Source organism: Pavona decussata, unplaced genomic scaffold (assembly GCF_977016875.1).
Source record: "Pavona decussata unplaced genomic scaffold, jaPavDecu1.1 SCAFFOLD_300, whole genome shotgun sequence".
Classification (NCBI taxonomy): Eukaryota; Metazoa; Cnidaria; class Anthozoa; order Scleractinia; family Agariciidae; genus Pavona; species Pavona decussata.
The window spans coordinates 2,535,001-2,606,764 of record NW_028145697.1 but is presented as its reverse complement, the minus strand read 5'-3'; the positions used below and the strand labels follow the sequence as shown (position 1 = coordinate 2,606,764).

Here is a 71,764-nt window from a genome sequence, read left to right as displayed (position 1 = left end):
GGACATCAACCTGGATGGACCAGAAAGATACATAACAACCGCCTAGGTTTATAATGTTCGCCTAAAAAATTTACATTGTCTGTGTTATATACCCCAGAGTGCTCAAGCATACAGTCATGCTAGGACATCAACCTGGATGGACCAGAAAGATATATAATATCCGCCTAGGTTTATAATGTTCGCCTAAAAAATTTGCATTGTCTGTGTTATATATCCCAGAGTGCTCAAGCATACAGTCATGCTAGGACATCAACCTGGATGGACCAGAAAGATATATAATATCTGCCTAGGTTTATAATGTTCGCCTAAAAAATTTACATTGTCTGTGTTATATATCCCAGAGTGCTCAAGCATACAGTCATGCTAGGACATCAACCTGGATGGACCAGAAAGATATATAATATCCGCCTAGGTTTATAATGTTCGCCTAAAAAATTTGCATTGTCTGTGTTATATATCCCAGAGTGCTCAAGCATACAGTCATGCTAGGACATCAACCTGGATGGACCAGAAAGATATATAATATCTGCCTAGGTTTATAATGTTCGCCCAAAAAATTTACATTGTCTGTGTTATATATCCCAGAGTGCTCAAGCATACAGTCATGCTAAGACATCAACCTGGATGGACCAGAAAGATATATAATATCCGCCTAGGTTTATAATGTTCGCCTAAAAAATTTACATTGTCTGTGTTATATATCCCAGAGTGCTCAAGCATACAGTCATGCTAGGACATCAACCTGGATGGACCAGAAAGATATATAATATCCGCCTAGGTTTATAATGTTCGCCTAATAAATTTACATTGTCTGTGTTATATATCCCAGAGTGCTCAAGCATACAGTCATGCTAGGACATCAACCTGGATGGACCAGAAAGATATATAACATTACCGCCTAGATTTATAATGTTCGCCTAAAAAATTTGCATTGTCTGTGTATATATCCCAGAGTGCTCAAGCATACAGTCATGCTAGGACATCAACCTGGATGGACCAGAAAGATATATAACAACCGCCTAGGTTTATAAATTATGTTCGCCTAAAAAATTTGCATTGTCTGTGTTATATATCCCAGAGTGCTCAAGCATACAGTCATGCTAGGATATCAACCTGGATGGACCAGAAAGATATATAATATCCGCCTAGGTTTATAATGTTCGCCTAAAAAATTTACATTGTCTGTGTTATATATCCCAGAGTGCTCAAGCATACAGTCATGCTAGGACATCAACCTGGATGGACCAGAAAGATATATAATATCCGCCTAGGTTTATAATGTTCGCCTAAAAAATTTACATTGTCTGTGTTATATATCCCAGAGTGCTCAAGCATACAGTCATGCTAGGACATCAACCTGGATGGACCAGAAAGATATATAACAACCGGCTAGGTTTATAAATTATGTTCGCCTAAAAAATTTGCATTGTCTTTGTTATATATCCCAGAGTGCTCAAGCATACAGTCATGCCAGGACATCAACCTGGATGGACCAGAAAGATATATAATATCCGCCTAGGTTTATAATGTTCGCCTAAAAAATTTACATTGTCTGTGTTATATATCCCAGAGTGCTCAAGCATACAGTCATGCTAGGACATCAACCTGGATGGACCAGAAAGATATATAATATCCGCCTAGGTTTATAATGTTCGCCTAAAAAATTTGCATTGTCTGTGTTATATATCCCAGACTGCTCAAGCATACAGTCATGCTAGCACATCAACCTGGATGGACCAGAAAGATATATAATATCTGCCTAGGTTTATAATGTTCGCCTAAAAAATTTACATTGTCTGTGTTATATATCCCAGAGTGCTCAAGCATACAGTCATGCTAAGACATCAACCTGGATGGACCAGAAAGATATATAATATCCGCCTAGGTTTATAATGTTCGCCTAAAAAATTTACATTGTCTGTGTTATATATCCCAGAGTGCTCAAGCATACAGTCATGCTAGGACATCAACCTGGATGGACCAGAAAGATATATAATATCCGCCTAGGTTTATAATGTTCGCCTAATAAATTTACATTGTCTGTGTTATATATCCCAGAGTGCTCAAGCATACAGTCATGCTAGGACATCAACCTGGATGGACCAGAAAGATATATAACATTACCGCCTAGATTTATAATGTTCGCCTAAAAAAATTTGCATTGTCTGTGTATATATCCCAGAGTGCTCAAGCATACAGTCATGCTAGGACATCAACCTGGATGGACCAGAAAGATATATAACAACCGCCTAGGTTTATAAATTATGTTCGCCTAAAAAATTTGCATTGTCTGTGTTATATATCCCAGAGTGCTCAAGCATACAGTCATGCTAGGATATCAACCTGGATGGACCAGAAAGATATATAATATCCGCCTAGGTTTATAATGTTCGCCTAAAAAATTTACATTGTCTGTGTTATATATCCCAGAGTGCTCAAGCATACAGTCATGCTAGGACATCAACCTGGATGGACCGGAAAGATATATAATATCCGCCTAGGTTTATAATGTTCGCCTAAAAAATTTACATTGTCTGTGTTATATATCCCAGAGTGCTCAAGCATACAGTCATGCTAGGACATCAACCTGGATGGACCAGAAAGATATATAACAACCGCCTAGGTTTATAAATTATGTTCGCCTAAAAAATTTGCATTGTCTTTGTTATATATCCCAGAGTGCTCAAGCATACAGTCATGCCAGGACATCAACCTGGATGGACCAGAAAGATATATAATATCCGCCTAGGTTTATAATGTTCGCCTAAAAAATTTACATTGTCTTTGTTATATATCCCAGAGTGCTCAAGCATACAGTCATGCTAGGACATCAACCTGGATGGACCAGAAAGATATATAATATCTGCCTAGGTTTATAATGTTCGCCTAAAAAATTTACATTGTCTGTGTTATATATCCCAGAGTGCTCAAGCATACAGTCATGCTAGGACATCAACCTGGATGGACCAGAAAGATATATAATATGCGCCTAGGTTTATAATGTTCGCCTAATAAATTTACATTGTCTGTGTTATATATCCCAGAGTGCTCAAGCATACAGTCATGCTAGGACATCAACCTGGATGGACCAGAAAGATATATAACAACCGCCTAGGTTTATAATGTTCGCCTAAAAAATTTACATTGTCTGTGTTATATATCCCAGAGTGCTCAAGCATACAGTCATGCTAGGACATCAACCTGGATGGACCAGAAAGATATATAACAACCGCCTAGGTTTATAATGTTCGCCTAAAAAATTTGTATTGTCTGTGTTATATATCCCAGAGTGCTCAAGCATACAGTCATGCTAGGACATCAACCTGGATGGACCAGAAAGATATATAACAACCGCCTAGGTTTATAATGTTCGCCTAAAAAATTTACATTGTCTGTGTTATATATCTCAGAGTGCTCAAGCATACAGTCATGCTAGGACATCAACCTGGATGGACCAGAAAGATATATAACAACCGCCTAGGTTTATAATGTTCGCCTAAAAAATTTACATTGTCTGTGTTATATATCCCAGAGTGCTCAAGCATACAGTCATGCTAGGACATCAACCTAAATGAACCAGAAATGTATATAACATCCGCCTAGGTTTATAATGTTCGCCTAAAAATATTTTATTCTATATATCCCAAAGCGCTCAAGCATACAGTGATGCTTAAAGGACTTCAACCTGGCTGAACCAGAAAGGTTATAATAATTTTGACATCCGTCTAAGTTTATAATGTGCGCCTAAAAAATCAAATCATTTATGTTATATATCTCACATGAAGCACCTGAGCATAGAATAATGTTAGGACTTCACCTTAGATAACCCAGAAGTGGTAATAAAAGTAATATTTGTGTTAGTTTTATTGTTTACAACTGAACAAATTATTTCTACTGTTTACAATGATGCTTCAGCCTGGATGGGCCGAAAGGATTTAACATCTGCCTTTCAGGGATATTATTATATTGTTTTTGTTGTATATCCCAGAAGCACTCCTGGATACAGGACCTCAACCCGGGTCAGCCAATAAGGTGTTTCAATACAGTGTTTCTTTAGAATGGCGTCTTAAATAATCCACATGTCTTACCAGAAAGAAATCACTCTACAAAAAATATCAAGATTAAACTAAAATGTCCGCCTGGTTTTACATGCATCTCAAAGTTAAGCTTAATGAGCCGCAATTCAAAGGATATATTGCGCCTGACCTTTTCTAAATTCAGTAAAACCATGCCCTACAATTGAGAAAAATAATATTTGGGACTGGATTTTAGTGCTTCGTCTTAGTTCATAACATCTTTTCGACGGACGCTTGAAGTTAATACCGGAACAATTTTTCCGTAAAGAGCAGGTAATTCGTACATCGATATCTTTGAAGCAAAACCGTGATTTGATCTTGATTTCGCAGCAGACCTTGCTTAGTGATCTTTGCTGGTCTTGACCGAAATAAAGCGACTGATCAATGCAATAATCGTTATGTTGATTACTTTGGAACTGGGGCGACGGACGACTAACACAACGCTGAATAAAGATGCATATGACAGCTTTTTCTTTGTATAACCTTCGATCTAAAAGCCCGCCATTTTTATCCGCGAACATTTGCCGCTTACGGATTACCTGGCCTTACCTCATGAAATATGCTCGGTGAAACTGACGTCTTACATAATCGCACGATCGAAGAACAACAAACTGTCTAAGGGCTCACTTGAACACAATTCAATTCCAAGACAGTCGAAAGTTGCCATATAGCTTGTCCATGAGAAAGGGGAAGAGCGAGCTACTTTTCCCAATATGCCACTGCGCTCTTGGTAAGATTTATTTCAACATAAAACAATAATTCCATCCTGCTATGACTTCGTAACCGCAAGCTCCAACCGTGAAACCGCAAATGACCGCAAATCGAATACGATGACGGCTACTAGGCAGATTTGTGACGTCACCCCTTAGCAACCAGAATTGGCGAATTTTTTCACATCCGGTTAACTCTGGCTCGTGATGCCTGATCCTGGATTTCTCGATTCCCCCAAAACCTCAGGAAATCCGCCAAAATCGATTAAAAAATAATCAAGAACGACAACGAAACGCTCAAATGATACCAGAGGCAGCCCAAACTCAATATCAGAGAACCGTTGAGCTATAAGGATTTGTATGGGAATACTACGGATTTGTGTAAAATGGTAGAAACAAACATTGTTTTGTCAATAAAGTCAACTTACCTTACTGCTTATTGTATTCTTTGTCATTTACCAGCTTTTCAAGCCGATTCGAAGCGATTTCGGTGAGTTACGTTAGCGTCATTCGAGTTTCTGCTGGTAAGTGTAACGAAAGGCCGAACGGTATTTTAGCCATGCCCGAAGCACGAAACGGAATAAATCCGTTGAAATCATCCCTAGTGTCCCAATTCCTTCATAGAACCAAAGTAGAGATGCATACCTATCTTGCCAGCGCAACTTTGACTCGATTGAAGCCGTATCACGTTTGGTAGAAAGATTTTCTTTCAAGTCAGCTCGCTTCTGAGATTTCAAAAGAAGCGCCGCCAGAACGCCATGGACACATTGAACGTTCGAACAGCACGCTGGGTAACAAAAATTCCCTGGCACGGGAAAAACAGCGGCCAGTCGTCCACAGGCAAACAGATTTGTTCCCGGGGTCTCCTCGTGTGCTTTTTGTCAAGACCGTCAAGGGAACATTGTTTCCATCGACCAATCAAAATTACTACCGGACTATTCAACCTAAATTACCGGTACAGAATCAAATATATGGACAACTTGTTGTCCTTTTTCCCGGATATTTGGAAATTCCAGAAATTTTCCGTTCCATTGGTCATACCATTTCGCCAGATGCTCAGGGCCCGGTTGTTCGAAAGCCGATAAACGTTAATCCGCGATTAAAAATTAACCGAGGGTTTTCTGCTCGCTCGTTAAACTTGTTTTTAAACTCTTATTTTAAGCCAGTGGCTAAGAAAAGTCAACGACAAAAATCTTTTAAAAAATCTTTATTGCTCTATCCAAAGTTGTGGTTGATCCAGAATTAGCGGGCTTTGAACAACTGGGCCCAGCCACAGTTTCTTACAGGATTTAAAAATTACACTCGCGTTTTCTGGATAAATTTGCGATAATTTCTACTCATTTAGTTTGGATTGAAAAGCTGGTAAATGACAAAGAATACAATAAGCAGTTAGGTAAGTTGACTTTATTGACAAAACAAAGTTTGTTTCTACTATTTTATACAAATCCGTTGTATTCCCATACAAATCCTTATAACTCAACGGTTCTCTGATATTGAGCTTGGGCTGCCGGTGATGATATCAAAATGGAAAAAAAGTACGAAAAAATGCTATTGTTCAAATTCTGAGAAACGTTTTTGTAAAGTTTTGCAAAAGTCACGTTACTGATAGTATGTCATCCTATTAATGCCAGAGGAGTTTTAGGAAAAGTCACAAAGCATGTTTTTGGTCTCCATTAACATTGAAAGGTGTAAAGAAAGAGTAAAAGCCACCTTTGTTGAAGCAGTCAATCGTGTCCTTTTCAAAATTGTTCATAGAAAAAATTTTATTTCTTAGATAAAAAAAAGGAATGGAGTTGTTTGTCTGATCATGTAACGATTGCGACGAAAGACGAGACTTCGAGGGGTGTCGCTAAGGCGTGTTTGCAAAGTGTCGCTGGTGTTGGGACTATTTTACAGGTCGTTGACGCAAAACCACGAAAACCAAGATGACGGTTAACGGTGTTTATTGAGAGACGAAGACAATCACGATCACGATCACGATCGTAAACTGAAATTACAATAATGCAATAACGAAAGTATGAATCAACTTGAATTCGTGCGTAAGGCATAAAAGAAACGCTTTACGTGCCTATGTCGATAACGCGATTAAAATAACAACAATTAAACGTAAATTAACATAAACAAAACATAAAAGGCTAAATTAAAACTACTCGAGATTTAAAGGTCGGCTACACAATGAACATTTGCGGCTGATTAACAGCCCAAAGACTAAAATGTGGGCGTAGCTGTCTAAGCGACTTATTCTTTTAAATTACTCTTTGATTTCAAGATAATTAGTTGTACTATTGTACAACACAGTACATATGTGCGCTAACGCCTAAGGTGAAAAGTAAACTTAAACACATTGAAATAAAACTAACAAAATCACTTACATATCGGTCCCGCTTGAGCCAAAGGTTTAGTACGAAAGAACGAAGGTGCTGCTATTCAAGGCGAAATCTTGCGAAACTCTGGCCTAAAGGGACGCTAACTTAGCTTTTATATGCGCGTGGTGACGCTAAAAGATTCGATTACAAACCAATAGGAAAACAGATAAACATTGTAACTACGATCGTAACTAGGCACACAAAGTAATTGATAATTGATCTAATCAAAAACTGTTCCTTTGTTCGATATCCTTAACAGATCAATTATGTGTCAGTGATCAGTGTAATTACCTTCCTGGTGCAAAGCTTGCGTTCTTTCTTACAAGTTCTATTTCTCTGGTGACTCCCTTATCGCCATGAATGCTGATAAACACTTTTGCGTTCGTGCCAGCATCCGTAATGTTCAAGGTTTTAACTGTCACAAGGAAGGACTCTGAAAGAGAAATAATAACGTTTTTCATGAAAAGATCCCTCAACAGAACGTGTTTGAACTTAAAGAAACGCCCAAGTTTCACATTTTGTTGATTATAATTGCGCTCCCGTTAAAAGAAATAAGTCGCACCATGTGGTGAGCTGGGTGTGCTTGAGTTTCCAGCAAATTTTAGTGAGGTTTTCGATGTGCTCTCCTCAAATGACAGGTCAAAGTTGCCTTCCGGTTTTCCAACCCTTTTATTTACATAGCACAGTGCTGCACGGGACCAGCGGCTGAGAGATTAACAACTCAAAACGGCGTTTGAAAGCTCTGGGAAGCCATGGAAACACAGCAAAACACACCAGGTGAGCTTTTTCAGACTAAGTGTAATTTTGTTAGTTTTCGAGGGAATATTGCTTTTTAATTTTCGATCGAATTTGAACGCCATACAAACTTTCATATTACGCTTTGATGACCAACTGCCATCTTGTCACAAATATGAACAGTTAACGCAATAACGTAAACATCGTACTTGGTACAAAATTCAATCTCAGGCCGGAATAGTCTAAATATAGTCTTTTGAAAATAATGAACAACTTAAAATAAGAAATGAGACGTTCTCCATGGATAAAAGATGCCATTTAAGCAAGCAACTCAGGTTTATCGTGAAAATATTATCTCAGACCGTTCTTGCATGTGCATTCATTATGCAAATATTGTCGTTTCAAGAGCGCAGCCAGCTTGAGTCCACGCTTAAAAAATTCCACTTTATGTTTCAAGTCATGGCATGGAAAAGCCTTCCGCATTTCAGCAGATTGTGTATCATACAGTGAAGAATTGTGTAACGCTTGAGTCAGCCGCCCTTTCATTACGAAAGATTAATTTCAGTGTGCGTTTGCACATTTTCCCGCTAAATTTGATTTGCATATATGCCTTTAGAAAGTTGTCACTTTTGACAGAAAGAAATGAAATCTTCATTAGATAATTTGCGAAGTTGATTACAGGTTAGTTTTCAATTGCCTATAGAACAAAAAAAATAAGCATTGGCTGGCTGGGAAAGACGTAGTGGTGGGACGCAGAAAGGGAGTGGGTTTAACTTCCTCCATTCCCTAGTCCCCATCACTTTGTCTTTCTCAGCCAGCCAATGTTTTTTGTTGTTTTAAAAAGTTACTACGGACTTTTGAGGTCCCATTCGCACTAGTCCGCATAAAAAAGGCGCAATTTCAAAGTTGTTCGGATCTTTGAAAGTTCTTTGAAAGAAGTGATGTGTTTTGTCAAAAAAAAAATAATGATAATAATAATAATAAAGAACTGTACTTTCTTAAAAGACCGGAATCCACGCTAGCGAAATTGCAAAGTTTTGCAAACAAGTTTTTTTCAGATTCCTACATTTTATGTTTGTGTATGTGGGGGGATGTCTACCAGGAACTGAAAGATGTTCCATTTTAATACAGTTTCTATATTGGTTAAAGCAAAAATATGTAGCAATAGTTCAATTTTGGAGCATCAAACATCAATATATTGGTTGTTTTTGGCATGGCGTTGTAGAATCTTGTCTTAGGACCCATAAAAAGGTTTATATGCCACATTTGAGCATAATTGGTGAGATGCAGTGGCCGCCATTTTCAAATATAGTTCGAATCTTACAGACTATTGCTCTTAACACCGTTAAATCTAGGAGGACCTCAAGAACTGTTCTTTAATATATCTCATCCCCTCGTCGTCCTCAAAGAAATGGCACTCTTCAAAACAATATTTTAATGTGAAGTAAGTCCCTCAAAGTATTTTCCGACTGCACTTACCTATTGGAACAAAAGTATAAAATAACTTGAATCCCTTTCGTACTACCAAGTCGTCGGTGTGGAAAACCATCTCAACGTACTTCCCAGCTGCAGCAATTTCTTTCCCATTGAGGTAACCGCACAATTTGGGACCTTCAACGTTGTTGTCATATAAAATCTGAAAGTAGTCGTACCTGCAGTAATGAAAGACTTATTAACAACTCGTGAACTCAGAGAGAAATTTGGTCGTTACAACAGGATTGTTGTACAGAAAATTATAATTGTGAGAAATCAAGGATTTTTTCTGTGGTCATTAATAAATGGATGCAACTAGGTCAGTTGACATTTGATAGCTTTAGGTACAAGGACTGTTTAACGAGGTAATTTTCTCAATAAATATATTTTTAATAGAAGGTTGATATTCATTATTTTGTGAAACTTGCATGATAGAAATCCGGTACAGATAATGGTTGGCTGGAGGCTCACAGTGGTGTTTTGGGTGTTCAGTAGTTAATTTTGATCATAGGGGAGATGGGCCTTTAGAAGGTCTATAGGTACGTGTAGTGGTAACGGACTTAAATACGAGCTGGAAACGGAACTTTGCAATTTCCTGTGACGAACGTCGTCCAGAAATCGGGTAACTGTTTTCGTCCACATTCTGGAGTAAATCCTTAATCGCTTCTATAACAATAAAGATGCAACTTACGGAACAAAAAAACACTCCTTTGGTCTTTATCCACTAGTTGCGAATTAAGAATTACCCCAAAACAATTAAAACATGTGATTGCCATCACATGGGCTAATTTATATTTTATCCACTCGCGAGAATACGTGTTAAGTTATGAAAACACTGAGCTCGAGAGAAACAGATAAAAAGCATTCTTAAATTCAGAAGCCTTTGTTTACGCCTGAAAAGCGAACGCGTACAACTTTCTTTTCGAAGCGAGTAACAGGAAAGTGATTGGAAATAATTGCGAGTCAATTTTGAAGCCAATTTATTAACCCGGCGTGTGGAGTTCGTTTTACAAACGTTTCGCGAAGACTGTTACGAATAGAGGAGTCAGTTAACTAGAAAAGTATTTTTCAGTACAAATTCACAATCAAACCTGTGATTTTGTGGGGATCCCCAGAAGCGCTCAAACACTTCCTAGAAGTCCGCGGCTCCGTTTGTTATGGCCGATCCCTCTTAGCTTTGAAGAAACCACAATCTGTCCTCGAAGCCTCAACTCTCAGATTTACATTGTCTAAACTGTCGAGTATTCCGCAGAAATTATTCTTTCGATTCAACGTTTCATAATGTTTGCCTTCCATTAATTCAATTCCCATGATTCAGTTTTATTTAAATAATTGCTTTAACATCTAGTCTTGGATTTACTTACCTGCATGCACTGTGATCTTCCAGATGAGAATCGTGAAAGGTGATTTTTAGTCCATTTCCATGTGGAATAGACACATTATATACCACGTGCATATTGCTTGGGTAGTCGTTTGGATATCCAGGACTGGCCAACGTACCGTTCACCACTGTGCATTCTGCCAAAACATGTTCACAGTAGTTTCAGCAATAATATTGGATGCTGATTGGATGAGATAGAGGGTATTTTTTTCTTAATTTTCTTACTATCCAGGACAAGATTACTCGTCCCTGATTGGTCGACCGGCAAAGATACTCGGTCTTCGTTGGAACACGCTAGTTTACCTTTAATTGGTTTCTTCAATTCACAACTACTGCTTCGAAGTTTGTCGACTGTGAACCATGGTTGCTTTAAAGTAACGTGAGTATGAATATATCTACTATAGAAAGTTGTTTCCAAAAATTTTCTTAAAGTTACATAGTGTTTGGCTCACAAATTAAAAATGTTATAAACGTCCAAAGTCGACACAGGTAGCAGTTTAGTTATTTAATAGTTGTGGTTTATTAATAACAACACTCGTACCTTTCACTTGGCCAGCATTGCAGAATGCCAAGAAAGAAAGTAGAAGTAGCAACTGCATTGTCCTGACGAGATGAAACATACTGTTGTTAAAGTAGACAGGAAAAGGTAATAATCGCTCTGTTAAAGTAATGTCTACTGCATCAAGTTGTTCCCACATTTATTTTCTGGAAGTTACATAGTTTGATTGTGCTCGGCTCACATATTTAAAATGTTACAAACGTGCAAAGTCGACACGGGTAGTAGTTTGGTTATTTAATGGTAGCAGTTTAATAGTAAGAACACTCACACAGAGTAATAAAGTTTGACATCCCGTGAACACAAAAGTGAAAACCAAGACACTAGAGAAGCTTGGTATAAATTGGTCCACCTAACGGTCCATTACGGTGGAATTTTTGTTCGGAAGGACATTATCCGCTTTGGAAATTGGGATTGAATTGCGAAGAAGAACCAGCGCTTCTTTAGCGAATGTCTGTTCAAACCAAACTATTTCCTTTGCATTTTTTTCGGGGAAGCAAATACGTCGGTAAAGGTGCGTAAAAAGGCCAGCTAGCATTTTCGGAAAGCTGACAGTAGCTTGGAAATTCGGGGTTATGACATTCCGTTTTCTAAAGTGGTTTCGGCAATTTAAATTCTCAACTGAAGAACCCGAACCGAACCCGACCTTGCCTCGACTGTCCATTAAGTCTGTCGGCGGCCCTGTGGCTTACACATACTTGGGAGCAACAGTTTATTACTATTTTGCTTAATTGTTCTCGCTGGGTATCCCTTTTAAATAGACACCCTGACGAGCTGCTTCATTTGCTTCATATTAAATTTTATGTATGATGATCCTGTAACTTGTCTCCTCATATTATTCTTGTAGCCACTGAAGGTTTTCCAAACCGAAATATCTGCAATTTTTCTACACATATGTTTGTTCAGTTCATATACGTAATTTTTTGTTTTCTTGTCTTACTTTTACTGCCATGTGAATCGGTCGGGCCGTCTTTATTGTTATTCAACACATTGTAATACTGTCCAAGTACGGTCGTGGTGCACTCAGTGTTCGTGGCCTGTTCACAACAGATATTCTGGATATACGTAATTTTTTATCTCGAGAAGAGAAATGTGACAAATAAAGACCAACTTTAGCTTTTTCGGCAATATAACTATGCTTTGTTATCAATATGTTGAATAATAAAACAACTATCCTGTTCAATTAATCTTGTGGAATATCGCCCGATGTTAGCCAACTAGGCCATTGGCCGAGTTAACTAAATATCATTAAAAAGACTTGGGCCATTCGTTTCTCTGGATGTATCTACGATTTATAATTCCCTTATTCAGCCACATTTTGACTATTGCTGCTCAGCTTGGGTTGGTATAAATAATAGATTAACTGAAACGTTTCAGAAACTCCAAAATCGTGCTGCTAGGGTCATAACAAAATCTAGCTACGAAGTTAGCTGTTCTCCTCTTCTGGCCGCACTTAGGTGGGAAAAGTTGATCTCTAACCGAAGAAAGCACAATAAGGTCATCATGGTTTTCAAGTCTTTACATAATCTGGCTCCAATGTATCTTCACAATATGTTTGTAAATATAAAACTTATTATGGTCTAAGAGACTCAGTTGAAGCGCAGCTTATCCTATAATGGTTCCGCTTTATGGCATTCTCTGCCTAAGGATCTTAGGCAATGCGACTCTCTGGGGGTTTTCAATAAGAAAATCAAAGCCCACTTTTCTTCTTTGGACTCTCACACGGCGATCGTGTAAACCAGTTTATTTTTTTAACTAATATTACTAAATTTTTATAATAGTTTCAGGACAAATACTTGTAACTGACGATCTTCCATGTATAAATAAATAAATAAACATTCCGCGCGATTTCGCAGGAAACTTGTCACTTAAACTGTCATATAGTTTTCGTTTCTTACAAACGTTGATATTGATTCGACTTTGTTATTAGCTTTTAGTTTAATTTACATTTATTGTTTTTGTTTTCGCGTCAGCGAACATTTTAATTTGAATTGCAAAGATTAATATGTGAAAAATTACTGGTTCACGCTGTGACAAGCAGGCATGTTTTTAGGGTTTCATACATATTTATCGGAAAGGAAAAAAGAAAATTAAACCTAGCCCAGTGAAAAAATATGACAGTTTTACAGTTTCTTGATTATTATTATTGGTGTTTCTCACAACAAAAATAATTACCAAGTGTGAAATACAAAAGTAAAGCAAACATTTTGGTTATAAAAAAAAGAACAACCGAAAAGATTAAGAAAATAAGAAAACACTAATAACACACTAATAAAATTTCCTGTCATATGATTCGTGAAAACTGGGAGTCCTTACATGTGCGCAGCGCGCATTTGTTTCTAATTCTTTTAAGGTAAAAAAGTCGACAATGCGCTATGAGAGAAATTAGTGACAAACAGACTGATTACCTGAGACAATGTTCCACTAGTAATTGTAGATCAACTGGTTGCACTCACTATCACGTTTTCTCCTCAGCCTGTGTGCAGTTATATGCAAAACTGGCCTACTGTTCCTTGATCTATCTCATTTAATTGCAAACGTCGGTAAATTGTTTAAAAGCTATTTGCACCTGTGCTTCAGACACTGAAAATTAATCTTAACTTTTATTCGGTGATGTAAAAAACACCCAAGCGCTGACTGATTTGGTCGGCTTTAACAGCTTCAGACTTTTAAAAATAATGACTTTAATTTGGCTTAGATATGCTGGCTAGTTACAATGTACGAAAATTATGCAATTATGTATTTATTCTTCGGCTTTTGGAATTCAATGAATTACTGAGCCGATAATAAGAAATTAGAAACAGATGCGCGCAGCATACGTGTAAAGAATCACAATTTTCACGAGTCATATGACAGGAAATTTTTTGAGTGTGTTCCGGCAATCTTATTGTCAGTTTTGTTTTCTTAATTTTCAATCTTTTCGCTTGTTCTTTTCAGTTATTTTAACCGAAACGTTCGCTTTACTTTCGTTTGTCACAAAATTGGCCTACTGTTCCCTGACCAGTCTCATTTAACTAAAAACATCAGTAAATTGTTCAAAAGCTTTATGCACCTGTTTTAAGACATTGAAAATTAATATAAACTTTTAACCGGTGTTGTAAAAAAGACGCAATTGCTGACTGATTTGGTCGGCTTTAACAGCCCCAGATTTTTAAAAATAATAAGTTTAAGTTGGATACGTATACTGGCTGCTTAAATTGTACAAAAATTACACAATCTTGTATTTATTCCTCGGCTTTTGGATTTTAATGAGTTACTGAGCCGGTCAATTGATAAAACTGGTCTCAAAACTAAAGCTATTTTAAAGAGGACCTGAATTTTTTCATTTCATCGGTTTCGATTTAAACATAGAATGCCTTGTTTCTCTCGAAAAAAACTCAGTTCCTAGGTAAACTAGGATGTTACTAAAATCGGGAACGGGGAACCGGAAACGGAAACGGAGAACAGGAGTCTGGGAACGAGCGTACAGCAGTAATCCCTATAAGAATTTAAAATAGGCTTTTTAATGCAACTTAAAGAGCGCCTTGAAGGTTTATCTTAGATTTTTTGGCAGATATTCAGGGTTACGTCTCATAACAGGAATTAAGAGTGATTGTCAGTAAAATCAAAGAAATCGAGGCCACGGTCAAAAAATCGAGTTCGCTCATACTTTGTCAGTTTGAAGGCCTAGGTAAGTAACTGAAGGATATACAGTTAGTTTTTTTGAATATTACATATAACGGCGGAAAACCACGAAAAAAGGTCACCTTACGGGAAACTCGGATTTCACCTAGCGAGAACTCGAAATTTTATACTTTTCAGTTCCTCGATACACAGACGTTCACATAGCTGCGAATTTTTCCTAGGTATAATTGCTTCTAGATCACTGAAAACTTATCATTTTAAATTAGCTTTTGATGCCTAGTTTAACTTTAATTTATCATACTTTAGTTTTCAGTCTGTAATGCGCCTTTGATCATTCTATGAAAAAAGTCTCAGTACAAGTTATTATTGTTATTATTATTATTATTATTATTATTATTATTGTTATTATTATTATTGTTATTATTATTATTATTGTTATTACTATTATAATTATTATAATTATTATTATTATTATTATTGTTGTTATGATTACTATTATTATTATTATTATTATTGTTATTATTATTATTATTATTATCATTGTTATTATTATTATTGTTATTATAGGTTGATTGATAGGTTTCTGAATTTTTCTCATTTTCGAGTATGATTGGAAACACTGTGACTGGCCATTTATTTAGAATATTCTGATTACGAGGGTATATATATATATTTTTATTACATCGATAGAAATTGTTCTTTTATCTTCTGAACCAAACCCATATAAATTAGCTTTTATATATAAGATGTTGATATTTTACGATTTTATAACAGCAAACTGTGAAATCACTCTGGTTTTAATAGAATCAGACTGTATGTAGTAGATTTTATTCTTGTAAATAATAAAGTTATCATTCCATTATTATTATTATTATTATTATTATTATTATTATTATTATTATTATTATTATTATTATTATTATTGCATTCGACTTAGGAAGAACGATTCCTAATACGGATTTGAGCCAAGATTTTATGGTCGTGGATGGGTCGATGGATCTTGGGACACATCTGGCATCCCCCGCAGATTTTTTTGCAGGGGCGAATGACATCACAAAGAGAGAGAGCCTCCACGGTTCTCGATCGACAGGCGACTCATCTCAGTTAGCGATACTTCCCTCTTGTCCTTGTCTACAATGGTGGCATCAATCCTGTTCGCCGTAACCAAGTTGCTCTCTGCATATAGAGGAACATCCCAATACGCAATCGCACGCTCGTTTTCGATTCATACATCGGCTTGGGGTTGATTCTGGAGTACCAAGTTTCCTCAGTGTCCATCAGATCAAGAGATCTGAGTACCTCGAAGAACTGGATTTTCAGTGCGTTGTTATGGCGTTCCAGGTACTTATTTTGCGCAAGCGCAATGCAACCTGCCAAGATGTGTCGCACGCTCTCTGTTCCTTTGCCGCACAGTCGACACCTGTAGTCTCCAGTCATGAACGTTCCCGTTTTCCTGCTGTGGAATATCCTTGTTGGTAACAGCTGCTGGTACAGCTCGTGCGCTCCAACGATCATGTGTGTGGGCGCAGTTCTCCATTGGCGGAGCCAGGCAAAGCATTCCTCCACCTTTAGGCTATCATCTTCCCATCTGCTTTTCGTCAGTTTTCCTCGCCACTTCTCCCCCTCAACTTTATCTCGCAATTTCTTGCTGATGTGCCTTGGTAAGGTAGTTCTTAATTTTCTCTCCGCGCACTTCTTGTCCATCTGCAGTATAGCATACCGGGTCTGGGAAATCTAGTTTGAGTTGAAGATCCAACCCTCGCGCATATTTCTGGGTATCCTTGATGATAGAGTGGCGCCCAGTCTGCACTGCCTTCGCTTCAGAGCACCTTACTGCTGCCATGGATGGATAGGGATTACAGAACAGCATAACGGCTGTCTTAATCTTCGTGTTCTTATATTCCCTCTCAACCGATTTCATCCCTCTCTTACCACATTTCCTAGATAGGTACATCAGCGCCGATGAACCTTGAGGATGGTTTCTACCGTTTTCCGAAACTATCTTCCTCGCCTTCCTATCGAGCTGTTAAAGACCAGCTAAAGGCCATACTTGAGTCCATAGTAATGGCAGTGCGTGCTGATTTGAGGCCACTACCTTGTACTGATCTGACAGTGGACTTGACCAAATGGTCGACAACATCTGTACGTACGATCCCGCTGTGTTCTCTAGGTTGAGTTTGTTCTCCTATTTGACGCTCTATAGTTATTATAATTATTATGATCATCATCATCATCATCATCATCATCATCATCATCATCATCATCATCAAATCTTAGTAACTTTTTCTGCCGTTTTTCACACAGGATGCAGTGATCTATGATACGAAATATCTTCTCAAAGAATGAAAGACAACTCACTTTCAACTGGAAGGAGTTAGGAGTTATGCTTTGTTTCTCATCATCCAACTGACCCAGTTTCTAATTTCATTATCTTCTACCTTTTTTGGCTGTTTCCAAGTTAAAATAGTTCTCAATAAGCCGCTATAGCGCTGTCTTCGATCACATTTTAGAGTCATGGTGACTGGTTACAAAAAGGCAGCAGGGGGCACACATTATCAATGCTCGATTGGCTTTATTCAATAATTGATTCGGCGATGGTTCTTTTATCGGCCTTTAAAGTTGGTCATTGAGGAAACTTTATTTTTGAATTGTTACGAAAATCAAAATACCAATAAAATGTAAAAATAAAATGTAAAAAAAGTTGTAAAAAGTGGTTGGATGTTTTCGGATCCCAGATTCAAGTGGAATTAAGAATGATCACTCAAACCTGGGGAGGAAAACCAGAGAACACCGAGGAAGAGCCTTGAGGCAAGCAAGAGTTGCAAGAAACTCAACTCATTTTTTACGCCCATCGGTTCCGGCAAGGGCTGCCAACACATCGCCAACTCTTCGCCCATCACGTCCGGATAGACCATGAAAAACAACCTTTATATTTCTAGCCGACATATATTGATAAAAAAGGCAACATACTAAGATAGTTTTTTAAAACCTTTTATTCTACTCTGCAAAATTGAAGGAAAAAGAAACAGGCTCTTGTCCGTCAAGTTGGTTCTTCCTTTCTGTTGTCTGCGGCGTCTGCAAACTTTTCTCTACTTCAGATGCCCTGTAGAGATAATTAAATATGGCAACTTATGACACTGGTACAGTTTGGGGCATACCAAATAAAATAAAAACCCGGTATCCCAATCTTTCCTCGTTGTGATGGACACTGAACTGTAAACCTTTTTCAGAAAGAACCTGTCGTCAATTATGCATCTGTAAAGGTTGTTCCATGCATTAATAAACAGTTTAAGGTTTTCTAGTGTCGACGGAAAGTATGAATCCTCCAGCAAGCTGAAGCTAGACAGCCACGAAACGATACCTCCAGTAAATTAAACGCAGGGGCTGGAATGAATTACCGGTGCATGCTTTTTTTTAATTTTTCTTTTTTTTTTTTGCCAAGGAAACCACAAAGGCCCTCAGTAAAGTTTAGGCTAAAAACGTACAAGCACTTGCGTCGCCATGAGATATTTTAATCAGCTTATTTTTTTTTAAATAAGATATTGTTTACTCAATAAACAAATGAAGTTGATTTTTTTCATCCAGGGTTGGCTCCATGATATGCAACAAGTAGTCCCTTATTTTTCTGAGGGATAGTAAAACGAGTGAACCACGCGAGCACGCGCGAGACCTGCCTCCTCGCGCGTAGGCTAGCCCCACGGGGCAAAAAACAAGAACATTTGAGCAAAATACTTAAAAAGCGCCATCCTGTGTTCCAAGATCATTTAGTTCCCTTTAAGGACGGTGCCTACTAATAAAGAAGTATTTCTGTGCGGTTTATGCCTATGCGGGGAAAACATATCTTAGCAAGGGCTATTGAAATCCAAAAAGAAAATTGGGGTTACCACACATTTTCAGAGATAATTAAACAACAATTGTTCTGAAAAACAGTAAAATGCAAAGCAATGTATGGCGCTTTTTTCCAAATTCGACCAGTATTATCTCTCAAAAATGCATGGTTACCCTCAATTTTCTTTTTAGAAACCAAGAGCACTTGCTAAGTTCTGCTTTCTCCGCATATTTTTTTAACCGCCCAAAAATATCCCTGTATTAGTAGGCACCACCCATAGGAAACCCGAGCATCGGGGCAGAACGTATGCGAGGTAATAAAAGTAGGCACTGTCCTTAAAAGACATATTAGTGTAGCTAATACACTTTGATCTGTTCGGATGCCTTAGCTAGTTACTGAAATGAATCGTTGGGTGCCCCTGCTACGACCGTAGTTTGTTCAGCTTCTGTGACCGGCACTGATGTCAACACATTGATATAACAACGACCGTTCGTCCAGAAAAGCCAGTCGGTTGTACATTTAATCAAACCCAATCAGTGGTAAAAGAAACTACTATTGCTTGTGGCTTAAGCTTAGGCATTACAGCCTTAGCGACATTCCTGGTCTGAGATGGCCATACCCGTCCCCACCCTTCAGTTTAGTTAAATAATCGCCGTAAAGTCACTTTGGGACTAAACATGGGACACGTATACACTTATAGGCCACAGATTTATTTACACTACTACTGCTTTTTCCCTTTACCTTTATTGGGCATCCATACAGCTCAGCGCGCATGCTTGTATGGCCATGCGCGCTCAAAGTATTGATCCGGACAAAGCGGGCGTGGAATGGCGGGAAGATATGATGAACAACAATTGAGTTTCGATCAAAGTTGCCACGGAAAATCTACAAAAGAAACAGCAAATAGTAAAAGTTGCTGCATAGATGTTTGCTACGTGTCGAATTACCCGGCATTGGAAATAGGAAACCTGTTTACGGTCAATATTCAAGTTTTTTTCAAGATGCCAATGCGCGAGCGTGAAATGACCCTCTTCCCTCCCTCGCTCATTCCGTTTACCTAATTTTAAAAAGTTCCTTGCGTTCAGTCACTACTGTGTTAGAGAAGCCAACGCGAAAGAAGAGAACTCTTTAAATCATGTGAGAAATGTGTGTGTGTCTGTGTGTGTGGTGGTGGAGGGGGGGGGGGGGGGGGTGCAGGTGGATTTGTCCGCTTCGACTTTCAACGTTTATAACTTTTTCAATATTTCAGCTAAGACCACCAGACTTCGTGACTTATCCGCGGAAACAATTTGGTGTGGTAAGTCAGTGTGGAGCTGTTTACATAGAGTGAGGAAGATCCTAGAACTAGGAAGATCCTACAAGGCGGATCATCCTAGCGCCACATATTTCCTGTATTCAGTTTACATGCAAAAGATTGTACTTGGTCTTAGAACTAGGATCTTCCCAGCAAAAAGATCTTCCTAGATGAGAGATGGGAAGATCTTACCTACCTTTTCTCGGAAGGTCCCAGTACTAGGGCCAAAAAAAAAAAAAAACAAACAAAAAAAAAACATGGTGACGGCCGGGCGTTCATTTGCTAAAGGCCGACAATTTTGTCTCCCTTTCCTTCTCCACTTGATAGCCACCCCTACCAAAATTTCTGCATCTAACCCAAATGAAAAGTTGTTTCTCCTCTTAGGATCTTGCTAGTGCTATGATCTTTCCAGAAACAGGAATCTTTCTGTTTTCAATAAAGAAATATTTACTTTCTTACCGTAACTTTCATTTTAGTTGTTGGTTTGCGGCAACAACAACAACACTTTATTTATCCTTTTTTTGGTTTACAAGTATTTACATTAAAACAAAAACAACTTAGAAAGAAAAGCAAGGGTACTGGTAACCTGAAATAACCATTGGGTTAAAAATACCAGGTTGCCATTAAACAAATTATTTATGCTGGTTGTGGTCGGACACACACACACACACACATAAGTAATATAATATATAAATAAACAGTAGCCTCCATTTGGCGCGAAAATATGCTCAGATATTTGTCCGCGGACATTATCTGTTCCGAGAAGCGAACAGTTTTCCGAGAGCGAAGCTCGAGGAAACCTGTGAGCTTCGAGGAGCAGATAATGTCCAAGGACAAATAAAAGGTCTGTAAAAACGCCGTTACACGAATATATATAGGAGTTGTACGCTCTGCCGTAACTTCCCTGCTAGCAGGTCTCTCACGGCAAGGAAAAAATGAGAGGAGGGAGGGTCTCTCTCCCTCCTCTCATTTTTGCCTTGCCGTGAGAGACGTCTGCTGGCAGGGAACGGGCAATTGGCTTCTGTATGAAGTTATAGTTCCAGAAGAAGAAAGACGACCGATCCAAACAAGTAGTGATAAAATGAGCGTTCTGGCTCAGGGACACAGGGACACAGTGCAAACACAATAGCCAGGGGATTAACGTCATCGAAATTGATGACATCATCATCTAAAAATAGAATGAATGTTCTGAGGAAGGGACACAGGGACACACTGTCATCACAATACCCCTAGGATTAACGTCATCAAAATTGATGACATCATCATCTAAAAATAGAATGAATGTTCTGAGGAAGGGACACAGGGACACAGTGGTTTGACAGGTTTATCAATGATGTCATGCTCTATTTTTAACTTATGGCAGTCATGGGCGAAATTACCGGTTTGACAGGTTTTTGAAGTTATTTTTGGATACATGATGTCATATAGTACATACATAAATACTTTATTGTATAGCTCCTCTTTGGAGGCCCTTCCGCCATACGTGAAAATAAAAATAAAAATAATTAAAACTATTTACATTTGGATGGTAACATAGAGAGAAAGAAAAAAAATACGATAATGAAAAAACTATGAATTGAAAAGATTCTTAAAAAAGTCTCTTTTTCAAAACGCTAAGACTTGCCGTGTCTCTGAAATGCTTCGATAAATTATTGTAGACTTTTGCTCCACGGAAGGCGAAAGCCCTTTGGCCACTCGCAAGCTCCAGGATCTACAATTTCTAAGCTAAAGAATCTGCATTCGGAAGTCTTTTTAGAAAAAACAAAACACAAATACGCGCGACACCCACGCGTGTGTCTGAGTAAAATAAAGACACATAACGACGAATGGCCAGTTTGTCTCCTTTTGGCCGTTTTGGCGTGGTTTTGGTCTTTCAGGCCTGGTTATGGCCTTTCTGGCCTGTGTTTGGCCTTTTCTGACACTCTATATAACCTGACTTTTCCCGAAAACTCGGAAATAATGAAAAGTATTTGTCGTGTGTGTTTCTCGCCTAAATTAACTAAGCACCTTTCCCGCCTAATGACTAAAAAAGATTCGTTTCAGGTTGAGCTTTGTTGAGGATTAAAGAGTTAATACAGTCTTTTGTTGGCTTTGTTTATTACATCGCTCGGACTAAGAATGTTCCGGTTCATAAATTCCTTGCTCCTAAATTGTGCGTGTTAAAACACACACACACACACACACACACACAGAGATTTCACCATGTGTATATCTTAATAGAGTCGATTATGTTTGATGTTAATGACTGTCCACCTTTACTTACGTTAACAAGGGTCAATGCGCTTTTGGTTTCAGATCAGAGATATAAGCTCTTGTGCAACCTCTCCTCACGGTCCGTTAGCCACTAATTATGCAGAAGCAGTGACTTAAACCAAAAGCTAAATTTGCATAAAAACTCTACGGAAAAAGCCAATTAACTTATCATAAACAATAGACAGCTTAAGTTGGTAGAAATAATCAATTAAAACACAATCAAAACACGCGACTACTAAATGCTTGCTATTAAACAACGCACATTTCTTGAGAGACCTGAAAAGAACTTTATTGCCTTTAAATAGAGAATAAAAAAATATAAAATTGTTTAACTACCAGAGATTTTGAACGAATCAAAGTAACTCTCAGTTCTATTTCTAAATCGCCGAGTTTGCCTTCATATGTTTATAATAGTCATCTGTTCTTTTACCGCAGAACGGGTTATGTCTGATTTAATTGGTGCTTTTTTAAGGGAATATATTGGTTCCATTACGGCAACTTAATGTGGACAGCGGTATCGTTATCTGTAAACGTTTTACCACGATGTCTAATTGGCGGCAAGAAAATTAAGGATAATTCATACAGCGAATTTCAATTTTCTTTTCAAATAGTTGAATGTTATGATGACACTTGTGCTTGTCTTTTTGCACTAAAAAAATGTTACCCTCATTGAAATGGCTGTGTAAAGATGCAATAGATTGTTAGTACTCATCCGTTAATGAGTTTATTTTGGTGTTCCACCACCAACACCACCACCATTAGGCGGGAAAGGTGCTTAGTTAATTTAGGCGAGAAACACACACGACAAATACTTTTCATTATTTCCGAGTTTTCGGGAAAAGTCAGGTTATATAGAGTGTCAGAAAAGGCCAAACACAGGCCAGAAAGGCCATAACCAGGCCTGAAAGACCAAAACCACGCCAAAACGGCCAAAAGGAGACAAACTGGCCATTCGTCGTTATGTGTCTTTATTTTACTCAGACACACGCGTGGGTGTCGCGCGTATTTGTGTTTTGTTTTTTCTAAAAAGACTTCCGAATGCAGATTCTTTAGCTTAGAAATTGTAGATCCTGGAGCTTGCGAGTGGCCAAAGGGCTTTCGCCTTCCGTGGAGCAAAAGTCTACAATAATTTATCGAAGCATTTCAGAGACACGACAAGTCTTAGCGTTTTGAAAAAGAGACTTTTTTAAGAATCTTTTCAATTCATAGTTTTTTCATTATCGTATTTTTTTTCTTTCTCTCTATGTTACCATCCAAATGTAAATACAGTCGGACCTCTATTAAGCGGCCACCCTGGGGACTTTGAAAACTGGCCGCTTAATAGAGGATGGCCGTTAAATAGAGGTATCGAATACAGCACTTTACTGACAACTGAATAATTCAGGACTTTGGAAAGTGGCCGCTTAATGGAGGGTGGCCGCTTGATAGGTGGCCGCTTAATGGAGGTCCGACTGTAGTTTTAATTATTTTTATTTTTATTTTCACGTATGGCGGAAGGGCCTCCAAAGAGGAGCTATACAATAAAGTATTTATGTATGTACTATATGACATCATGTATCCAAAAATAACTTCAAAAACCTGTCAAACCGGTAATTTTGCCCATGACTGCCATAAGTTAAAAATAGAGCATGACATCATTGATAAACCTGTCAAACCACTGTGTCCCTGTGTCCCTTCCTCAGAACATTCATTCTATTTTTAGATGATGATGTCATCAATTTTGATGACGTTAATCCCCTGGCTATTGTGTTAGCACTGTGTCCCTGTGTCCCTGAGCCAGAACGCTCATTTTATCACTACTCAAGTAGGATGTTAAGAGAAAACGGTAACTAGATAAAACGAGGTCGGGAGCCGGTAAAAGGGATATTTATGTTTCAGCCTAGTGGGAAAAATGAGAGATAATGGTCTTTAAACGGTAACTAAAAAAGTTTTTGCTTTGTCAAAAATGTTGGTAGATTCTTTACTTTCTTAGAAAGATTTTGACAACTTTTTATTTTTGGATTGGATTTGGATTTTTTGGATTTTTTGTTTTTCTTCCACTACCACGTCATCAGGTTGCTCTGAAGTAGAATACCACAGTTTATCGACAGCGGGATTACCTTTTTCTTGCCTCGCACTGTATACTGAACCCAGTAGGAACTGGTGAGGCTGTAAGACAGCGCGTAACTGGTGACCCAATGTGAACCATCCTGCCTGCCTTGGGTCGCTATTTTAGTCACAGTTGTGGGGCGCCCAAGATCGATCTGTAGCCATTGTTTGTTGTTATCTACTTTGGAGAACCAGGCTCCCGCTTTACCTGATTTAGCTACCAGGTTCAAACGGCCAAGCCTTGCCGCATGGTTGCTGTTGTAACTAGTCGAGGCAGACATGGCGGCATCCCGAATTCGGCCATCTTCCAATCCAAGTGACATGGAGCAATGATATCCTAAAAAATGAAAATCCCCCAGTTTTTTTTTTTCAAATCAAGAACAATATATATGATTCTTTAAAGTGCATACGAAGTAAAAACTATTTTTTCGTTTTTATATAGCTCATTGTGCCTTGATTATGAAATGGTAAAAGAAATTCCACGAAAAAAATGGCTTTTTGTAAAGTAGCCGAATTTTGCAGATTAGTGTCTCGGAAGACTGGGGCCGAGGTTGGCTGTTGGGACATAATTAGACGCGCCAACATTTCTTTACATCTCCAAACTCTCACTTTTGCTTCAAAGAACTTCCGAAACTCCGTCTATGAGAGTTACTTCAGCAACTATGTCTAAAAGCGATGAGGTTTATTACGCCCCTGGCAGATTATTCTACTAGCGATAGATCGTCTGAAAGCGGCGATTAAGAGGAAGTGGAAGTGGTTGACATCGTTCAACTGTACGAGCTAGCCAATAAATACCTTTAGGCAGTTCTAGTCTGAAAACGAGTACGAGTTTTTCCAAAAACAATGAGCGCCCGCGCGTGAACCATGTGAACCGGCTAAGTCTGTAGCGATCAAGCTTCTTCTCTGACCGTCTCACCATCGTTGGCAACCCGTGTGACTTGTAGTAACATGCCAGTGATAAAACCACTCTGGTTATCGTTGTCTGCCTCATCAAAAACACTAAGTATATGCTAAAAGGGGCTGTCAGCAAGATCTATCGAAGAACTGATATCCCTGCCGGCGAATATTACAACTACAATATCTCACTATTTTATTGTATTTTGAATAACTGATGATGCAAGGACAGGTAACAGAAAATAAGCTTTCCTATTGAAATAGCGCAAGCAAAGCCTTTAATTGTTTAACAATTTTCTGCGATGTTTCAAATCGTTACATACCTTTGAAAATTGCTAATGTTAGAAAGATCTTTGTGTAAGTATTAGTAAATAAAATCCAAAATGCTAGTGGTATTTTTTCAGTATGCTTGTGTCACTGACTAAAAGGTACCCCCATCATTTATTCAGAAGACACAGCATCATATTATTTTCACACGATCCTCAATAACATTCTCAATAACTCAATAATCTTCCTCAATAACAATATAATACCGTCTATTTACCTTCCTGGCAGCCATAAACCTCTGCTCTCATGGAGATGTGACGATACCACGCCCTGGGGTGGAAACGAAGGTACTGGGCTTGGATTGGCGAATGCAGGGAATGGAAAACTGGGGTGTTGCGGTCGATATTGCCTCCAAAAACCTAGCATATAGAACACTTGAGTTAATTCAGTTTAGTTTCAGATTTGCATTTTTAACTCGTGAATGAACGAGCTATAGCAGTCGGATTTTGGGACCACTTTTCGACCACGCTTGGTAACCGTTCACAAAAGCGACGGGTGTGACCTGGGCTCCAGTTATGTTTTCTATTCAAATTGACGACGGCTTCGAGTGCTCTCTCTGAAGAGCTCTGTTTTATCGGGATCCACATTTTTTTAAGGAAGAAAAATGAATAAGGGAGTTCACACTGGTAAAACGCAGGGAAATTAAGCGTCCCTGAGCAATCAACGTAATTCTAGAACCCCAAACGTGAAGATGCGGTGAACAAACAGTGGTCCCAAAGTATGCTTACATAGCAGTTGGGAAGAAATCAGTATCGTTCTCAGAACCCGCGTTCGCTGGATAAGGGTAACGCGGGCTTTGGGAACAAGACTGGGGAGAAATCAGTCGATCGGTAAGCAGATACAAAACTCGGACCTGATCAACTCGGATTGGACCGGACCGGACGTCTTACTCCGGGTCGGATCAACTTGGATCAAATAAAATTTCAACAAAAATAAAAGACAAAGGATACTTTTACCTATCTACGGGTTCAAATTCATGAAATCAAAGTTTTCCTTACTCTGCTTTGCTTCGCCGTTTTGTCACATTAGTCCTTTCACAATTGTATATAAGCACTTGCTAATTTCTTTCTTTTTTAACGTAAACTTTTATCGTTAAATCCGTTCCAAAAAATTTGTTGATTCGTAAAATACCTTTATGTGCCCATCAGTAAGTCTGTACCAGGCCCAATGAGTTCCATCCGTACTGTAGGACAAACTGTAGCTCATAACCCACTGGTTCTCGTCATACCTCCCCTGAGTCGCCACTTTGGTCACTGTTGTTTCCCGCCCAAGGTACACCTGCAGCCATTGGTTTCCATCGTTACTGCGTGCGCACCAGGCCCCGGCCTCACCTTTACTGGGGATTTTGTTGAGGCGGGATTGTTGAGGACCGTGATTAGCGTCGTTGGATGTCGATGATGATAACGCATTGTCAGGAAGATGGCCACTTTCCATTCCAAGAGGAAGAAAACAACTGCGAGCTGTCCATTATAATTAAAGAGAAGACAAAGCATTCCAACAAATATGCGTTTTATGTATCATGGTTAAACGATTCCGTTTATAAGTGCGCTTTTGAAAGAGATGGCACACTTTTCAAATTGTTTTCTTTCTCTCTTTTAACATCAAATGCAAGTCAAGGCGCACACAGAGAAGTGGACCAAAGTTAATCTTTAATTATAAAATTCGAATTGTCAGTTATTGCATAAAGATCTGTCACCTGCCCGCAAAAAATTCTTAGTTTTCAAATCAAATTTAGCTTTTCATAGATCTCATTTTATTATACCAATTGATGGTTTGCATGTGACGTCATAGCGGCCATGTTGGTGGAAAGGAACAATAAGATTTTTCTCCTCTGGGAGTTAACTGCCATTTTTATGCAAAGTTCGTGAACAAATTTTCTCTTGTTTTGTCCACCAACATGGCGGCAATGCAAACTACCTATGGATTGAAATCGAACATGGTTAAAGGGAGATAGACAGTTTGCCAACCTGCACCTATTTAAAGCCTATCCATTTAATAGTCACTGATTGTCTTCTGTAGTAACACTGTTTCTTGTTACGTATTTAGTAATAGCCTAATCTGAATTTTCTTAACTTTGTTACTGTTTTGGTTTCTTAGGCCTTCCTGAAGTTGAACAGTAAGAGGCAAAGTTGTCACTATACCACCTACACAGTGAGAATTATTTCTCTTGATGTACCTGTAAAAAGGAGAACGTACTTACCGTGTTGACAACCATATATCTCTACCCTCATTGACACGTGACCACGCCAAGCTTTGGGGTGGAAGCGAATACTTCGGGCAAAAATTCTGCTGTCAGGACTAAAGAAATGTTTGACGATTGTTTTTCTGTCGCTGTTGCCAAGGAACGTCTGTAGATAACATCAATGCATGGACGAATATGTGAAGAAACGAAACAGTTGCTTGGGCATTAATCCTTTTAGGCCCGGTTCATACGTCGAACTTTACATGAGCCGAACCTAATACCTATTAAGGTCGACCCAAATAATTAAGTTCGGCAGTTGATTCAGACGTCGAACCTAACTGAAGTCGAACTTAATTAAAGCTAAAGTGAGAAAGTAGATTTTCGTGGTCAGCGGCTGTTGTTTGTACTCAACAAGATTTAAAATGGCGGGAAAGATGAATTCTGACATGGAAGAGCTTGCTTGATAAAATAATAAAGACAGGCCAAACACGGCTCCTACAGGTCGAGATAGGAAGAATATGACCTTCAAAGCTAATTTGCTCTTACGAGTACGTCTTTCAAAGATCTCTCTTTTCTGTACGAAAGTAAGGAAGGGTCTTTGTAAATCTCCCCTAGCAGAGGCTGATTTTCTATCAAGTGTCATTTACCAGGAGCCATAATCAGGGATGGAGACCGTAACGAGATGCCATTTTGACTTGTGGGCTTGTCCCCATGTGTTGTATCAAAAAATCTATTTTTAGAAAAAAATTGCGCCATACGCGCGTGCGCGCACGCGTGTAAACAGCCAGGATCGCGCGCGGAGAAATGGAAATTTTTTTCTACCCGTTCAAAATGGCGTCCAAATTTTAAAATTCTGCCAGGGAATATCTCCTCAGTACTCACATTTAAGGAATTAGACCCTCACAAAGAAAAGGTAGCAATTGAAAGAAGACGGGAAAAGTTGGAATAAGCGGCCTATTGATCACATGACTCTCACAGTAAAGTCAAAAAGGCGCCAAGACGGTGGCACTGCGTGCGTTGCTACTGTTGAATGAATGAAAAAAGCTTACACTCTACGGACATGTACTCAGACACGTAAGGACTTTTTTATCTTTAGTGAATTTTTTCTCAGCTGCTTTCCGTGTCACATATAAGGTAGTAGCCCCACGCATATTTGCGTGTATTCACGCGGGTTTATGACGTGAAGGGGGAGGGGGGGGGGCAATTTTTTCTAAAGCTAGATTTTTTTGGTACAACACAAGGGGACGCGTGGACCCCACGCTTACGGTCTCCATCCCTGATTATGGCTCCTGTATTTACTCATCTGAATTGTTTTAGGTTAGACACAGAAGGCCGATATTCCATAACAAACCTCAAAATGTTTTTGCGGGTTTTTAGTTTGTTTTGTAGTGCCGACATTCTTTCGCGGAGGTTGACTTCTGAAAGAGTTTCATCTATAAGGTTATCGAGGTAATCTCTGATAGGTAATCTCTGTTTGAATAGAGTGATGTTTTCTTCAAATGCTGTTTTTGAAGATTTTGTTCTGAGAAGTCTTGAGGCTTCGCCTTTGATATAGCCTGTATAGAAAGTTTCTGTCGGTTTGAAGTGCATGTGCACATCAAGAATAGATTCTTTTTTTTTTTAAATCTTTCGCATCTCAGACAACTATATTCAATTGTTTCGAAACAAGAAGAACAAGCACATTCCTCTTTTCCCGCCATCTTGTTCAGAATGAATTCCTTTGCGCATGCCAAGTCGATGGAATGCACAGACCTCTGGGATAGATATAATTAATATAATTTATACGTAACGTATGCATTTGGTTCGGCACATGAAAAGTTCGACGTCTGAATCGAAGTCGAACTTTTGCCGTTCTATTCGACTGGCGCAGTCGAATAGAACGGCGGGTCGACCCAAATACAAATCTGTCGATCCTAACTGATTCATACGTCGATCTTTACATGCGCCGAACCAAATGATTAGGTTCGGCTCATGTAAAGTTCGACGTATGAACCGGGCCTTAGTCGCTCGGTCGGCTAATAAACTTGTATTGTTGCCCTCTATCTAATTGCCTTATTATAGGAAATTAACAATGCACGTTGACAACGCGAAGAAAATTTACGTTACGCTAAATTAACGCGAATTTTTCAAAAGTTAGATTTACATGCATTAAATTAACGCGAATTTTTCGATAAGCATCTTGCTTTATTTACTGCGATTTTTATAATTCTGCAAACTCGCACTTTATATTTCTGAATGCCAAACTGCGTTTTGGCTTCCGTCAGTAAAACCTTCCAAGACAAGTGCACGGATGTTTCTAAGTTTTTTTTAAAGCCGAAAATTTGGTTTTGAAGCCTAACTAGACCCTATCAATTCAAAAGATAGTGACTCTGAAGAGCCAATAGAGGGGTCATGAACTAATAAGGTTTTGTAATGAAATAAAGGTGCTTTAAAATACCAATGTTGTAAAATAGCGTGCATTAAATTTACATCGACATTAATTAAGATACATTAAATTAACGCGAATTTTGTAAAATCGTGTTAATAAAGTGCATTGTTTATTTCCTATAATAAGGTTATTAAAACTTTAAGAATTTAAACTATCGTATAATTGCATACTAATTTACCCTAAAAATCTTTAGCGGTTAACTTTTTAAAAGTACAGAAATTGTTCCACATTTCTTAAAACTATATATAAGAAAGAGGTAACAATGACTCTTCCTTAAAATTTTTATTCCGAAGGGTGCATTTCTTTTATTCAGGTTACATGAAATACTATTCTACATTTGTATAGCCTGAACTAAAAATGATCTTCCACCTTTTGTTTAAATATTATACCTCGGGCAAAAAAAATGTAATTAAAAAATCTAGTGTTCCTTGTGTGTATCGAGCTTTTCAAATTAACAGATTCAATGAGCTAGTCGGGAACTTCACGCTGTGTCCTCCATTTCATGTATAGTGTAGAAAGACAGTCAGTTCATGCAGTAAGTCAGTTAATCGTTCAGTCAGTCAGTTGGTCGCTCAGTCAGTTTAGTCAGTATAGTCAGTTATTCAGTCAGTCAGTCAGCCAGTCAGTTGGTCGGTCTGTTGTTCAGACGGTCAGTACGTCAATCAGTCAGTCAGTCAGTCAGTTGGTTGGTCAGTTGGGCGGTGAGTCAGACAGTCAGTCGGTCCTTCTGTCACTCGGTTGGTCGCTCAGTCAATCAGTCAGTCAGTCAGTCGGTCAGTCGGTCAGTCAGTCAGTCAGTCAGTCGGTCAGTCATTCGGTCAGTCAGTCGATCAGTCAGTCAGCAAACAGTTGGTCAGTCAGTCGGTCAGTCATTCAGTCGATCAGTCAGTCTGTCAGTGAGTCAGTTAGTTAGTCAGTTGATCAGTCGGTCAGTCAGTCAGTCGGTCGGTCGGTCAGTAGGTCATACACTTTGTCACTCAGCTAGTGGTAAATACAGTCAATTGATCAGTAACTGTCATAACCAGTATAACTCGTTTCCTGTTCACCTTGACTTGACTGTTTTCCCGGATGTACACCCAATTGAAGTCATCAGCGGTGTAAGCCAATGAGAACTTTGTTACCCACTGATCACTGTCATGTCGCCCCTGAGTAGCCACGCCTCTGATATTGAACATGCGACCCATACTGACCTGGAAAAAAAGTGGAGAATTTAAAAATTGGAGGGTAGCTGAAGAGGTTTCGTGCAATGATCTTATTGGGAACTCAGAAGCCGTGCGTTATATCAGCGAGTGAGTGAGCGGGGAGGATAAGATGTGCTGTGCCGCTTGCATAAGTACATGCGCAAACTTAAGCTAACAAGAAAGGAAGAAAGACAATCCAGCAAACAAAAACAAACAAACAAGCAACAAGATCACTAGTTAACTGTTGGTTTGTTTGTTTCTTTGTTTTACGATGCCCGGCCTTAAATTTTTGAAGTATGGCCTAACTACATGCGATTAAAAACAGTTAGGAAAGCTCTATTCAAGTGAGGAGAGGATGGGAGAGCGAGACATTTTTTTTTTGGCTTTTCCTGGCTTTTCCACTTGACTGTTCGAATATTGCAACAAACTGCGACATTTTCTTGCACGAGCTTCGAATTAAGAAATAAACTTCTCTCCGGAATGATTACTTCTACTGTATGAATAGTTTAAAATACGCAAAAACTTCAGTTACTTTATTAATTTATTTCTTATTATTTTATTTTATTTTAAGTTCTCTTAAGAATTAGTTAACGAATCAATAATTGGTTATGAATAGCTTTTGCAATTCTGTATTTGTTATAGTCATGCAAATAAAGCTCGTTGTTAATTGTTGCGACACATCATTTCGAAAGACATGGGGGAAGGGTGGGGAAATGTGAGATCAAATGTACCTTGTGTTCGAAATGTTAATCTTATAAGGGTTTATAAAAGGAGGATATCACTATCTTCCCGGCATGCACCGCGTAGCAACTATATCATCAAACGGCTGGCCCCACGTGAATTTCATTTTTCAATGGACGCCGTCGAGATAGTAACGCGGCAACTCGAGGTTTTCGAGAGATCGAATGTTATTTACTTGAATTGCGTGGATTTAGACGTCGATATCAGGCAGTCTTCGGAAATGCTGCCATTTATAGAGTATAAGATGCTTCTCGGGCACGTGAACTCTCCAGATGAGCTGAAAAATCGGAGATTGGTGCTGTTTCCGAACACGTCGCAAACAGTGACAGTTTGAAAACGTTCGATCGACCGCTTGAAGCACGTTTCGTGCCTTTCTCGGCGACCTGTTCAGATGTTGACTTGAGGGTAATGGCTCCTACAATAAAACGAAATACGTGAAGCGAAAACATGTAAAGAAAATCTCGAATACTAGGAGCTTGGAACATGAGTCCCAAGCAATAAATACAGGTCGAATCATGACACAAGTCGCGCCAAAAATCCCTCACATTCAACTTCAAAATTTTTGTTGAAAACGTGGAGTCAATAGGAGTCGATCAGTTCCCAGTGAAACTTTGAAATATAAAAGCTAGTATTTGAATATTATAATCCTATTGACTCGTCGTTTAAGTTCCGAAATAACGCATTCAAAATAGGTCATGCATATTCAATAACGACAGTCATGGTTGACAAGCCACGAACAATACGCAAAGTATTGCTGTTTTGAAGAATATCTCTCTCTCAAAAATATTCCTTTCCCTTATTTGAATGTAAATGAAATAAATAAAGATAAATTACTCACCATGGATCATTTGTGATACGAAGAAATCCAGCTCAAACTTGGCCTCAAACACGCGCATTTCTCTCACTGACCGGAAGCCATTTTACCGAAATTGGCGCAAGGTATGATGGGAAGATAGTAATATCCTCCTTTGGGTTTATATGTGTTAAGTATTTTACCACTCCTTCAAAATGTTCTTCTAGGGCTTTTAGTTTTCACCGATTACACAGCTTTCAGCAGCGATCAGTTAGCCAAAGTCACGAGGAATGGACGAGTATTGATGATTTAAGAAGTAAGAAAAATGCAACGTTTGGCCCATTTTAAGGTCATAAACGGCAAAACGTCACTTTTTACTCTCACTTAAATGCGACCTTCAATCCCTATTTAACATTTTTAAGCCAAAAAACATTGGAAACTGTTACTCAAACTCAACTGAAGTTAACTCGATCGTTATCCTATCTCAAAAATGACGAGGCAAAAGCGCTTAATAAACGTTGTATGAGTTCCCGGAATACGAGAGCGACCGATCTCAGTTGCACGAAGGTTGGGCCAAACTGCTAAAAGAGAGATATTATTCAAAAAATCCAACAGAATAATTAATTCTGTGACTACAATGCGGAAAGCAGGAACAAAAAATTGAAGCTAACAAAATAACCTGAAAAATGCAGCAGCAACAGTAAATTAACCCTGAGTATCCTCAGAGTCAAAACGCTAATAATAATAATAATAATAATAATAATAATAATAATAATAATGATAATAATAATAATAATAATTTTTGATCAATAATGATTTCTTGAAACATAAGCAAGCGAAAATTAAAGTTAATAGCCGACGTTTCGGCGTCAACGTGACACCACTTTGCCTTAAGAATGGTGTCACGATGACGCCGAAACGTCGGTTATTGACTTTAATTTTCGCTTGCTTATGTTTCAAATAATAATAATAATAATGATGATGATGATGATAACCCAACCTGAAGCCATTGATTGGCGTTTTTCTGTCGAGCCACCCAGCAATATTTCCCGCCACTTGGCAGCAAGTTGAGTCTCGCTCGGTTTGGAAGGAAGCTGGCGCTGGCATAGGAAGATGCAGTCAATGCCACATCAGGAATTCTACCATCCTCTACCCCTATGGGCATAAGGCAGCTTTTTACTGGAGCAAGAAAGATAAGAATTATTAGTAACTCTTAATTAATCCCCACGGAATCAACGAGCGATTTTCATTCGACTAGTTTATTCTTGTTTTCTGCGTTCCCATAATCCCACCATTAGCGTAGCTCTACTACTTATTATATAAACCACAAACAATCCACAACTTCTTAATTCGCGCTGATGAAGGGCTAACGCTGGAAACGTCAGTACTTAAATCTCTCTACGGTGGCCAAATAACCTTATCAATTCTGTCGATGAAGCCAAACATTCGAGTACTGTACAGTACGGTACAGTACGGTACGGTACGGTACAGTACAGTACAGTACGGTACAGTACGGTACGGTACGGTACAGTACAGTACAGTACAGTACGGTACAGTACAGTACAGTACAGTACAGTACAGTACAGTACAGTACAGTACAGTACGGTACAGTACAGTACAGTACAGTACAGTACAGTACGGTACGGTACAGTACAGTACAGTACGGTACAGTACAGTAAAGTACGGTACGGTACAGTACAGTACAGTACAGTACAGTACAGTACGGTACAGTACAGTACAGTACAGTACAGTACAGTACGGTACGGTACAGTACAGTACAGTACAGTACAGTACGGTACGGTACAGTACAGTACAGTACAGTACAGTACAGTACAGTACAGTACAGTACAGTACAGTACAGTACGGTACAGTACAGTACAGTACAGTACAGTACGGTACGGTACAGTACAGTACAGTACGGTACAGTACAGTAAAGTACGGTACGGTACAGTACAGTACAGTACAGTACAGTACAGTACGGTACAGTACAGTACAGTACAGTACAGTACAGTACAGTACAGTACGGTACGGTACAGTACAGTACAGTACAGTACAGTACGGTACGGTACAGTACAGTACAGTACAGTACAGTACAGTACAGTACGGTACAGTACAGTACGGTACAGTACAGTACAGTACAGTACAGTACGGTACAGTACAGTACAGTACGCTTATATCAAAAGCAATATATGATGACAACAGTTTCCCAGAGAAGAAAAGATATCAAGAACAATAACGAAAGAGCATGCGTTTTTGTTTTGTTCCAAGGTTCCTGAGAATACTAACCGTCAACAAACGGGGATTATGAAATATTTCGGCACTAGACAAACTTTCCTCGCCGTCGTTGTCTATTTTCTAGGTGAATTTTTGATATAAAAGTTAAGCATTCACTGGATCCATTCGAGGTCTTCTGTATAATATGCCCTTCATTATTGTATTCTCAGGGCAGAACTACAAATACTCTTGCAAGGAAGACATTTGTGGCCAGCATTGGGAGAAACATTTGCTTTTGAATATATTTTTCGCATGATAAGCCTCTCTTACAAGCCACTCGTAATTGCAGACAAAGTTGAGAAAACTCTCGGTTAAAAAGGTCATTATAGATATTTTCAATTGCACGGTCTCTTTTCTTCCTACTGTCCCCTGTTAGTGTTGTGCAAACTATCGAGAGTACGTTCAAACCTAGTAGCATCAACAACTGAGTAAATTAAAATGTTAATCTGCGCGGGTCTTATCTTATTTGCAAATACTTGAGGCCGAACATTGTACGATTGATATACTTGTAAATATAATAGCCCATTTTACAGTTGTGTGCTTAGTGACCTGGCCTTGAATTGGAAGCGAGACTGGGGGTGACCTTGTCTTGATACAAACCTCCCGCCAGCCTCGCTTCCAATCCAAGGCCAGGTCACTAAGCACACTACTGTAAAATGGCCTTTTGCAATTTTTCCGCGCAGATTTGAGTTTGAGCTCAAAAAAAAAAGATAAATTGAACTCTTTTATTTCTGCGTCTAAATTTTGCATTTTACATTATTGACGTACCATTTCTGCAGCCATACAGTTCAGCTCTCATACACGGGCCATTGTGGTTATGAGTCTTTGGATAAAACCGGACGTAGCGAGCTTCTATATGTGGCTTTAAAGAATGTGTAATGATAGTGTTCCTGTCGGTGTTGCCCGCAAAGATCTATTGAATAAATAAAACACCAAAGATTTTGAAGATCTATCAGGTGGAATAATTGAAATAAGCGACCAAGCGTACAACCAACTGCAGGGCGGTAATAAAATTCCAGTTCCCCAGAGTCTCTCCTGGCGACCAACCACTGGCCAAAGTGCCTGAGGACTCTGGGTACGAGATTGGTCCCCAGAGCCCAACAGATTTTAAAATTGATCCAACCACTGACCAACAGATCGTAGGCTCTGGGAACGAGGATGAAATTATGATGGAAGAGAGTTTCAAAGTACATGCGCTGTGGTTTTCCCGCCTTTGTCGACCTTGTCATTATGGGAAACCACAGTCAATTTGTGGGGAAACAAAGTCTTGTATAAATAGGTATTTTGCAACAATTTCAACCTTCAGGCAAGGTTTCATCAAGTGACTTCAGTGAAGGCATTGCCAATATGTGCCTTGAAGTCACCGTTTGAAACTGTGTTAATTATAACAGGGATGTATTGCCCAGAAGGACAAGGAGCAGTGATAAACTTAGAATAAAAATTAGAATGTACGAAAAAAAGCCTTTTTTATCATGGCAGTGTAATTTTTAATTAGAATTTTTTATCAGATTTAGATTTTTAGTTTTTTACTTTACATGACATTTTATAGCTTTTTTTATTTGTACTTAATTATCATTATTATTTCCACTAAATTTAGTTTATTATATATGGCCTCTATGGATAGCAGTTTTTACATTGTACAAAAACTGAAGGAGTTACCCTATTGAAATAAAGGTTTCTTATCTTATGTTTACAAAAGGGTTATTGATGTTATCTGTTGCGATCCTGTTCTAAGATCGCTCGCATTAAATTTAAAAAAGGTTCTTGTAATTTTTGAATTTATGCACTTTTTTGAAAACCTCAGAAATGTCTTAATAGATTTCTGTACGATTTTAAACACAAAAATTGTTTTTATATTTCATTAATAATATGAACTTTATATTAAAGTTTCATTGAAATTGACTTTCGGTAACAAAGTCATCTTTTGAATTTAATGATCAAGATTCGCCCTTAAGAAGTTATTCTTGGTGTTTTCTAATACAGTCGAACCTGTATATAACGGCCCTGTTTTAAGCGGCCACCCTCTATTAAGCGGCCAGTTTTTAAAGTCCCGATTTTTCGCGCATACAAACGCTGTATTTGTTACCTGTATTAGGCGGCCACCTCTATTAAGCGGCCGCGGCCACCCTGTAGCAGTACTATGTTTGTCTTTCTTTGTTATTTTTACCTGTATTAAGCGGCCACCCTTGAATGGAAACTAAGCCATATGCACAGCACCATGGATAACAGGAATTGTCGCTGGTCCCGGGTGCCGACAGTCAACGACTTGCTCTACAAACAAAAGTTTAAAATTCCGAAGCGCCAAACGCACGTGTCCGACTTTTTTAAGTCGCCGTAATTCTTACCCTATTCCTATTTTAACTTGAAGAATTTTATTGTATTTTGTGTTACTTTGAATTAGCAACATTACCGTTATAACTCCACTTCGATCGTAACAACTATGAAATGACGGAATGAGATATTTTGTTGTGAACTGCAAGTCACGTAAGTAAGTGAGTTTGAAATACAGTACTGTACACCGTACAAGAGTAGAGGACAATTTATTGCAGAGTGCTTTTGCACAATGTTACGTATATTATACCATAAGTTACAAGTTGGCACTGAACTTTGTTTAAAGTATTGATCTCTTGAAAGAGTGTTGATCGTCCTATTGTTTCGTTGCATGAAATGTTTTTGTACGATATACCATTAAAATTGACATTAGGCAACGCCCAGTGAGTATTTTTAGTGATCCTGTATTAAGCGGCCACCTGTGTTAAGCGGCAAGTTCCTCAAGTCCCGAGGGTGGCCGTTATATACAGGTTCGACTGTATATTCAAATCAGTGTGTTTATATGATATTCCGTCAGGACTGATATATTTTAATACATGCCACCGTGCTATTCTTCTTTTGAGTATCTGCAATGCCAAAATCACGAAAGAATATTGTCAATGTTGAATTTGCAACGCAAGCTTTATCGTCAGTTCTGAAAACAATTCAATTCAATTCAATTCAATTCAATTCAATTTATTTGCCATTAACAAAAAAATACAACATAAATACATTATAGACGACACGCAATATTCTTACTATTACAATATTCATACGTGACTATTTACAATATTAAATGTGTTAAAGGCTAGGAAGCCTATATAGAAGCCGGGGGCTTATTAACTATAGGCTTCCTAGAACTATTGGTAATCGATTTTGAAATTGTGCACATCATAATGCGCAGATATATATTGGCGATACTTTATCAAAATACTGGTTTTTTTTTCGTTCTACTCACTGTTACCATACAACACTATAGTTTGAAATATTTTTATGATTTATTTAAAATCAAGCATACAGATTGTTTCCATTTTTGTTTAATTTGTTTTCCATATGCCATAATTCAAGATCTTGGTAGTATTTTTTCTGATTCAAATCCGAAACGCAGAACGATAGGAATGATTTACTGATTTTCTCAAATTTGTGTAATATCGGTAATATCGATTTCACCAAACTGTCAATCCTAAGAAACTTCAATCCAAAACCAATAACTGGTGTAAATTTTAAGATCGATCGGTATGGGAGAAGACTGCCTAACAACCGTTCGAAAAAGGGAGGCATGATCCCTGAAAAACTGTATCCCAAACTGACCTTATAATTAATTACCTTTAGTTAGTCATAGAGCGGTTTTCAATTGAGCGTCGACAAACCAAAACCAAAGTAATCACTCTGGCCAATCACAAAAGACGCAAACAGCACAATGAACCAATCAGAACTCGAAGCAAATACATACCTCCGGTGCCGAGCACTGGAAAACGCGTGCGGCGAAAGGCGTGATTGGTTTTGGTTTTGCTTCCCATTGGTTGAGGAAGTGGCGCAAATTTTGCTAACCAGTCACAGAGCATAGAAAAGCGAAGGCAAAGCAAACGTGCAGTCACTTTCGACACTCCACGGAGTGTCGAAATAATTTTTTACAATGACAATGACAATAATGCTCTATTAGCATTATTGTCATTGTAAATACCACTAGTTAATTCAGTGCTCATCCTGTAAGAACGAGGAATAAACGATTATTATTATTATTATTATTATTATTATTATTATTATTATTATTATTATTATTATTATTATTATTATTACCTTGTCTACAGCACGTTGTTTGTACCAAATCCAATGCATTCCATCCACACTGTATGACAGTTTGTATGTCTTAACTCTGTCCTCGGTGTTATACCGACCTTGAATAGCCACTTTAGTTACGGCGGTAATTTCTCCCAGGTCTATTTGGAGCCACTGATTAGGAATTTTCCCTTTCGGACACCAAGCGCCCACATGTTTTCCGTCGCTCAATAGGTTAATCCTCGCAAGTGAAGGTTCGTGGTTTTTGTAGCTGCTAGAAGTTTTGAACGCGCTGTCGGGAATCCTTTTGTCTTCTAAACCGAGGGGTACTGAGCACCCGTGAACTGCGAAAGGGAGAATTTCAAAAAGTGCAAGATGTTGCCTTAATTGCTAGGGTGGAAATGTAGCTTGTAGCTTGTAGACTGTTTAAAATAGAAGTGAGAAATGTGAAATGAACTCCATATATTTGAGCTGAGGATGAAAATTGAAATAATGAGACACCATCACAGTTATGTACTACTGCCTAAAAGCAGTTGCGAAAAGAAAGCCTGAAAAAATTTAGGCTTGAACGGGATTCAAACCCATGATCTCTGCGATACCGGTGCAGTGCTCTACCAACTGAGTTATCCAGCCAGTTATATACAACAAGCCCGTCACTATGTGGATTCGTACGAATTCACACAAAGATCAGCTCCCTTAGCTCACCTAGTGGCACTAGTAAAATAGAAGAATCTTAATCTTTTGGTCTTAATAACCTCGTTTATTATATGGCTGGCTCTGCGAGCGGGAAAGATGAGTCAAATCCTGCGCTGTGATTGGCTACCCGAGCGGGCAAGATGGAGCTATCTTGCCCGCTCGGGATTACCCGTTGCCTGCCCGCTTGGCATCGAAAGTTTAAATCCCAACAACAATGCAATCTTCTCTTCGATTTTCTCGTTGTTTTGGGGGAAAACGCTCACTAAAAGTTCAGTAAACTCTCAACATTTACCTAAAGGAAAGGAAAGAGAATGGAATCGTGTAGTGAAAATTTTGTTTCATCTACAATGAATGTGAGTTGAATCGGTGAGTTGCTCTGCGTGTAGTATTTTAGATAGAGTTGATTTTGTAAAACTTATTGTCTCAAGTCGAGTACCAAATTGATAAGTCCTCTAGGTTTGCAATGACTGTATTTAAATCATAGCGTAGTGGAAGTTCCGTTAAGTGTTTAGAGCAGTTCAGAAAAGTATTTTTCTCAAGTTCGCCGAAGAAGCTTGTTGTAAAAAACAAAATGTCATCAAAGTTTTGCCCAGTTTTCTGATTTACCCGCTCTTTTTTTCGGCTTATGTTTGCATATAATCTCAAAATCTATTGTTTCATTCATGAATTAATGATTGGAAGTCGAAAACTGTGTAAAAATGTTTATTATTTACGCCACCGCGCGATCGGCTGAAAATGGCGATTTTGCCGGATTCTATTCAAATCTTCCCGCTCTTGCGAAAATCTAAATTTTTCGTTCTCAATGATTATATACTCCCTTTAAGCCATTATAAAGTTAGAGCCCTAAGATAATTTAGGATTCCTTGTTTTCCACGATTACATACTAATCCAAAAATGCACTGAAAATAAATCTTGCACCGTCCGGCTATGAAGAATTTCTTTCCGAGCAGAGCAGTTTCATGTCCTGCTCTGTTTTGTAGTTGTAGTTTTAACTTGAAGGTAAAACCATATAATAAATCCTTTATTCACCAAGGTTGTTCGGTCAAGATGGCTGGATATTGGCCTCGGTCTTTTTTTGCGTTTTTATGGTCCATAAAAACGCAAAACAAGAACTTGGCCAATATCCAGTCATCTTGACCACGCGCTTGGTGAATAACGCATGTGTATGGAGCAGTCAACTCCAAAAAGGGGAGGAAGTGAAATGGGATGCTCGTACGAAAATCGTCACTGGCTAATACTAATAATCATAATCATAATCATAATCATAATCATAATCATAATCATAATCATAATCATAATCATAATCATAATCATAATCATCATCATCATCATCTCAGTACCATTTTAGAGTTAACAGATCATACCATTTCTGCACCCGTACACCTCAGTTCTTATGGAAATATGTCCATGCCAGGACTTTGGATGGAAGCGAATAAGCCGAGTATCGAATGGTGTCACAAGCAGGTGTTCCACGACTGTATTTCTGTCCTTGTTGCCTATGAATACCTGTGAAAAAGCGTTGGGGTTAGAAGTAAGTGATAATCGCCTTACATTGGAAATTTCGGACATAACAGAGAGTTTTTGTCATTGTTCTTTTTGAATGATTTTCTAGCACGTCCAATATTTACGTAAGATCATTAAATTTCCTTTCAGTAGTCCATCAACAACGTTTTCTTATATAACGAAAAAACGCGACATTTACTCCATGCCAAAAAGTCGCCAGGCGAATGATGTTTCTGTCAAGGGTAATTCCAGGTCAGGACAACTTGTCTTATTCGTCAAGGAGATCAAAATTGCAGGTGATGAGAGTTCCAAACATTTGGAAAGTTTTACTCAGACACTCGTTCAACATAAAACAGCAAAAGACGAGCCTTTCTCTCCTATCCAGATAATTCAATGTGTGGAAGTCTCCTTATTCAAGAGGTAGAAATAAGCTCGATGTTATTAAGGACGCGATGTCACGGCATTTGGGAATTGGCAACTGGGTCTAACAACCTAGCCCGGAAGTCCGTCAAACGTAAGTGTAGGCTCGGAAGAGAACTGAATGCATGTGTTTGCATTGATTATCTTAACTTACCCATGTGACACTGTTTTCCTTGTACTCGGCCCAGTGCATCCCGTCCACACTGTAAGAGAGAGTGAACTTTGTCACCCACTGGTTTGCGTCTTGCCGCCCTTGTGTTGCTACTTTTGTCACTCGTACCAGCTCCCCAAAGTCGATTTGAAGCCATTGTTTCCCGTTGTTAGTTTTGGCTGCCCAAGCCCCATGTCCCTTACTGTCGGCGTGTATGTTTAACCTAGCTCTTGCTGGGTTATCTTTGGCACTGTGACTGGAAGAGGCAGAAAACGCAGCGTCTGGCACGTGACCGTTTTCCAATCCGAGAGGAAGAGAACAGCGGTAAACTGCAAAATAACTTTGACATTAGATTTTACGTATTGCTTTTGTTTAAAAAAATTAAAAAATACAGCAGCAGACGCTTTTTTTTTACTTTGATGACAGCCGAGGATGCAGTTCAAATATATTTGGTGCAAGGATTCGCTCAGACGAAACAAACTTTCAAGGGCTAAGAAACTACCCAAATAGGTGTCATTGAACTTTAGAACGTACCATCCAATAATTTTCTCTTAAAATTTTTACACTTGATTTTCTAAAACATGGCTAAAATACAAAAGATAACAGAAAAAAGAAAATTGTAGTAAACAAAAAAGCAATAATAGATTATAAACTAGACTAAATCGACTCTGTTTAGCAAGGGCAGCACTTAACAATCTTTCTAGAAAAAAACCGGTGGCCTTTAGAGTTGGAATCGAATTGGAATTTAAAAGTTTTGATTTTTGAGGAGAGGGGAAAACTAATGTACTCGGAGAAAAGCTACTCGGAGCAAGGACGAGAACCAGCGACAAATTCAAGCCATTTATGATGCCGTGTCCGGGAATCGAACTCGACTCTCTCAAATATATTGGAGGCGAATGATCTCACTACTGCACGATGTGTGCTTGAGCTTCCCCAAATGGCAGAGATAGAATATCAGTTTCGCTGCGAAGCAACAGCACAACAATAGAGCTATCTGTCTCATTTCGCAAGCGTTATCAAAAGTTTGTTTAAAATCTGGCATTATTATAAAGTATCCAAATCGGAGGTTGACTTGGGGAGAGGAAATAACAACTACCCTGTATTTGTATTTGAGAACCTGTGAAATATCGTACCCTGCAATGGAAAATGTGATACTGTTGGTAAAATCGGTCTTTGCGCATCGCAAGTTACGTCCAAATCATTTCGTGGTACATTGATATCAGAGTTAAGTATAATTATTTCCTAAAACATGTTGATAACAACTTCCTGTTTTTAGAAGGTTCTGGTTTTTGCTTTTAGGAGATTGAATACACTCATAGGATGCACAGTTTTAAGGCAGAAATAATTTACCCTGACAAGGCATGCGATACCCCTGGCTTTTGGTTTTTGTTTTTTTTGGGCAGCCCATTCCTTCCCAGGCCCCGCGCGTATAAACTGTTATAGGCATGCGGGTCATCTACTCTAGAGAGCGAAATGGCTGACCTGGTAATATTTAGAAGCGGGAAGGCAACGAATTCGAACCCTGCAACCGGTTCTTTTGCATGGATTGGGGCTGAAGAGGCGGAGGTAATATTTCTCAATGATTTTCGCTGGCACCCAAAAGTCATCGCCAGGGCGGATCTTCTACAGGCTTTAGAAGGTGACATTATCCCGAAAAATGTCTGCAGCAGGGATATGGAACTTTCCAGAGATACCCCGTTCTATGCAACATCGGATGCTCCACTTGTTTTGGTGAAAGCCGGCTCCGCTGACCACGTAACACGGAAATGATAAATTCTCGATGGGCGTTTTTTCACTTTTGGAAGCAAGTCCCACAAGCCGAGCAAGAGGAATTGCTTTCCTGTGGGTTTTCTTTTGCCAAATTTATTTTAGAAAACGCCGTCAGAGATCACAGCAATTGATGTACATGCCATGTAATTGGTATGATGCGTGACTTTCAATCGTCGTTTACGTTTCAATAATTGTTACAGTTCTCACCCTCACAAACTAATTTGTAGATGCTTTGGTTGTATACACGGCCACAAAATATGCCTTTCAGTTGTGTTTGTCATATTTTCATTGTAAAGGGCATGTTTTAGTTGAGAGATTTACATCACTACACTATTCCTCCAACAGTTCTCGCCTTAAAGGGATGTTTAAAAGGATATTTAATTACATTTCCTTCGCTGTTCAGGGCGAGAACTGTTGCAAATTTTCGGTGGCTTTACTATTTACGCAGCAACAACCTCAGTGCATTAGGAACAAACGTTTATTATCGTTTAGACACAGCCTGATGATGACTCAGTTTTCATAGCGGAGAAATTTACACTTAAGTAGCCGAGAACTGAACGGGAGCATTGTAAATTGAACATTTGTAGATCACGACTCGGTGTCACGCAAGCTATTGTTGTTTGTATTCCGTGTGTTCGTAGATACCACGCTGAAGCCTTTTTCTGAGGGACTATTTCCTGTGTATAAACCATTATACTTGCAGGCGTTCCACCGGAAAAGTTAGCAAGATACGAGCTATTAACTATATCAAGCGTTTTCTTTAACGACAATCATTTTCGAATGCAAAATGATTACGTCACACTCACTGACTATTATGTTGAGTCCGCCTGCATGTGCTTAAACTTAGTGAAAATGTTTTGTATCATTGCGCCAAATACATCATACTACCTTGCGAAGTTCCATTCCCAGGTTATAATGAACTTTCCTTCACTCCTCACAATGCTTGGGCTACTTTTGTGCCAGGAGTGATTTTCAGACAATGCGGGCTAAAAGTGCTGGGACAGTAAACGCTATGCAGCAAACTTCGCAGTAATTCCCCCCTCTCCCCCAAACAATGTTGAACTGGGTGGGTTGAACAGACGTTACATAAGCAAAATAAGTGTCGATGTTCGCTAAGATCTTTTCAACATTGCCTGGGGGAGGGGGGGAGGGTGGAGGTGTAGCTGAAGGGTCATAATAATGACGGGGAGAGTAAGACACACAAATTTGAAAGGATTCCAGCAACTGTCCCAAGGACATCTGTCCTCCATTGCAGCTTTTCACAAACTGAAATTGTTCATGCTCTTACGTAACTCTAACCCTTAAGGAACAAGTTTGGTTCAGGGGAATACGCTTACCTAACAAAGGGTTCGTGTAGATACTTCTTCTGTGAACCGCTGCCTCGCTGTTATCTGCATTATCTTCACTGGCAGAAGGCAACTATAAAACAACAACACCAGAGCAAACAAATAAATCTGAGAAAATACGAAGCTATCATAATGGACCTTGACTGCTAAAAACAACCGAGTTCTGTATTAGTTTCTGTTTCTTTCTAGCGTATGTGCGCGACATTCCCATGAAAAAAAAGCAACCCATCCCTGCCGTTTTATCTGACCTATGGGAGCTTTTAATGTTCGTATGTACGACTGGCCCCAATGCTTGAAGTTCTATAAATACATCGTATTATTTCCCTCTTTTTGATAAGCCTGATCTAGGTTTGTAAACCAAAGCACAAGCCGATCTGAAAACATAACAAAGTTAAACAACGCAGGAAAATTAGAAGTTTTGTGGTAACTTGCGCGTTTGGAGAACTGGTAGAAGACAGAATACTGGTTACTGTAAAACACTTGTATACAACATCCTGACTTCTGCACAGGAAATTTTCCACGCAAGTCATGGTCAAAGCTCTTACGAAGATAAAAACGTCAAAGCCTACGAAAGCTACATCATTTTTTACTTTACTTAGGATTGTCTCATGATATTCGGTATGTTTTTCTTGTTCAAATAATATTTTAAATGTATTTTTCTGTCAAATAAGCCGCGTCCAATTCTCTTAAAAACTGAAAAAAGTGAAAGCATGGGAGAGGAACATCACCAATGCAACGACAGAGATATTCATCAAAACAAATGTCATTCTGATAGTTCTTCAGCTCGGCGCGGATCTCATCCAGTCGCTGATCCGACGCAGGTAGGGTCACAAGTACTGCATTTACACAGCACTCGACTTCAGCATGAATGTTATTCCATGGTTTGGGGTCATGGGCTTCATCTTCTTGAGGAGATCTCAGAAGTGAATCAGCAGGAAACAAAAGTTTTCCAGGGACATATTCAATGGTGAAGTCAAACCGCATGAGTCTCATTCTGAAGTGCTGAATGCACACTAGAACCTTGTCTTTTAGCTTGATGGAAAACAAAGGAATCAATTGGCTTGTGATCCGTGTGCACGTTAAATGTCACGCCGATCAAAAACTCGGATCGGTGTTCAAGTACCCATGTGCTAGCCAACGCCTCCTTTCCTATTCGGGCGTAGCGACGTTAAGTGGTCATGGGTCTACTAGCGCAGGCCACCAGCCTCATTTTAGCGGATTTCTGCTTCTGCATGAGATCAACACCATGTCTAAAACTGAATCTTACAGTGCAAGGACTTGCTCAGATGCCATGTCTGCTTTCAGACGCTGGAAAACTTCTTGTTTGGCTAGACCCCATACCTAAGCGTTCTCCTTTTTAAGCAAGTCTCGTAAATGCTTTGTCTTCTTTCTCAAATTTGGACAAAACTTCATCAATTGTGATTGACCAATCTCAAGAACCGTCTCAGGTCTCCAACGTCCTGAGGTTCTTTCCTTACCCCTTCACCGTCGAGAATCTGGAAGAAATATTGCAGCCTGCTTTGGGAAAATATAAACGTCTCAAGGTTAAGCTTGAGGTCCCTTCTCCACTAGCGTGACAAGAACTTGCTCGATTATTATGTTCGGCTTGGTCTTTCTCCATGACCACAATCTAACCCATACAGTTCTTTATTTATATTCTTCTAGAAATGTCCAAAGGCCGAATATATTCCGAATTGCAGACGCTTGAACATGGATCGGTCGAAGAATGAAATAAAGGTACTTTACCTGACACTTTTGGGTTGAGAACTATCTAGTTAAAGACTGATTTTGCATCGTGCTTGGAGAATACAGAGCCTTTTGTAAGTATCCAAGGGTTTCTTCAACTGTCGGCATGTGATAGATTTCTTGAAGGACTGCTTGGTTAATATTTGTGAGGTCTACGTATATCCGCGCATTGCCATTAGCCTTTGGCGCTACCATAGTCGGTGAACACCATTCAGTCGGCCGGCTCATCTGCTGGTTCTATAACATCAAGTTGCAGCATACCTTCAATCTCCTCCTCACTTTCTTCGTAAGTGGCAGAAGTGACAGAAGGGTGTGACCCCTTCCTTCAGATGAATTGTGTTCAACCTCAAGTTTACCTAGACCCTGAAAGAGAATCAGGTATTGCTTTATGAATTCTTCCTTTGTGCTTGGTGGTAGAGCATTTTTGTCAAGATAAAGTAAAGGATGGACTGCTTTGACACTATAGGGCCCGGACTTCATGGATAAGTCCAAGGCTTCGGATGGCAGGTATTCCTAGACGTACGTAGCTCGGATCTCCTTTTGACTACGTATACTTACTCTTCCATCACTGTTTCAGTCTTAGGCAAGATCCAACAGTTTTCAGAGGGACATCTCCCGCTCCAAGGAGGTCTCTGTCTGGCTTTGACAGCGTCCCATATTACTACTTGTAGATCGACTTGGGCATAACAGATGCAGTGTTTTACACCAGGACAGCTCTTGGTCGAGTATCGTGAGCTTGATGTGCCATCCTGAGTCAGGTGGGGAGATTTGATGTACCTCAGTTGGTTCTCTGGTTGATGCTTTGGTAACAGCGTTTGGTGTGGGTGTGGTAATAACCCCTCCAACAAATGTGGGACTCCTGGATGTTATGGGAAAATGTCCCATTTTATTGCACTTGTTGCGTCGATTAATGCGGCTGGGAAGTCACTCTTTCCAGAGGGTGCTTCCAATTGCAGTATCCACTGTTCCCGCTGGTTGTCTGGAAAGGCCTCCTCTTAGGATCTGGCTTGTCCCCTCGCTGCAATTTCTTTTGTTCTCGGTCTTGGAATCTTGCTTGTTTCCTCCCTTGGTGAAACTCTTAATCTCAGCGGTTCTCGATTCTTGTAACTCCACGTTTTGTAGTTTCCTTCAAGGAGAGGACCTTCACAGCATTTTCGAGTGAAAAGGTTGCTTCCTGGTCATCTGAAGTTTCAGTGAATTTACGTTGTAATTGTTTTACTTGCAAGAAATTGTAGGTTTGTCTCTCACAGATTGCTCATAAAAACCCGCACTGAGGAAATTAAACTTGTACTAGGCGGCTCTTTCTTTGACGGTGATAACCCAAGAATCTAAGGTTTGTGTGGGTTATCGTTTAAAGTGAGGCAACAGTCTTTAATGGCGTATTCCTCCGTCCTAATTAAATTTTCCTTCTTCTGCATCTCCCTCATGTTACTGCAAGGGGCAACCAACGGTTCATTTCGGTGGATATCTGTTCGGATGGTCTCAGAAATTCGGGTTAGGTGGTTTAATGGTCTTTAAAACTATCGAGCTACAAAGCTGTCATGCTGTTATCGACCGAACAAAGGTAACCGCGCCTGTAGAGTCCCAGCATGTAATAGGCCTAGTGCCCAGTCCTAACAGTACGATACTACACTCCCCTCTTGCTTACAGATAGTTAAATGGGTTGAAGTGATAGCACGGCAACACTCAGCGAAACATGGAGTGACTAGAGCTCATCCTGCTTTAGCAACAGTTATCCCTTTTCGGCACTACAGCTGAAAGTCATGGTACTTTTCCTTTAAATATGTCCCTGTGTCTTTCCGGTGCCTTTCACTCCTCCTTAGTCCCTCTTCGCAAACTTGTAGCAATTGCAGTCTTGTCGGTGTGACGACCTCTGCGTAAATGGACTCATCGGCGCCCATCCCTGCTGTAGTTTCATCACTCTGCTCCACGCCTAGGTACCCATCATCCCCAGTGTTCAGTGTCGATTCACTGACAGGCCCTGTTGCCATTCGGATGTGGACCATCGTTGGGCTTTTTTTCGCAGATCTGAAGAGTACTTTCTTGAAATGAGCCGTGGTCCTTGTAATGATGCTGCCACCAGCTCTTTTGGCTACCACCCTAGTGCCTTTCCTGTACTGCACCTGCAGAGGTTCCGTCTCATATGCAGGAGTGTCCTTGTTGACCGCCTGTCTTCGGACCAACACCGAGTCTCTTATCTGTATGTCAGAGGTTTTGACATACCTCTTGTTGTTTGCATAACCTTTCATCTGCATCTTCTTCTCAAGATCTCTCTGGTACAGCTCTTCAAAGTCATGTGCACGGGGAGTAACTCCAATGGGAAGCCTGGTACGGAACTTGCAGCTAGGATACATCAGGTCTGCTGGAGCGATCTTGGTGGTGCAATGCGGCGTTGCCCTATAGGCGCGGAGGAATCTGTAGACTTCCTGCTTGAAATTTGATCCCATCAGTTGGCTAATTTGATAAAGCTTCTTCAGTATCCTGATGATTGCTTGGCCTCCGCGTTAGCTTGCGGGTTCAGGGGTGTCTTCCGCTTATGACGAAAACCCAAATACTTGCTGCAGTCACTGAAGTCTTTCCCATTGAACGGGGGTCCGTTCAGCTTGGGTATCACCGCTCTGGCACTGGACTGCTTGCAAACGGTGACCAGCAGGTACTCTCCTGTATGCATTGGGCCCCAGAAGTCCATAGCAACCTCTTTCCATGGTTCCCTGAGCAGAGGTGTCATGCGCAGTGGCCCTCGCTCCTGTGACATAGTGACTACTTAGCACGGGTGGCAGTGTTGGATGTGTGCCTCTACCGTTTTGTCCAACCCTGGTACGTAGGTACTCCTTAGTCTTGGTGATGCCCTAATGGCCTTCATGCGCAAGCTTAACCACCTTATCACGCAGGGACTTAGGAACTACTATTCGTGCTCCTTAAACTATTGGCCCTCCTACGACAGCCAGCTTAGTGAAGATGGGGTCATATTACGGTCCCAGCGTGGCCTTCTTCCGGGTGATGAGGTATCCTCTAGCTATGGCTTCTTTCAGGCTCAAACGTTCCGTGTCTGCAAGTGTTTCCTCTAACAACTCCTGCCAGGTAACTGCTTCCGGCACTGACGACTTCACAATCGCCATGATATCTTTCTCGAATTCACCCTCGGTCTCTCTCAGCTCGAATTCAGCTTGCTTACTGCTGGGATGGCCCTTTTGCACAGCCAGCGGCTCTGGGTGTCGAGAGTTGTAGCCTGCTTCATTGTTCTCAGACCCTGCCTTCTTTTCCCGGTACATAGTTTACGCGACAATTGAAGCCTTGAAGGCGAACCGGCATCCTCTCTATGCGGAGTGGCGCTGTCATTCTGTAGCCTAACAGTAATGGCACCAGCGGTTTGTGATCGGTATCTACCTCAAATACATCTCCCAGGCCGTAAAGGTATATCTGATTGGCAAAGATGCCCCACTTGACTGCTTTGGCCTCCTTCTCTAGCTGGGAGTACCTGCTTTCAGTGTCTGTGAATGCTCTTGAGCGATACGTGTCTGGTCTCCATCGTTTGGCCAAAGGTTCATACTGCTTCATGGTGGCTGCCATTCCACCTGGCCTGGCATCCGTCTTGAGCCTTATCTTGCGTTGCGGGTCAAAGTACGCCATCACTCTGTCCTTTGACCTGTTCAAATGACTGTTGACAGTCTGGTGTCCACTGGAACTTAACGCCATCCTTAATCAGATTTCGCAGTGGAGCAGTCACCTGGGCAAATCCTTCCATAAAATCTGCCTTAGCTCCCGCGAAGAACAGGAAGGAGCGGACCTCGACTGTTGACTGAGGGGGTGCTGCTGCTTTCAAAGCTGCCACCTTGTCTGGGTCCACGAAATGCCTTTACTAGAGAACACTTTTCCAAAGAACTTAACAGCTCGGATATTGAGCCCGCTTTTTTTCAAATTGAGTGTGAGCCCATGCTCGCGCCACAACTGCAGTACATGCCTAAGTACTTCGCCATGTTCCTCCGGTGCTGCACCAAAGACTAGGATGTCATCAAAGATGCTGATGACGTTTGGCTCTTGCACTACCACCTTGCGAAACTCTTCATTAAAAATCTCGGGTGCGCTGTTGACTCCGAAGTGCAGTCTCTTGAAGCGTTTTAGCCCCCTGTGTGTGTAGAATGTGGTGTCCTTCCTGCTTTTCTCGGCCAGCTCCAACTAAATGTACCCGTCGTTCATGTCCAAGTGGGAGAAATACTTGGCACCATTGAGTTTCGTCTCCAGTTCCCTTAAGGTGGGGATGGCATGCCTGGTTCTCTTGATGTACTTGTTGGCGACCGTCACGTCCAGGCTTGCCCTAATGTTTTCTCCGTCTTTCTTTGGGGTGAGGACGACATTGATGCACCAGTCAGTTGGTTCATCTCCTACGTCTTCAATGATGTCCATTTCCTCCCATTTGTTGAGAATCTGATGAAACTTGTCTTTGAGCAGTTGGGATATTCTCCTCTGTTTCTGTACAGCGCCTTTTGCGTCTGGGTCCACGCGTAACTTTACCTTGACTCCTTTTAATTATAACTTTCCTAAGACCGAGAACACATCCTTGTACTCCTCATTCAGGTCGACTGTGGCTTGTCTACTCTCTCCCATGACAGGTAGTGGCGTGCTCGAGGTCAGGTCCAGGTGGTATTTTAAAAGGCCCTTACGTTCGGCGGCCTGACAGCTTAGCAACGCAGTACGCGTACGTACACAGGCTCTGCGATCTCCTTCTCTCCTCGAGTAAGTTTTGCTGCAAATTTTCCAAGCGGGGATAGCGCTGGCCTCTATCCTTCTCCGGAGTAACTCCTAATCGCTACGCTAGTGGGCTGAAGGGTACATGTGGCTTGGAGCTTCCCATAGTTCTTTTCGGTAACTACTGTGACATCAGCCTGCGTATCCAGGTGTAGGCTGATGGGAATGCCATTGATGTTAAGAGCTACCGTTGGGTTCTGCAATTTTCCTTCCTTCAACTGGTACAGATACACCTCCTCTAGTGACTCCTCTTCCTGAGACACATAGTCCGCATTCGTCTCTTGCTCAAGCTCTACTGAGTTGGCTTGCTTGTCCTTGCCTTCGCTGCTTGCCTTGTTACACATGCGGGCAAAGTGGTTCAAACGTCCACTTTTAAGGAGCCTCCTTCCAGTGGCTGTTGACGTGTGCCTCATTACCACACTTAGCACTTGGTGCAGCCGGGCCTGGCCTGAGCCTGCGAACGGCTAGCGGTTTGGTCTGGGCCCTTACTTCTCATACTGTATCGTCCTGGTTTGCTAACTCGTTTCACCTTTGGATCATCCTTAGCCTGGCTGTGGACCGTATCACCGCCTTTCATCATTTGACTGCCTTCGCTAGTTAACTCCCTCAAAAGACTTGGCTTTTTCTATTACCGATTTAAGGTCTCCAGCGCCTGCTCCCTACATTTAGTCTCGAAATCAGCGAAGTACATGTCGGGTGTCCATTCGGTGTTGAACAACTTGTACAACTGCAAAGTGTTGTTGCGATTTGCCTTGAAGTGTTGATCCAGCTTTTTGATGTGCGACTTGTAATCCGTAGGCTGTTCCGGCAGTGTTTGGATTAACGTTTGTGACTCCTCTCCACCAACTAACCACAGTAGGTTGAGTTCGTCGTCGTTTGTGACTGCCATCCATTGGTTGGCTCCCTCGAAACGATCTTTCCATAACTTCCACGCCTTTTCTCGTTGCCCTGGCTCTCCATCCAAACTCAAGGCTCCCACGCTTGCTTGTACGCTGGCAAGAATTCCTGACTTTCCTTTCCGGCTGGTTTCTGCTTGGTCAGGCATTTTGTTTTATCCTCGTCGCCAATTTAATGGTCTATGAAACTGTCGAACTACAAAGCTGCCACGCTGTCATCGACCGAACAAAGGTAACCGGGCCTGCAGAGTCCCAGCATGCAATAGGCCTAGCGCCTATTCCTAACAGTACAATACTACTGTTGTGAACAAAATCTCAAGTTTTCTTCGTTAAAATGTCAGCTCAAAATTTTTTACCACTGGAAAACTAATGCCTTTCGTTTTCGATGGGGCAAAAATGTAGATAAAATCCGAAAGAAAGTTCATCTAGCATTTTCATAAAGTACAAACTGTATTAGCTCACACAAATGTGCAGTCTTCAAACTGGGGACAAAATAATGTGAGAACATAGGAGACAACATTTTAAATATTTTGCTTAAATGTTCTTGTTGGATATTCCTGGAATTAAAAACTATTCTGAAGGCAACCGTCCTAAGACTTAACAGTTCTGCGAGCACATAAGTTTGTTAAAGAAATCCGATGACGCTTGTTCGCAGCCGTATTACAGCACAACTGATGATTAAGATACACTTTCTGAATGAACAATACATTTTTTCAAGATCTGATTTTCTGCAGTTTTTTATTAGAAACTTTGATTGGGAAACTTATTGTACGACAACCGACCATGAAAAAAGCAAAAAGGCGAGCTAGTTTTAGAGTGAAGGAGCAAAGCCATAAAAAATTCTGTCGCGGCGGTAAGAAGTAAACAATGGCAAGGCTTAGCTTAGCTCAGTGTACCTTCCAAACATCCAAAAAATAATAGTAATTGGTCCTTTTTGTATCGCTAGCAAAACGTCGGTTTTATTTTTCAGATGACTCGAGAATTTTTTCTTATTCGCAAATTTTAGTATGGCGCTTCTAAATCTTCGATCGTCAGTGTAAATGCCATCTTACTTCTCGTTTACGCTCTTTAGCATTGTTAGTTAAAGCTAAAACTAAGATAACAGAGGGTGACTATTTTAGATAACTACAGTTACCCACCTTAAGAGACATTTCGGCTTCATAACGAGGAAGCAATATCACCGATGCGACGATAAGAAAGTTCATCGAGAAACGAGCCATTCCAAAATCCTTTCTTCAACGAGACTCAATAGAATGACAAAGGTCTCCCAAGAGAACATTGCTTTGGGTTAATTATGCTGGCAGAAAACTGGAAAATTCCCGACAGAATCTATTTACAGAAGTTATTACTCAGCGGTTAACTTCCTAGTGCAAATAATGGGGGAGGGGGTGGTGTTATGGTGGTGTTAGATGAGCGTACCATCCCACCGGGGGACAGGACTAGATATCCAAAAACACACTCCCACACATGTTGTTACAGAATGGCAGAATGGAGTTTTGTTTCGTTTATCTGTGAAACACTGATTCGCCGAACTTTTGCGAGGGTTAGTTAAACTGGAGTACCCTTTCTCTTCTTCTACAATAACACAACAAAAATTTGGTTTGTTTACAATTAAAAGGAAACTTTGCTTATCGATCCAAAGATAGCTTCATGTCTCGAATGTCTGAAGAGAACAGAATATACAAAAATATATATATTAATTATATAATTCATACTCTGCCAGATAGAAAGTGATGCTATATTGCTTTTTGTGCTTTTTCTCAGTTCAGTTGCAAAGTTGGCTGAAGTAAGAAAAGCCTTGGACCGAAATGTAAAACTACAATTTGGCGTGAAAAATCTGGCTTGAATTATTTATATTTTTTCGGTTCAAAAAGTGAATGTAATTCAAGTCGTAAATAAACTGCCAATAAATTAGCCTCAATATCCACGCGTAAAATACTGTAACACGGTCAGCTTTTAGAAGTAAAAAAATTTAAGGGTTGAGCAAGTAATTGTTTTCTTGTATGCGTGACTGAAACTGTAAAGCATAAATCATTGTAAAACTTGTTGATCTTAAACGTTAATATTGACGAATTGTTACATAGACGTTTTAAATTTTCCTTCGGGAATTCGTAATGATACGAACTGTCTCACATAAGTTATATTTTTGCATGAAATTCGCGTACTTTGTTATTCAAAATGTTTCAATTCAGTGACATTTTTCGAAGTTAACTGCTGAAGTTATTCCAGATCTGCTTAAATTAATGAGTGGAAAAAGTAGCAGAATTCAAACGAAGCTCTTCGTTGCTTTGACGCCACCTCACACGATCTCGTTCAGTTGATAATGAATTGTACAGTTCAGTGGACAGATGTACTGTAAATATAATGTTACCGCTCAGTCACGTCAGCGTCGTTATAATCGCGTGACCAACTCTTTTACAGTACACCCTGGAGTCATTCTAAAAATAATTTAACACGCTGTGAAAAAATGAACTAATTGTCATGAATTAAATTTCCCTGAACTAAACCCGATAATTGCCTATTAATCTTATGCCATCCAGTCTCTTTAATTTCCTGTCTATACTTCAAATACCGAACGCCTTGAATGAATAGCAAATTAGAATTCTACCCGTTTCACGTAAACTGGCCGCGTTCTTGAGTCGTGGCTGACACGAAGCTAATTCAGTCTTTTGATTGGAATCGGACGATCGAGTTACCAATTTATGAAATATTCCTATGGCCAACTGCCATAGGAAACCGGTGGAAAAGGGAAGGAGAACCGACATAGACCACAAATCCCTTTTCTATCACTTATATTTCATCTCCATTCAGTTCAGGAAAAAGGATTTTTCGCCATAACAAAACTCATATTCTTACATATAGTTCCAACTGCAATGCTAACCCGAAAATCTGACCCAAATTTGCATACAAGAACACAATATATTTAGGTATAAAATAAAAATGTAAAACATGTGGAAACTGAAAATACAAAGGAAACACCTAGAGGACAATATACACTATTAAAACGATACGTATAAAAATGTAAAGCACCTATGTGACATCTTGAAATGAAGCATTTGGAACAATTCCTACCACGTAACCGTTAAGATGTATTGCCACAGATTTTGATGATCAAACTTGAGGTCCCTACCTGCGACAGAAGTCACACAATCAACCGCATGAATTATTTGTGCGCAGCCCATGGTTCACAAAAATGGGAACTGAACATGGCTGGAATCAAGCTATTTACCACATGCTTCAAAAACTTGCACTTCCTTACTGATTTGCTTGGAAAAAATCTTTACCATGTACCTCTACTTCTTTGGCTTTCAATATTTCCAAAATCAATTTGGACAAAATATTGTTTGTTGTTAAACTTCGATGCTCAATCCAGCATGTCTGCCCAGGATTTCAAAATAGCAGTCACTGATTCAGTTGAACACTCAAAGACCAGCTATCGAGCCTGGGGAGTTTTACGCACTAGTTAAAAAGAAAATGAAACTCTCGGAACATATTTCAGATATTCTAGTTTTTTCGTTCCAATCGTTTAGAACGGAAATGGGGGAAATTAGTTTTCCATTTGCCCAAAATATGGCCATACAAAATTTCCCTTAATTGCCATTATTGCGCTATCACGTAAGTATTTTGATCTACCAATAAGATTGCAAGTTTGGAACGAATGGAAAGAAAAATCCTCACCACTAAACACGGAAGGTTTCCAGAACTTTCAACCGAAAGTTTTTGCTAAATGGAAAGCGCCAGTGGTTTCTTCTGCTATCAAAAGTTTGCTAGAATTTTCAGGTTTACCTTGTGTAGCTTATCTTGTGTTTCATCATGGTGTTAGTACCTTCGTCCTCTCACGGCCAGAACCGTACAAACTGTTAATACGTTTGTGCTCATGTTATGAAAACTGTTCATGGCGATGGACAACGGCAAAGAGAGTATTGATTTCCATCCTAGTCTTCCGTTATTAACATATTTTTAAGAAACGCCTCGGCAAAGCGTGAGTAGTGTAAACATTGTCACGACAGTATAAATAAATGTTGAAAAGTAACTGACAGTTTCTTCCTCTTCCTTCTGAATCCCCGAGGGAAGAGTGGGAGGGGACTGACCAGACGATACATTAAAATAGATCTTTCGAATGCTGCTTTTTATCATATTCTTTCTATCTTTCGTTCTTTCTTCCATAGTTGCGGATAGATTTAATTCAAATCGGTTGAAATTCCACTCAAAGGCTTTTACTTTCCCGCCGATCTTCCTTTACATTCCTAATCGGTTAGAGAGCTATTTCCTCCCCTTAGTCCTCAGGCTTGCCTGCGGTTGGTCATCAGGAGAGACTCTGGGGAAAACCGCAAAAAAATTCAACTGTAACAGCTCTGCCTTTCATTCGCATCCTTTTGCCGCAGAAATCCTTTTGTAAAAAATTCCTTCCCCGAGTGTCTCCCGGCGACTAACCACTAGCCAATAGCCTGAGGATTCTGGGTACGGATTGGGGAATCCGGAACTGAAAATAATTGGCGGCCCCGTTAAATAATACGACTAGAGCCGGAGGTCAAATCTCTATGAAAACTGATCAGAATTCTGAGATATGTATCAGTGACTGCATTTGGATCAACCTTAGTGGATAACCGAATTGTAAGCGACACAGCAAATGTTTCTGTGGTCCTATTTTGCCGCTTGTAACGTTGAAGAACAGGTTGGTTTGTTGTGTTTTTATCATTGCCCTTCATTTGCTGTCCATGTAAATTGGAGTCTGAACTTGTTTTTATTATGGTAGTTGTATTTTTTGCCCCTTTCAAATGAATGGCAATACCGTTTAATGAAATGACCAAGGAAAGAGGATTAAGGGAAAGAAAGGTTCAAGAGGGGATTGATTCATTACGGGAGAAACACCGTGGACCACCTTGAGATGTAGAGACCCATCCTAAATACTTTTTTTGATAGTGAGAAGAACCAGAATAGACAGTGAATTGCCACATCCGTGGGTGTACCTGTTATGACTTAGACAACATTTTCCCGCGCATTTTTAACAAGACTTTTACATCATTTAATGATCATGATATCTCTCTATGCCGTTACTAAGCAAACAACGATTCGCCATATTGAATTTAGTTTTATGTCAACCCTGAGGAGGACCAGTAAAACTGGTGGAAACGTCGGTTTTAAGAATCATTTTAACCTCTAAAAAATCTCGAAGAATAAACAACTTTTACAGTATTTGAGAATGAGAGGTGAACGTTTCAGCAAACGATTTCAAAATATTCATTTGCAACCAGTTAAGGGAGTCTGACCTGTCCTAATACAGGAAGTGCTCTCACTTAATAGTGGTGTAAGAAGTCAGCTGGTGCACGGAGCCTGTGTTAATGGGAAGGAGGTGCAATAGACTCAGGATAAGCATACACTCTGTTTTTTAAGACCAGCGTTAACTTTTTATAAGAACGTTTAGGCTAGGATTGACCAAACGTTTGCAAACGTACTAAGAACATACCCTATGCTGAGAAGAAGTCAAAAGCATTTTTTATTTTGACCATTTAAGTTTTCTTAATGAGCCGTACGAACACAGGTAAAATAAAATGTAAAACTTTCGTCTACTGAGCTACACAGTCCAATTAACCCGAATTGGCTGGCACGATATAGGTATGCAGTACTGAAGTAAGTCGCGCAAGCATGTCGCAGGTATTTGCAGTTGGAGTCAGTTCGGGAGAAGGTGTGCAAGATGATGGTATCTTAGGAGACGGACAGCATGACAGTCATACCCACACTATATTGAGGAAGACGTAAAGGAAAAGACATCCAAAGACAGTGCAAGACAGCGATTCGCTTCACACTCCTCCTCCTCAGAAGGAGAAAAAGGTGATGGTAGCTCAGGGGAGGTGCTGTAAGACAGTTTCACTGAAACAGGAAAAGAGAAAGGCAATGTACGAACCAATCCCACTTTATTGCCAGACATTGGACAGCTTGATGTTATGCCTAAAGAACATGATCAAGGCGGTGGGGAAATTACTACCACAAACAGACTCAGCAGATGGGGTACACGGATGTTTATTCAAATGTGATACTACTGAAGAGACAACACCCTAAACCCGGGTGAGGTGGGTGGGTTGCTCTTGCTTTCACAAAGGATAACACAGGAATGAATGATCTTTGACACGCACGACATCTAAAGGTCTTATCTGAATACACGCATTACAGAGATATCCATTACGGAAACTAGTGTAGTAATTAACCCTTTTAACATATCTATAATAAAAACACTCTACGAGAAAGGTACAACATGACACTCGCCAGAATGACAAAAAGTGTCACCGGGGAACCCAAACAGAGTTAACGACGACTATGATTATGAGTGATGTGATGATGCACAACTGTAAATAATCCACTGTGAGTAATTCGTAATCAAGACCTGAATTGTGATCGGAGTAACAATAAGTTCTAAAGTTAAAGTGTTTTACAGAATTTAAAATGTTTCCCCTTTACTGTTTGCTTCAATAGACTCTTTGACCATTTTTCAAACTGATTATAAGGAATATGAGCGCTTGTTGTAAATCTTGAACTGACCCAGAGTGTTACAACAAAATCTCAATTAACTTTATTGGTGTACAAGTATTCCAAGTGTACAAGTGTACAAGACGCCGCTAAAAGTTGCAGATCTGGATAACATCTGCACAAAAACAAGGTTCTTCTGTGCTCAAACACTCATCTGTTTTGTCAAGCGCATTGTTAAGATTTCTTCATGGAAGGAATCAGTGCTCTTCTTTTCTTTTTAGGGGTGGGGGGAGGCTAGTGTAGGAAGATCCTCTGGAATCTCCAAAACGATTATGATGATGGTCTTTGAAAGTTTTGAATTTAGGCATTGTCTTTAAACAGTGACGTCTAATATGTGACTTTATTTCTCTCCACTTGTCGGTGCCTACAAAGGAAAGGTCATACTACAGAACGAAAGAACGTTTCAGTCAGCAAAGTTTATTAATTTCGCTTACTACAGCGGGTACTTTGGGAACATTTTGGAAGACTTTCAATCAACTGTTAACTGACTTCAGGCAAAAGTAGGAAGAATTCCTATAGTTACTATATAGAGCACTCTGTTATAGTATTTATCAACTTGGAAAAGCGTTAACCACTCGTGTTTGCTAAATAAACAATTTGTCGACATTTTTCTTAATTTTGTTACCAAAGACGAAAGTTTTAAAATAATCGTGCCACGTCAGTCTCTATTGTAGTTGTGTCATCATCATGAAAAGTAGGAACCAGTAATGCATAACTTCCATATGAAAAATATGAAGTTATTGTGCTCCATTACTGTATTTATGATTGACAGATCTAGAAATGCTTCTTTAAATTAAAAAAAGTGAGGGAAGTAACAAGAGCAATCACTATTAATGGTGGGTATTCAAGTTCAACTAGTACCTATGTCCAGTGAAGATAAGACATGTAGATTAATGTTTGGAAGTAAGGAAAAGACAGTATTTTGCAGTTTTACCTCCTGTAATAAAACTGTAGACATTCTTGATAGTTTCAGTCAATCCCAGCAGGGCCCATCCCCTCCGAGCGTCGTTTCAATGCTAAGTTCACCAGAAAGAAACAATAAGTTCTTGATAAGTACGTCTGAAAAGGATATAAATGAGATGGTTGATCCACAGAACGAACGGTCACTGCCATGATACTGGCAATATGGCTTATCGGAGACTGACGAGCCCGTTTGTCATGACGGCGTGAGGCATTTGCCATTTTATTTTCAAAAATGCTTATTCCGGCGGGTCAGCCCCACTGGGGGATGGGCACTCTTGAAATTGACTAATGCACAAAATTGAAAAGCATTGAATAAAAATATTCTCTTCAATGTACTCACTTTAAACTCCTTGATGGACCAAGATGTGCTCCGTGTTGCCGGATCAAATGTAAGTCGAATTGATAGTCTCATGCCGACCATTCGAATAATTTATCACTGAGTTTATAAACTGCATGGTTGCACGCTGTATGGTTACCATTATTGATTTTCCAGTAACGAACCATTCCAAATATAAAACCGGGCGTTCCTCTAGAAACTATAAAATAATTGGGTGTTAGTGCGGCAGAAAGGAAAGCGAAAGGCATGATAGTTTATCTTGTAATAAGTGTGGATTTGTCCTCAACAACTTTTGTTCCTCCCATGGTCTAAAGTACCCTGCTAGCAGAGGTTTTTTTCTGGTAACGGTCTTTTAGCATGTACGAAGTCGTTCGCGTCTCTTGTATTTCGCGTTGTCAGCTTGTTTACTTTCCCGCGAAAAGTAAAGGTGATCAGCAAGTATTTCTAAAGTGTGCTAGTGGGGGCGACACTTAAACTTGTAAATATGTTTCAAGCGCGAAATGTGGAACAACGTGGAAAGAGAAAAATAAGGAAAGAAACGAAGAAGTCGATGGTTATACTTAATTGAGGAAGACCCAATTCAAACACAACATGAATACCATAGGAAGTAGCCTTCGAGTACAGCGACATCATTAGATGTAATGATTTTTTTTTTGTCAACTTTGAAAGTCAAATCTGCCGCTCCCACTTGGTTGTAACTTCCTTCCAAAAACCCTTATGAAGATCTGGGATGAAGTAGTTCTTCCAGTCAAGATTCTCGTAATAGTTTTGGTCCATCTGCAGTACCTTCTAACATCTCCTGAAAGCTATACTGTTCAGTTGACGATTTTGTTTACTGATGTCATCGGTTCCGGGCTTTACAAGAACCTTGGCATTCAACCGAACAGTGCTGGACAGTATCCGACGAGGCTAAGTGATTGCCGGTCACAACTTAATTCAAATTTGTTGGACAAAAAATGACTGTCCTTGCCTGAAGACCAACTGCACGAATTTGATGCGCAGGTCTTAAAAGTTGGTCCAAAAGACAAGAGAGGCTCTATTTTGTAAAGATTCAACCGAAGGGTCATCCTAACATGTGAACTCAAACCAATTTCAATGGAACTCAAAACGCTCGCTTCTCCTTATGAATCAATTTCTACGTGACTAAAAGACATGGAAGACCAGTTTATGTCCGTAAATCTTTCATCGGCAGTTCAAATATATCGGATATATTATATATTCATTAACTTTAAGTTTTAATCAAATTCTCCATTCAACCTACCTGTAAAGGTCCTGTTATAGACATCAGCAGATCCCCCAAATCACACTAAACCAACAAACTGAGGTACCAGTCTGCAGAGGATGGCAGAACTCGACGAGATCTTGCGCGTGCAAAGGCATGCACCGCGTGCAGCAATCTCGTTCCCAGAGCCCGGGTGTCTTTTGGTCAGCGCCAAGACACGGAGTGAGGTAATACGAGTCCCGTAAAAACGACTGCGTGGGAGGCTCGTACTGTCACGTGAGCCCAGCGCGAGTGGAAATCACGCGAGCTCTCAAGGTAAACCCCAAAACAAACTTTGTACTTTAGTAAATTGCTTGTGAACGGTTGTTCCCCTAGCCGAGGAGTCATAACTGGGCTTCCCTTTAACAGATGTTGTAGTCTAGGCTTTCGAAAAAGATTGTTTTGCCCCGTGAACGAAGTTTATCGTGCTAGCGTGACCCGCTTTATCACAATGTCACCGTCACATGAAGCCAATGAAGAAAGTCGGCATGACCAGAAAGTACGACCATCTCCTTTAGTTTGGCTAAGTTTTACGGGCAAAGCTTTAGTATATGGCTGGTTTTCAACGTACAAAAGCGTAGTTCATGCAGCTGGAAAGGACGAAGGCAGTTCAACATCGCTAACCGATCTCCGCCTCCAAAGAAAGCGTAAAACAGCTGCTCGTATGAGTAACATGCGTCTGAGCAGAGAAAATGAGCCTCCAGTCAAACAACTTTGCCACGAAGACGCTGGAGATAACCAGGTGAGTTCCAAAAGAATTTTTACAGCGTATAACGGGTAAAACTACTCACGTTTTCCCTGAAATCGTACAACCGGCTCCAATGTTTATTGTTTACCGCAACTTGCATTGTTTATATTCGCACTGCGAGCGGTTTTGCTGCGACTTTATCGCATCCCCGAACTGCGTCCCGGTAAACATTGGTAAAAATATCTCCGAACTTCACTTCTCTTCTTCGCTAGAAAAAGGTACATTAACCTTTCTTTCTTTCTTGTCCCCTGAAGAGCTCGCAGTGATTTCACTGCTATTGCACGTGCGGGTTTTCCCCCAAATTAGCGCATGCGCGATACAACCTTCACCGAGGTCGCAAAAAGAGACTTTTAGGCGCCAAATTCTCAAAAAGTAGTCATACAACCCATGCCCAAATTTTGAGAACTGGCAAAACCCACCAAGTATTAACCTCAGGCAGTTTTTTGTAGAAATCTGAAAGACAGATTTTTATTAATTTAAAATATGGCTAAATTACGGCATTTTCCTCTGTGGTGAAAATTCTGTCCTACGGATTTTTGGTTTCTTTGGCAGAAATGTTTATTCATGGCTACTCTTTAAATCCTGAAATTTTGAGCTAGGGTCGTACGGCTAGTTTTGGAGGTGGAAACGCTCAAAACATCTAGTATCCAGTCCTTCTCCGAGAAATCGGCCTGCTATGTTTTGTTGTTTTAGAGCTTGGCAAAATCGTTTTGAGATAAAAATCATCTTTCTCACTGTTGTAGTAACAAACAATACCAAAAAAAGGTCCTCCTTGCTGTTTCTTTTGCATTGGAATGATCAGGCTTATTTTATCTACTGAAAACTGTAACAAGCCACCTTGAGGCAACGACGACGGCAACGGCAACGAAAACGTCACCCGAAAATATATCTTTATTTCATTTGTGCTACTTCGCGATTATTTCAACTCGCTCAACTTTTACAAAAATGGCAAACTATCCAGGAACCAAACTGGTAGGAATGGCGTGCAAAGAAAATGAGAAATTCACCGTCGTCGTGCGTTCACGTTCTTCACGAAGCTTCACATGTGGTCATTCACGTTGTTGTTTTGCAGAGGACGGCAAAGAAATGTACCAAAATGCGAAACGCACGTGCAGAGCGATTGTTTTTGTTCATTTAACCTACTGTTTTGCGGCGTTGTCGTTGCCGTCGACCTGTGCAGATAAATATTGTTACACAACAGTTGTGTAATTGACCTGAGCCTACTAGATGGATGCACACACACCCGTGTCAAAAACAAATTTTTTAATTGTGTTTATCTTTATCAACTTTTAGCTAATTATGCTGGACCGCAAGTAGCGAAAGTTAATCGAGGCGGGCAGTGGAAGACAAAAAGAAATATACAATATATTGAAGAGACATAAACTAAACTAAAAGAAATAAAGCAGTATAATATACTATTAAAGAGATCGAAAGTAACGCATCGGGGTAGCACTAATCTGCGGAACTGCAGCCGCAGAACCGCGGAACCTGCGGAACCCGCAGAACCTAGAGAAATATCTAGTTTTTTTTAATTGCAACTTACATACCAGGTATAAGGTTACAACTGATTTCATTGCTGTGTATAGACCCGGATTTTTTTACATGATTCGACCAAGAGAAAATGAGATTTTCTCCTGATACGACAGTATGATTCGACGGTCATGATTCGACTGAGAGGCTACCAAACTCATCGATGAACTCGCAAAATCATGAAGGTTCTGCACGAAGACTTGAGGTGGCGGGTGATTTATCACCAATAATGTGTACGGGAGCTCGATAAAGGAAACAGCCAATGTTCTTTTTACGAGTACCGCATTTGTTTCAAAAATCCGTACATTGTATCGGCAACGTGGCGAGGTGAACCGAAAGAGAAGAAAAGGACGGCAAAGAATCCTGTCTTGTAAGCTCGTGTTTGTTTTGTTTAATTATGTTTGGTTTCTAGCCTGCGTAGCAGTCGTTTCCGTTTCCTTCAAGCCAAGCGGGGTAAGCGCGCGAGGGCATTGGGCAAAAAGGAGCAAAAAAAGTAGGAGCGCCCCTCCTCCGCTCCTACTTTTTTGCTCCTTTTTGCCCAATGCCCTCCCGCGTTTGCCCCCACTTGGCTTGAAGGAAACGGAAACGACTGCTACGCAGACCATTTGGTTTCTTGAACAATATCTTACGCGGTCATTCAGATTGTTAGAAGCGTAAGCACTGGGGTCGAGAATGCCCAGCGCTCACGCCGAGTTCGCGCATGCTTTTTGCGTTTTTCCGCTCTGAACAATACATGTGGGCCTCATCCTCGTTCCCAGCAATTAAAAAAAAAAACGTTGGGGCTCTGGGGACGAGAATGATGTGGGTCCCTGCGGTGTTGGACACGGTTTGCAAAGCATATTGGGCCTCTGCGTTCCAAACGGAAGTGGTGTTGGAGCTGAAGGATCGTGAAGATGGCGGGCAGTTGCCTTACTCTCTGTTTGTTGCTATGTATTGTGAGGATTTCTTTCAGCCAAGCCGACTACTCAATGAATGGCACTGTGTATTACACTGGAGGGTAAGTTTTCTTGCTCTGCTGTAATAGGTAATTGCAAGGGTCACAGTCACGAGACGTCCAGCTTGCAAAAACCAAAACGAACTCGTGACTTCACAATTTTTTTGTGTTCTGTATGTTTCTTTTAGTTGCAGAAACTTACCTTTCATTTATGAGGAAGCACGAGCAAGCACTAATATAATGTTTGGATTCTTTAGAAAAGATATGCCGGTACTCAACCATATTATATTATTGGGTAAACAAGTTATTTATCAAAGCCGACATCTTAATATAAAACCTTCCCTTTCACTTCTTAAGACGAAACTAAAAAATGCCTTTCAGTTACATTTTTTCATAGCTAAGCAAAATAACGCCATAGATATTCATAATGCGAAATGGAAAGCAATGCTTTCTTTCAGTTCATGCCTCTAATTCGGTAGTAAAAACTGTGTTATGTGTAGAGTACTGCATTGTCAGTATTACGTAACCCGTATTGTAAGTAATGTAAATCATTGTATTTTCTCTTTTTGCTAGTAAGGTGAATATCGGAATTATGAGTAGAGTCTTTGGATTGTTATTAGCGTATGTAACCTGTATTACTATTATTATATGTGGAGTAAGGTAAAATAAAAAAAAATCAAAAAAAAAAACAACAACAAACAAACAAACAAACAAGTTAATACACTAAAAAAACATCCTTTTTTTTTCGGGGACTGGTTTTTATGATCTTTTCTGCCCCATCTGCCTCCACAAAGAGACCAAGGTCATGCGATACACAACGGCTTACTTCACTTTCTGAGTTAACCCGCCCTAACAGTGATCAGCATCAAATTTCTCCTTGCAATATCAATGCTTACTCAACCCCTGAGGTCATGATATGATCACCCGGGGTGAATTTTCTTGATATTTTAACAACTTCTCCCCAGTACTTTTATAAGAAAGTATGGGGACAAGATAATTTGATAACAACAAGAATTTGTTCTTTGATATTAGGGGTTAAAAAGTTAAATATCAAACCTTACTATAATAATAATAATAATAATAATAATAATAATAATAATAATAATAATAATAATAATAATAATAATAATAATAATAATAATCATAATAATAATAATAATAATTCAGTCCCTCCCTGGTACTCAAGTTCAGTGCCCAAACCAGTCTTTGAGTCATCTGAGGCATTAGCGTTTTGGGATAAGATAGGAGAATTTGTTCTTTGATATTAGAGGTAAAAGAGTTAAATGTTGAACCTCACTATTAAAATAATAATAATAATAATAATAATAATAATAATAATAATAATAATGATAATAATAATAATTTTTTTAAATAATAATGAGAACTCTTTATTAACATATTTCAAGGGAATTGCTATTCACAAGTTAAAAGTAGAAAAAAGAACTATTAAAAAACTATTTACAATTTATTTCGATGAAAAAGCCGATTTTTTTTAAAGGTACTATGCTATTCTTATTAAAAAAAATCAAATCATATGTACAAAGTTAAAAATCTTAAAAAAAGGGAATAAAAACCAACATCAAATGGAAGGCTACCAAGAAAAATAATAATAATAATAATAATAATAATAATAATAATAATAATAATAATAATAATAATAATAATAATAATAATAGTAATAATAATGATAATTCAGTCCCTCCCTGGTACTCAAGTTCAGTGCCCAAACCAGTCTATGAGTCATCTGAGGCATTAACCTTTTGGGATAAGATAGGAGAATTTGTTCTTTGATATTAGAGGTTAAAGAGTTAAATGTTGAACCTCACTATTAAAATAATAATAATAATAATAATAATAACAATAATAATAATAACAATGATAATAATTTTAATACTTATATTGTGCATGCTCCATAGGGAGATGCTTGCGTGCGCATTACAAACTCTATTTTTACAACCCTTTAAGTAATTACTAATTAATAATAATGGTATAAAAATGCTTATTACAATATGTTAAACAGAATTAATAAAAAAGTAACAATAGATGTATGATAGTTATAACAGTAATAATAATGATAATAATAATAATAATAATAATAATAATAATAATAATAATAATAATAATAATAATTTTTTATAATTTAAAATATTTTATTAGTAGAAAAACAAAGAACAAATGTGTGGTTCCAGAAAATATCCATACCCCCACCACGGAGGGAATTTCACATAGGACCCCCCCACCCCCCAGGATTTTCCATTTTCGAGGTATTTTCTTAACTCCCCCACCCCTTCGGAAATTCCTCAAATACAGAATACACCCCCACCCCCCTCTGGAAAAGTTTTATTTCAAAAGAATGCCTCAAAAATCAGTTTGATGTGAACATTTCAGAAATATCAAGAACTGCCTACACGAGGAGAAAATATGCGTTATCGAACAGCGCGCGCGCTGTTCAATTTCACCGGTAGAGTTTGCCAAAAAGCTCTTGATACTGAAATAATTGTTGTGTTTTATATTTACCTGTGGTCATTGACATCAAACTTTACCATTAGCTTCGCTGAAGATTTTAAATCTAAATTGTTGGAATAAGTCCGGCAATGCAAAAATGTGTTTTTCATTTAATTTGCATATATGTCATGTTTACGTTCCTATGCAAATTTCAGGAGATCAAAAAGATTATCGCTTTAGTTCTACTCAATTGATGATTTTTCTCCTGGTAATTCAGTCTAGTTATTTTAGTCAATAGTTTTCCTATTGAATCGGAAACGCATGGACAAAATAAGCATTAGCAGGGCATGGAGACAAATAGAGCTTTCAGATCGTCACTTGAAACCGCAGACGAAATGGAGCCGCAAAACGAAATTAGCATGTTCACGTTCTTATGCAAATTTTGTATGAGATCAATAACGCATTAAAAGAATGTTGAATTGGCTCTATTTTGTTGAATTTTGGCATGGAAATTAAGTTCATAGTTTTGGACTTTAAGTTAACTCTACACAGCATACAAAAATAACAAACAAATATTTCAATGCTTTATGTAAAATTGTGGCTTTCACTTTATAGCCATACAAAATTTTCCCTTTTAAACATTGATACAAATTCAATTGTTGCCAGTAAACAATATTTTCTACGCAAGAAAGTTTCACAAACAACAGTTTTATAATAACTGAGTCACGCAACGCAGACATAGATTTCTTGTCTCAGTTGGAGTAATTCGCTTACAAAGGCTTTTCGGAGAAGGGAAACATGTTTTTAATGTAACAAGGGTTTCGTTAAAACAGTTAAACAAAGTTATGTCTTCAAGAAAGATCTACGAAGTTGCAAAGTTGGTAAGTTACAATTTTGAACATTTATGTCTGACATGAACGATAAGTTGACCCTCTGGAAACTTATCCAACCATTCACCCCTCCTCCCCTCTGGAATTTCCTGGGCCATTGACCCCCCCACCCCTCTGGAATTTCCAATTCCCTCCGTGGTGGGGGTATGGATATTTTCTGGAACCACACAATACAGAAAGGTGATAAAAAAAGAAAAATAAAGAAAAACACTTCATAATTCTGCATTTCATGCTAAGAATATCCATACATTGTCAAAAACTTTTTGAAGACGTCGATCGATCAATAATATATACAAAGTTAAAAATCTTCAAAAAAATAAAAACGAACAACAAATGGAAGGCTACCAAGAAAAATAATAATAATAATAATAATAATAATAATAATAATAATAATAATAATAATAATAATGACGTACACTAACAACTAGTGCTAGCAATTACATTATGTTGTCATATTATACCAGGAGGTGCAAATCGGGATTAGGGTTGAATTGCTCGGGAAAATAAGTATGTCTTGAGCTACTTTTTGAAAACTGCCAGTGTGGCAGTGTTACATATGCAGACATGTTTACAGTATTTACTCAAGCTAACTACCTTGAGTAAATGTGTTCCTATTTTGATAGGTGATAAATTTAGTTGGATCAATTTTTTTTGGTGGGAAGAGGGGAGTGATGATGGTGGTGGTGGGGGGTGGGGGTGTAGCTTAGAAAATGAATACCATTGCAAAGATTTCATTCAATACTTTAGCAAAGATGCCAACCTTTGGAGCCTGGAAATCTAAAATGCCATCTACCTTCCTAATCATGAAACCATCCCTCTTCACCATAGTTAGTAGAGGTATTTACCAACCAATGACCCAAATCAGGAGCTCATATGGGCTCCTGCCCAAATCAATCCCGTTTCAAACTTTATGTTACATCTGAAGAATTATATATCTTCAAGGGATAATATAATTTCTAGCAATACATATTTTTTTTGTTTACCTTGAACATTGCTTGCCAACCTTGTTCCATGCATCACTTAGCATAAAACATGTCTGGACTCCCATCAATTTTGGGAACTTTAAATGATGCAAGAAATTAAAAGTGCCAAAAAGTGTGCATTTAAAAAGAGTGAGTTAATTAATCAGTGAAATCTACTTCATTCTATGTTTTATATCATTTCAGTTGTCAGTAGTACTTTGTAGGGGTAGAATAATTAAGTTGTTGTTGTTGTTGTGAAATGAAGTTGAACGCATTGGCATCATGCTTTATACTGCTGTGTTTGCTTGATGAAAAATCTACCAACCAGAAGAATGGCTTTATATAATTGGACAAGAACCTCTGTCAGTTAATATATGTAGTTTTTGTTTTTGTCTTTCGACAGACAGTTTCACTTAGATTTTGGAATCCTGGACAAACACAATGGTGTGGCTTATGGGATTTACGATGACTCTTTATACACCACTGGGTATGAGAATGTAAAGGCTGATTTATTAGGCATTAGTTTTAATTGTTTCACTTCATAATTTCATTTCCTGCAAGTGATGCCTGACATAGGGCTCCTACATTACTTCTTCTACAGTAGAAAAATATATCATTGTGACATTTGGCATTCATTAGCACATAGAGTAATGGATAAATAATTATTAGAGATGTATAGCCAGAAATTCTATTAATAAATAAATCTAGCTAAAGAATTCTTTTTGTCATGTGACTGAGTGACATACACCACGTCAAGTCACATGACATAAATTAACCTCTCACTTGCTTGAAAAAGATCCTGTGAAGGAATCAAAAGCTTGTATAATGCTTTTATTTTTTAGATCCTGAAAGCTTTTGTTTTTCAATCTTCAAATAACAGGGTCGCAAAGCAATATTCATTTTTTCAAACTCTGGTATTCATATTATTCAAAAGAAATCAGCAGTTGGAATGTGACTTTTCTTCACACTTTGCAGATGGGGTAAGCTGGATATTGTGTCAGGTGCTGGGCCGAAGAAATACAGTGATCAAACTATCATGTATGCTGCTGGATATTTGGAGGGTGCCCTGACGGCCAAGTAAGATTCCATAAAAAATGCTTGAACTACCTAGTACATAATTATGTACCCCATATACCTGTTTATCTATAGATATACAAATGTTGTTTGTAATTTTTAAAACCAATTTAAATGCTTCCATCCCATTAAAAACTTTTCCTGAAGGTCTTAAAAGTGAAATTTATGTCCAGGGTTATATGGTTAAAGAAATGCTTACTAATTATAGATCAACATTTTTAAATAGTTGTTTATAAGAATAATTTAATTGCTATATATTTTATTTGCCTGTTGACTTGCCTAAGTTTGCAAGCAAATGGATCGGATTAGGGGTAAAGTTTCTTCCTTGAGTTTGATATATATTATACATACGTTTAGATAATTATGTCATTTAATGTGTTTTTACTCTTAGCTGGTGCAAAAAGAAGGTTGTATTTCACAGGGCACAAATCCTGTGACATTAATTTTGTAGCTACTTTAGTTTGATCAGGTAGTTTGCTCAAAACATGTTCCAAAATTGTGTGTTTTTCTTTGGCAGGAGGATTAATCAAAACTATATGAACATCTATGACATATTCTTCAGCAAAGCGTCAGAAACATTGGTGGAAAAAGTCAAAAAGTGGTTTGACAGCCAGGTTAGCATAATTAAATCAAATGCTTGTCTACAACTCATTTAAGCCCCACTTATGTTATTGATGGTTTTCATTGGTTAGGAAAAATGGATGAGAAGTAAAATTAGTAGTGGATCAAATAGCAGCTCACTCTGGACACAGATGGGTAACATTGTTGCTCAATATGATGGTATGTAATTGTCTCTTCTACATACACTCAATTACAAAAACATTGACACCTAAAAAGCATAAACCGTGAACGATGAGACCCAATGGGTTTTTGGGTAGTGTTTTAAACAATAACCTCATTTCCATAATCAATTAATTTACCATTCTCATTCTTTGCAATAAAAAATACAGTGCTGACTTAATTCTTCCGAATATGAATAATTTTCTATCAAATATTGCTTAAGCTCATTGCCTGTTTTGAACTTAGGCAAATGGCGAATTGTATATCAATCAAATTGGCTGTTGTTGACCAACTTGGACACTTTATGGAAAGCTTGGACAGTTTCCATCGTTCACCACGTGCAACTAATTTTGGTTATCAACCGTCACACGAGAATAGAAAAATAATATGCAAATAAATTTAGTACACTTATACCCATAAAGGCCATTGGGTCTCATCGTTCACGGTTACATACATACATACATACATACATACATACATACATACATACATACATACATACATACATACATACATACATACATACATACATACATACATACATACATACATACATACATACATACATACATACATACATACATACATACATACATACATACATACATACATACATACATACATACATACATACATACATACATACATACATACATACATACATACATACATACATACATACATACATACATACATACATACATACATACATACATACATACATACATACATACATACATACATACA

At 39.2% G+C, this 71,764-nt stretch overlaps 2 protein-coding genes across 3 annotated transcripts in view; one reads left to right on the top strand and one right to left on the bottom strand.

The window, feature by feature from the left end:
* Nucleotides 1–17,896: 17,896 nt before the first annotated feature.
* Nucleotides 17,897–53,864, bottom strand: LOC146454607 (uncharacterized). Its single transcript, XM_085095104.1, has 14 exons — nt 53,708–53,864; nt 45,172–45,253; nt 42,068–42,393; nt 41,355–41,496; nt 39,316–39,638; nt 35,974–36,118; nt 33,932–34,110; nt 31,263–31,406; nt 27,807–27,954; nt 26,738–27,066; nt 25,824–25,965; nt 24,397–24,722; nt 19,492–19,635; nt 17,897–18,024 (listed from the first exon to the last, which is right to left on the bottom strand). Exons 1-14 carry the CDS (start codon nt 53,786–53,788, stop codon nt 18,016–18,018), a joined length of 2,520 nt encoding a protein of 839 aa, XP_084951230.1. The 5' UTR covers nt 53,789–53,864; the 3' UTR covers nt 17,897–18,015.
* Nucleotides 53,865–64,780: 10,916 nt separating this feature from the next.
* Nucleotides 64,781–71,764, top strand: part of LOC146454602 (lysosomal leucine aminopeptidase-like) — a 66,885-nt gene continuing 59,901 nt past the window's right edge. For both annotated transcript variants that reach the window (XR_014859226.1, XM_085095270.1), the window contains exons 1-5: nt 64,781–64,929; nt 69,567–69,650; nt 70,139–70,240; nt 70,755–70,851; nt 70,930–71,017. Coding sequence is in view for 1 of the 2 variants with exons in the window: in XM_085095270.1 (XP_084951396.1) it covers nt 64,826–64,929; nt 69,567–69,650; nt 70,139–70,240; nt 70,755–70,851; nt 70,930–71,017 (475 nt within the window). In the remaining variant the exon portion in view is untranslated. The remainder of the gene's footprint in view (nt 64,930–69,566; nt 69,651–70,138; nt 70,241–70,754; nt 70,852–70,929; nt 71,018–71,764) is intronic.

Excerpts from the sequence above, each read along its gene's own strand:
- LOC146454607 (XM_085095104.1), bottom strand. The coding sequence starts at position 53,788 with ATGGCTCGTTTCTCGATGAACTTTCTTATCGTCGCATCGGTGATATTG. Across the intron at positions 42,394-45,171 it reads CTACACGAACCCTTTGTTAG|TTTACCGCTGTTCTCTTCCT; the intron begins GTAAGCGTATTC and ends GTTATTTTGCAG. Across the intron at positions 36,119-39,315 it reads AACAACGTGCTGTAGACAAG|ATCTTTGCGGGCAACACCGA; the intron begins GTAATAATAATA and ends TTTATTCAATAG.